Here is a 63,481-nt window from a genome sequence, read left to right as displayed (position 1 = left end):
AATGACACACTATCATCTGAGAAAGGTCTAATCTCCGATGTTTCTAGTGAATTCGAGTGTAATGATTTCTCCATTTCGCCCGCGGAAAGAGCGAAGCAACGCCGAACAATTAAAAGACAAAAAAAGGGGTCTGAGCCCCAATCCTGAACTTGAGTGCCCCCGCACCCGATCGTTATCAAGTAGATAGCGATGTTTTTTGTCTTTTTTGCCTTTGTTATGTGCGTAGTTTTCTTTCCCCCCTTGTTTTTCTTTCTGCATTCAGTGAAACGATTTCATTGTTATTGTGCTCAAACTTGTTTTGTTGTTTTTTTTCCCCTCCCCTAAAGTCGGTTATTTTTGTTTTTTCCTTACCTTTTTTTTTTACTATTTGCTATATAATGAATAATGTTGACAGTAATATCAAGATTATCTCATGGAATGTTAGGGGTATTTCATCTAAATATTTAGCGATACATAATTATATGTTAGATTATGATGCTTTATGCTTTCAGGAATCTTTTTTGAAGCCATCAAAAAATTTCTTCCTTCCGGGTTATCATATCTATCGTGCTGATAGACCTGACGATTTCGGGGGTGGTCTTGTACTTGCGGTTCGTTCAATCTACCCCTCCCAATTTATTTGGAAAAGAGTGGATTCATCGTTTGAACTCCTTATTGTCAAAATATTTTTTACAGATCGTCCGTTATACCTCATCAATGCTTACCGGCCCTCATCTCCTTTCTCTTTCACAGCTATTAATGAAATTTTCAATTTTATTTCCGGGGACTTTGTTCTTCTTGGTGATTTTAATGCCCATTTCTCTGCGTGGAATTCGCATTTTGATTCAACTGCTGGCCGAGCTCTTTATAACTGGTATTTATCCAATAATGTTTGCCTTACTCCTCCTACTTGCCCTACCTATTATGGTGCTACCACGCAATCCTATCTGGATTTGTGTTTTTCATCGCCTGAGGTTCATCGTTCACTATCCTGGTCACCGTTGTCATCATTATTTGGTAGTGATCATCTTCCTGCTATGATCTCATTCTCCTCATTGTCAAGTTCCAATATCTACTACTCATACAAAATTCGTTGGGCATCCTTACTTAAAGATTTAAGTAGGGTTTCCGCTAACGCACCGTTTGATACTCTCTATGCTTCCATTTCTGAAATGGTTCAAAATAATTCCTTTATCACCAGGCGCCCTCGTTACCCTCGTATTTCTCTTGATAAAGATGGGCGTCTTCTCCTTAAGGAGAAAAAACTGGCCTTTCGTCATTTTAGGTTTTCTCCTTCGCAAGACAACTGGATCTCATACAAACGGTTGTCTGCTAAATTTCGGTGCCACCTTCGCACTCTGAGAGTCAAACTTCTTTCAGATGAGATACTTCCTTTCTCTCCGCCTTCCAAGATTTATTCAACACTAAGACGTCATAGATACGTCGCAAACAAATCTTTTGATAACTCTCATCTTTTTTTTGTCATTGCCCAAAACTCTTATGCCGACGCTCTTGATCAAATTGACCTCTTCCGAGATCATCATTTCCCGTGCGGTCGTAGGGTTCCCCCTCATGTCTTTGTGGGGCCCCCTCATTCATTCGGTGAACATATGGATATGGCGTTTACAAATATAGAATTATTGCGAGCTCTTCGGACTGGTAGATCGAGTACTCCGGGTCCAGACAGTATCCCACTACGAGTCTATAAAAGTCTTCCAAAAAAAGGTCTGGAATTTCTACATGCGTTCAATGATTTATGGTCATCAAATTATATCCCTCCTTCATTTAAGGAAGGCAGAATTGTCTTTATTCCAAAACCTGGCCGTTCACCATCGGAACCCTCCGCTTTTAGACCTCTCACTCTGATTAACACTGTGAACAAAATTTTCGAACGCCTCATTCTTTTTAGATTAAATTGGATTTCATTCAAATTTAATTTGTTCTCTTCCTGCTTTTATGGGTTTCGCCCCAAAACTGGTTCAGAATCATGTTTACGAGACATTGTGTCCACTATCTGGGATGCTTTCAAGAACTCTCATGTCTTGTATCTCATTGCCTTAGACTTGAAAGCAGCGTATGATTCGGTTCGTCATGATCTTCTAATTAACAAATTAGCACGAATGGGGTTCGATAAGAAATTTCTATCGTGGCTTTATGAATACCTCATCAACCGTCTCCATTTTATTCACTGGAGAGGCAGGAAGTCCAGTACGTTTTCTCCTACTACTGGTCTCCTTCAAGGCTCTTCTTTATCGCCTCTTCTGTTCGCTTTATTTACGATTGATTTACCTTCATACTTGCCTCCTAACATTCATCTCTTCTTGTATGCGGACGATATTTTCCTGGCCGCAAGTAGTTCGGATGGATCCTCCGCTGAATCTTCTCTTACTCTCGCTGTATCTAAGACCATGCAATGGGCTGAAGACAGTGGTCTCACTATCTCCCTTCCCAAGTCAAAATTTTCAATTTTTACTAGGAAACGTTCCTTTCATGTTCCTACATTTACAATTGGTGGAGTGTCTGTTCCTTTTGATCCCTTCATAAAAATTCTGGGGGTCTTTTTTGATAGATCTCTGACTTGGGCGAAACAACTCAGTACAATTAAAACTAAAGGCACTTTTATTTTAAATATTTGTCGGTCCATCGCATTCCGCTCTCGAAATGTTCCTTGCAGGTATACGAAACCCATTATCTTAAATATGATGTCTGGTCTTCTATGCTATGGTGCACATGCTTGGTTCAATTCCTCTCGCTCATCTCTTTCTAAAATTAATATTATTTATCACTCTGCTTTGCGTTCGATTTTAGGTTTACCTATATCTACTAGAATTGACAAAATGAGAATGATTTTGGCATTACCGACTCTTACTGAACTCCTTTCATCTCGATGTGGCTCTGCTTGCATTCGGTCAACGGCGTCACCCTCCCAGGGCCCTTCTAATCTGTGGGACTCAGGTTTCAGACGTTTAGCCCCCCCTCTGAGGATGAAAATGGAAAATTTTTCCGAGACTATTGATTTCAATCTTACAAGCACTCTTCAACCTATTTTTGATTTTTACCCTTGGCATCTTCAAAACGTTTCTTTCATCACTGATGACTTGGATTTTCAGAAAAGTTTCCCCCATGGTTCTTTGCAACTTTCGTTCCAGCACTATTTAGACTCCTTGGACCCATCTTCCATCATCATCGCCACGGATGCCTCTAAGAAAAATCAAGTTGTCTGCGGTGCTTTCTGTCCCTTAACTAACGTCGTCAAGACATGGTTTATCAATTCTAGCTCTTCTGTGTTTACCGGGGAAGCTCTTGCAATCATTCTTGGCCTCCGATTTTTTATTCCTGGTTCTCGGCAACCCATTGTCATAATCTCAGACTCCAAATCTGTTATTTCTGCAGCACGAGCGTTCTCATTCCATTCTCCTACAGTCATTTTTCTTCTTTATTACCAGCTTGTTTTCACAAGCTCTCTTTCTAATCACATTTCTATTATCTGGGTCCCTGGTCACTCTGGCATTACTTTTAATGAGATTATTGATAGTCACGTTCGCACTGCGGCTTCTTCTCAGCGTGTAACCCCTTCCAGCCTCTACCCAGAAGATCTGATCTCAATTTTTAAATCCCGATATAAAAAATATTTCACTCAATCACTTAAAAATACACTTCCTGATTTCCGTCCATTTTATGATTGTTGCAAATTGTATTCATCCTTTTTTTCGTCCGGTAAATTTGAAAATATGTTTTACAAGCTCCTCTGTAACAGGGCTCCTCTTTTTGAGTATTTACATCGCATTAATAGGGCGGATAGTCCATTGTGTAGCCATTGTTACAATTTGGAAACTGCTTCTCATTTTCTTTTTTATTGCAGTCATTATGATTCTGTGCGTAATGCTACTTTCCGCAATCTTCATTTTCCGGTCTCTTGTTGGCGAGATTTTGCGTCGACTCCTCCTAATATTATTATTCCTCTCTTTGAACGTTTCGTCACTCGTAGTTCCCGTTTCGTCTAGTTGTTGGTATTCAAGTTTCATCGTATCGATACTCACTATATATATATGTGTGTGTGTGTGTGTATATATATATATGTATGTGTATAAATTTTTCAGTATTACTATTCTTTGCTTTGTTTCAATACTTTTATTGTTGTCATTATCTGTGCTATGATTCTTATGCTTTTGTTGTTGTCATCACCTGCGACAATGTATTATTCATGGTTTTTGTTATCATTCAATTTTGACAATTATTATTATTTTTTTTATTATTATTGACTGTTAATGTATAATTGATAGGCATAATTTCTTTTTTCTAATTTCCTAGATGTTTTTGTTATGATCCTGGCATCTCTATTCTCAATTTTTTTTTTTTTTTTTTTTTTTTTTTTTAATGATCAGGGGATGGTCATAGTAGCCGAGAGCCCTGTATAATTATTATTGTATTGTATTGTAAGCGTTTGAATTCCGGAACACAAAAAAACTCAAACACACTATCTATCCTTTCTACTGTTTTTTTGTGAAGATATAACAAAATGAGCATTAATTAGAACAGGGTAAATGGATGTAAATATAAACATAATACATAGGAATAAAACAATTAATAATATTTGTTATGTAGGTCGTATTTTTAAGAAGAAAAACTTTCGTAGATAGGAAAATGTATTTTTGTGAATTTCCATGGCCCTGTTCACTATAGAGCAGGTAGAGCTAATACGACGTTTGAAGAGTAGTGGTATAACAAAAGAACAAGTTCTTCAAGCTTTCAATGAATTAGATCGACTAGATGGGGAATTTAGCAGATCGTTTTATTCGGATGGGTCCGATTTCAATAGCCATGTCTATTTGTATAACACGCCGTCGCCTCAAGATGACGTGAATAGAGCATTCGGTTCTGATAGTCTAATTGTAGGCTATAGTAGACCTGATGCAAGTAACTCTGATTCTTATATGAATGTAGCTTTCAAATCAGAATACTATGGCTTACAAACAACTAGTCGCAATCAATGTAGCAGCACTAATTCCAAAGATGATTTCTCGGAAGCAGATATTGGAAATGTAGATTGCCCTGCTGATATTGCATCAAAAATACATGGTGACATGAATGTCATTTCTACCACAACAGAACGAGTTTCAAATACTCCTGGGGCGGAGGTACTTACTCAAGGAATGTGCAGAGCCTCTATCAACTGCAGTTTTTCACCCTTAGAAACACAGTCTGAAGAAATGTTAGAACTGCAGGAACTAAAAAAGTGAGTATAAAAAAAGAAAATCTTCAGTGTACTGTAGAGAAAGTTCAAACCTGGTCGACTGCACAGTGATGGTCTGCTAATGTTGGTTTTTGACTCGGGTTCAAATGGGAGCCAGTGTCTGATTCGAAAATGAACAGTTTCATAAAAAAAATGGAAGTCCTCTTTTAGAGAGCAAAAGATCTTCAACCCGATCAGGGTTGGTTTTTGACACATGGCAGTTTTTGACGGTTTAAACCGTCACATCAAAAACCTTTGTCAAAACTCAGAAACCACAAATATTGCTTTTAAATATAAAAATTCCCATTGGAAATACACACATTAATTGTATTAATGTTTAAAGTGACTATGTTATACAAAGAATAAATATTTAATATGATTGTAAAATAATTTTCTACTCTTTACAGCATTATGTGGGACAATATATGTTTTTTTTTCCTTATAAAATATACAATTTGAATAAAGTATAGCATAAACACTGAAGGGAAAGCTATGGAATGATTTGACATTCTCTGATTCAAGATGATTCTTGACCTTCCAAAATTTCTTCAACTGCTTATGCACGTGCATTGATATAGGCCATCTGCTGTACTCTTTTTACAACAGATAAGTGTTTAAAAAAGTTTATTAAATCATATATGTAATGTTGATTTCTGTTATTGTTAAATTATCTAGATAATCACTGATACTTAAAATGATACTCTCATTGTGCATAACATTGAAATATATCTAGAGATAAAAATACTAAATTGTAGGACTAAAATGTCATTTAATTTGACAATGCTGGCTTGTATATGATGCTTAAGAAACTCCTGTAACTTATCCTTAGTCAAACTTAGTTATTCTTACTTTTGCACTATGATATGGTATATTTACTAGCTCCTGAAGTGTTTCGTTGGTGCTAAAAGTTCAAATTAACGGTCACCGACTGCCGACCAGACATTTGAGAGTGGAGACTAAGATTTTTTGCGCTCTTGTCACCATCAATTTTCTTTCTTCATTTGTAGCCTGTGTGAGGGTCAGCCAACATTGAAATTCTTTTCTTTCTTTCTTTTTTTTCTTTTTTTTTCTCGTATTCGAGAGTGGCACTGGATTTAGCAAGTCTAGTCCCCAGTGGCCAGTAGGGAATTTTCTTAATTTTCACCTCTAGTTGGTACTTGGCCACAGTCAAGCAAGGTTTTATATTGATGATTTGCTCACTGGATCAGATTCTGTCAAGGACGCTATTCACATTAAGCAGGAAATCATCAAACTTCTTCAAAACAGTGGATTCATCATAAAAAGTGGGCATCAAATGAAGAAGACATTCTTGTATCTCTTCCAAATGACTTTTGTGCAATTAGTACTGTGTTCAAAATAAAGACTGACATCAAAACTTCGGGTATTCTATGGAAGCCAAAGGGTGACATATTTGTTTTCAATTCAAAATCACCAGAGACCATACAACAGTAGACCAAGCACTCTGTTCTATCACATATCTTCAAGGTGTTTGACTCACTTGGATGGTTGCCTCCTGTTGTAATCAATGCCAAGATTCTAATACAAGAAATGTAGAAGGCTGACCTGTCTTGGGATAAAAAATTGCCAGAGGACATTCTCAATCAATGAATAGCATTTTATTATGATTTCAAGCAAGTAGAAGAGACATTCAAATTCCACGATATGTTATGTAAATCTCTCCACATATGTTAGAAATTCAGTTTCAGCAATGCACCAGAAAAGACGTACTCAGCTGTTGTGTACATTATAACAGTTTCCAGTGGAGGCATTGCAGAGGTTCAGCTCATAACAGCAAATACACAAGTAGTTCCCTGTGAAGCCAACAACCTTACCTCAACTTGAACTTTGTGGAGCAGTGCTGTTTGCAAGACTCATCAAGTTTATATGCAATGAACTACGTCTGGTCAACACAAGCATATGGTGCTAGTTCTACAATAATTCTTATTTGGCTCTCTTCACATCCAAGCCAGTGGAAGATGTTTGTAGCTCATTGAGTGACAAAAATTTGCGAGCTCCTCCCTTAAGTTCATTGGGATGACATTGATGGAACCAACAATTCTACTGATTATGCATCATGAGGAATACCAGCCAACAAATTGACGGCAAATCCCAATATTTTGGTATTGTTCAAAGTTTCTCTCCAAGCCAGTTCAGCTCGCAGTCAAACATATGTTGTGCAGCACCATGGATGAAGTTCTGACTGAGGAGAAGAAAAATATCTCTTGTAACTAATCTGTTTTTGTAGGTATTGCGCATGATGGAAATTATCAAAAAAGTTTTCCTCTCTTCTCTTCAGCAAGTCACGTCATATGCCTTCAGATTCAACAACAATTACAAACTCGTTGTACCTGAAAGGAACACAGGGTTTCTCACCACTCAAGAACTGAAGCATGCATTGTTTACATGGTTTAGGAGAGTTCAAGAAGTAGAATTCAAATCAGAATTGTCGTCTTTAAGAAAATCAGGAACTCTTCTTTCAAAGTGCAATATTCTCTGGTTGAATCCATTCATCAGTGATGATGAAATTATCAGGGGGGCGGAAGATTACGACATGCACATTGGTTGAAAAGTCACTGACATCTGATCCTTCTTCCAAAAGAGCATCATTTCACTTAGTTGATTATCTATCACTATTATACAATGCATTTGCATGCTGAACCTCAACTTCCCCAATCTTGTAACTGGCATTTAAATCCTCCAGCATTTGCACACATGGGAGGTCTTTGGGAAGCTGGACTAATGACAGCCGTGAAATACCATGAATGTGAATCACTTCCTCTTCAAGCCATTAGATGGCAGCAGTATATACTGTTGGCGAGTGGCCATCTCCTTGGGTGGCTGTGTGCGCAATTGAGTAGCATGGTACGATCAAATGTACAACTCACAGCTCGTGTCGTTTTCCATACATAATATTTCAATAAAATTCATGTTTTATGAATATTAACATCATAAATTGTCCTTTTATTTATTGGGGTTTCACTCATTTGAATATGGAGTTTAGTTTTACCATGAACTCATCTTGAAAGTCACGCCACATGATCGTAAAGAGAGCAAATCCCTGGGAAACCACAGCATTTATGAAATGTTCAAGAGCAGCTGTTCCAATATCTGCTTCAGGCAAAAAACTGGGTCTCAACATGCAACTTGTGGTCGTCACAGATAGGTGAATTCTTGGGCAGAATGGAGAGTCTCCAAACTTGTAAAAGACAAAATAATAGTGCAGTAAATTGCATTAGATCTTAATTATGGATTGTTTATCAAAGGATGTCTGAATGCAATGTTTGCTGTACAATGCACCGTATGAGATATGGAAACCAAAGGTTAGTGCAAATACTGTAGCTGTCAGAAAGCAACAAGAAAATGTCTCTAATTTACTCAGGAGCACAAGGATTGGACAGTGTATATTTGGAAACAAATTATCTGGTCAGATGAATCATGTTTTCATTTATACCATGCAGATGGACGAATGAGAATTTGGAGGAAACTGCACAAAAGCATGAATGCCAAATGCATTGCTACAATCCTCCGAGCTAGTGGAGACAATGTGATGATAAGGGTTTCCTGCCATGCTTAGGGTCCCTTAATTCTTGTTCATGAGCCCCAAAGCAGAATGTTTTGCATTGTTCTGCAATGAACCCTCAGCTGACTTGAAATGTTTTGCTGTAAAAATTCCCATAATAGTGTTTTCTACATTTTTCTTAAAATTCTTCCAGATTGATGTATGTCACAGATTTTAGCGTATTCCGCTTTGGGGTTCACGAGTGTCTGAATAAAAGAGCATATCTAAACATTATTGCTGACCAAGTACATCCTGTTATGTTGATGGTTTATCCCAATAACGATGGCTATTTTCAACAAGATAATATATCCTGCCAAACTGCTTTTGTTACGCGGAATTGGTTTGAGGAACATGAAAGAGTTTTCTTTACTTATGTGGTCCCACACAATTCTCAGATCTCAATCCCATTCAGCTTTTGTGGAATGAAGTTGAAATAGCCATCAGACATCTAGACAGTGCCGTCTTAATGCATGGGCACACCCGGGCACGGCCCAGAGGCCTCGAGAGAAGAGGGGGCTTCACAAAAATGGGATTTAGTTGAAATTTTCTAGAATTTACCTGGTAGGGCCTCAGAAAAACCACTTGGCCCGGAGGCCTATGATACTCTTAAGACGGCTCTGCATCTAAATCCATAACCATCCAATCTTACCCAATTGGAAAGTGCTATTCATCAAGCATGGTCTCAGATCTCACAAGCAAACTATCAACATCTCATCGAGTCCATAGTAGAAGAATGGTCCATATCAAAAAGAATCAATGCTGTATTGAAGGCAAAAGGTGTTCCAACAAAATATTGGCAAGGTGGTCATAATGAAGTGTGTACACATTTTTTATGATTAATTAATAGACGGAAGCCATAACTATTCCTCACATGCATTGTGCCTGTGTAGTAGGTTGCTGGATTCGCTAGGTTTGTGTACCTTGTTTGTGGGTGCACTAGATTCGCCACATTCTCTTGAAGGCATTACCTTGTCTTTTTTGTTTACCAGACTGAAATGAAATGAACACTTATGTATTATTTCCATGTCATCCAAAACCGATGGCTTAACATCTAATTAGCTTATTAATCATTTGCATTATTAGTACATGTTGCACGCTCACAGAAATTTACATGACTATGTATTTACTTCATGGTGTGGCATTTTCTCTGTCAGGTAGTGTATGTATATCCCCAAAGCAGAATGTTTTGCATTGTTCTGCAAGGAGCCCTCAACTGACTGAAAATTTCTGCAGTAAAAATTTCCATAATAGTGTTTTCTACACTTTTCTTAAAACTCTTCCAGATTGTTCTGCGACTTACATCATAGATTTCGGCATATTCTGCTTTAGGGTGTATATCAGTATACAGGATGATTCAGAACTGATGGGCTAAACTTTGAAGAGTGATAAAATACATCTAAACAAGCAATTTTCATTGCACAATGCATGATTTTATGAACCTGTAGATGGCTCTGTCATTGAACACATAAATCGCTGTTTTTGTTACTGGTTTTCATTTCCATTGTGAATTGCAGAAGAAATGTCTGCTTTCACAATCCAGGATGAGGCAGACATGCATTTCACGTATGGTTCTGCAGATGATAATGCTTTAGAAGCTACCAGGATAGGCCAAACAGTATTGGGTGTGTTTTCCTACAAGACACACATGCCAGATGTAAAATCCTTTGAGCAATTGCACAGGTGTCTGTTTGAAACAGACTTGTGTCAGCGACATGCAGGATACAGGGCATACCAGTAGTGAGAGGATGCCACATGAAGACGTACACCAGTTCAAATGCTCAAAGGCATTTTGATCTGGCAAGCGTCTTATCAGAAATCACTGGGTGTAGTCTTTGAGGTTCCAGAATCTGCCACACCATATAGAAATGCATGTCTGCCTTGTCAAACCAGCAATCCCTTTTGCAATCTGTGATAGAAATAATAAGTGACGGCAAAATAAGTGCTTTGCGCATTCAATGACAGCAGTGTCTCACAGCTCTCCACTTGCATTGTGACTATGCCTTATATAATATTAATTTTCTTGTTTAGATGTATTCTATTACTCCTTAAGTGTTGCCCATGAGTTCTCAATTACCCTTTATATGAATATACCAGGCCTGTGTGTAACTAAGCTGGTGCAATGCCCCGAAGCCAAATGGGGCCCCCATAAAATAATGTACACTTATTTTGCAATAATAATACATGTTTTGGGGGAACCAAGAAAAAGTCTGCCCCAAGAAGGCACACCAAGACCCTGGTATGTACTGTATATGGCAGTGTACATAATCAATATTTTTAAAATTATTGATTTCTGCAAGTTAAAAAAAAATAGTCTAATCTCGTTAGAATGAAATAATTGCCCTGGTCTTTTTAATTTCCTGTTAATGAGAGCAAACTCTATTCATGATATCCATGTGAAATTATTAGTCATAAAGTTCTATATTGATCTTTTTTTCAGGAAAGGAGACATGGTTGCTCTGAATGAGATACGCAACTTTGTTATGGCATACAACATAAAGCAAACACTTATTGCAGAAATGACTAAAATGAGTCAACCATATGTTAGTCGCTTCTTCCGTGGTGATATACAAGATATGCCTGAAAGAACTAAGGATGTCTTTTTCTTGTGGTACCTTACTTGTAAAAACAACCCTTTGAAACTTGGTAAGAAGCAAAGAAGTTAGAAATGCATTATTAATTTACTTACATGCACATAGCCATGTTTCCATCAAAAAGGGAGAAAAGTTGGTAGAAATTAATGTGCTTACATACTATTTGTGCCAGGGAGATGAACCCTTAGTAATGGTACCAGTGATAATGGCAACCTTTTTTTTCTGTGGAAAAACTAGATAGAAATAATATTAATGTGGTAATATTTAATGTGAGAAAGATGATTTTTTTATATCTAAAAAAAGAATAAGTAAGCAAGCGATTTCACTGGTTGTGGTGAGCACTAGATGGTAAATAAGAAACCCAACCTTTCTTTCTTTCAAAGCATAGCTCTGGTCCTATCGCCATGAGCAATTTGCAACAGAGTGAGTTGTTCCGGAAGTGCTGGTGTGTGTACCTAACAGTCTGAGTGTGTATGTATTTAATGGCTCAATCAACACGTCTGATTTTTTTCAGTGCTACCACCTATATTTAAAATTATTAGTGAAGCATAATGATTGAATATTTGTACTATTATAGGCCTGTTGCTCTCTGTGGCAAGACTTTTTAAAGGGTAGATTGACTCGCATTTGCGCCTCAAAGTTGGGAACCACAGAAAACCAGCTTCGGCAACCATCAATGCTGGTCTAAAAACCGTCAACCTGGCACAGGTAATACGTAAGTACCAAAATTTATATAAGAAGCTGTTCTCTCTCAAGTATTACGTATTACTTAAGCAGAATTTTGGTCATTTGAACCCCCCCCCCCCCGGTCTCTTGCCAGCAAAATTGAGTAGGTTGGGACAAAGTCTCTTAGACTGGTACTAGTCTCAACCAAGTAGTCTTCAGCTGCCTCCTCGCAGAAGAGTATGCGGGAAGGGGGATATAAAGGGACTCATGTCCTCCAAAAGACAAAAATTACATGTTAAATTTAAAACAAATTTTTTCGTTGTTTTTGTAAAAAAACGAAATATTGAAGTAAAAATGCTTTTATATCAATATTTCTTTTTGTAATCAAACAGATTTTTTTCATGATCATTTCACTAATCACCACAAAAGAGTTAATTAGGAGAATTTTTTCCCTTACTCTGTAATTTAGAGCTGTAAGGCTGGTCGTCCATTAGAAGCTACTAGGGCAAAAACAAGTTGCATGTATGCACAAGACCAGCACATACACATGACTTGTTCTGGGATTTGTTTTCGCTCCTGGTAGCTTTCAGTGGGTGACCAGTCTGAGACTTTTGTTGTTGGGAGGAGTTGTAAATTTGGTTTCGCTGCCCTTCCTTCACTGACTGTGCCTCTTTCTTGCATCGAAAAATGGGGCATGTGCCCATTCCCCACAAATTTGTCTGTCTTTTGTATCCTAGTCTTTTCCTCCCTTTTCATGAAATATTGACAAAAGTTATATCCTAAGTAATATCTATCACAACGTGAAGATATCACCAAATTCATAATTTTAAGAGTGAGTTTTGCATATTTACTTTCTCATCTTGAATTTTTTCATGTAAAATTGAAAACTCTGATGAAGATGCAAAGTAAGCAAATTCCCATAGCGTACTTCAAAATTTATTTTCATAGTAATTATACATAATAATACTCTGTAACCTTAAAGAACTGTAACAATGTAACTATGGCGCAATATATAAAGGGGGGGGGGCAAAAATTCATGTTTGCCCAAGGCTTAAACTCATGAGGAAGGGGGCCCTGCTCACATTATAAGTTGATAATTTTATTGACTGAACTGAAAATGAATAAAGATATGTCCAGTTGGCTGGAAATGAAAAAAGCTATATGTCCAGTCAACTAATGTCCCTTAGTCTTCAAACAACAACTTTAACAACAACAAATTTAACAACTTTACAATCAGAGGATGTAATATTGTGTCCAAATGCCAGTGGAATGAATCAAACAAGTTTACTCTGTTTTCTTTCCTCTCTACTGATCATCCCGAAGCCTTGTTGCGACCTTACAATTTTTTTTCTTTTTGGTTTTTTGTATACCCTGAGAGTGATTTTTCCTCACATATGACGTATATTTCTTATAAGAGTGAAAGAGAACAGGTAGGGTGAGGGTGAAAAGAAGTATAATTTTGTACCTACATTTTTATCACCTTATCTTTCATACTGTCTTACTCTTTTATTCGTGTTTTTTTTCTTTCTTTTTTTTCTAACGTGCATTTAGGTTATACTATATTTATTGCAGATTTGCCAAATAGAGAGCATCCAAATTTCTTGCCACTTCGCTTGCAAGTGAAGGAGTTAAATAAAATTATTTCCTTTTTTCATATTTTCACACTTGATTGCTTCCATGGTCATCATTCAAACCTCCTTCCCCCACCCTTATCATCAGAACCTTTTCTACAATGCTATACATTCTCAATTTAACATTTTAAGCAGCACAGCAGAAATCACTAAACCACCTTCAAAATGTCATATCTTCATTAATGAAGTAGGCTTTCTTCTCTGATTTTAAGCAGATGCAAACTAAGGGGGATAGGAAAAGGTGTTTCATTGACAAATCTAACTATTGGGGCTGGTCAGTGCTAAAATAAAAGGCTTTCAAGGAGGTAAGATACTCTTTAATGTCGCTTAGAGTGTTAAATACTAAGTTTTTCCTATATATTTCATCCTTTTAAAAATGTATATACTTTATTGGTCTTTCTACCGACCATCATCCATTATTTAAATCATTTAAAATCTTTGAGGTCCAATTTTGAGGCTCTAATTTGATGAAATGGAGCTTGTTCCTATGTTGTGCACACCAACATGGTTCAATAATTTATAAATATTGGTGCTTGCTTAACCCTTTAGGCAGCAATTAGAAATCAATGAATCCCCCCCCCCCTCAAAATGGCATATCTTTTTTTAATGAAATAGGCTTTCTTCCGATTTTCAGCAGGTGCAAACTAAGGGGTATAAGGAAAAGTTTTCCATTGAGAAATCAAATTTACAAAATATCTGGGCTTGTCAATGCTAAAATAAGAGGTTTTTTTATGGAGGTGAGATATCTCGTCATTGCTGCTTTAAAGGTTAATACTTGAATGACCTCCTTATGCAAAATTTAATTACTTGAGCAGATTTATCTAAAGACCTAAGAAAATTTATTGACCCCCAATGAAGTTAGATATTATCAATAAAAATTCATAATATTGAGCAATGATTTTAATTTGAGGGTAATCACTGCATTTAATAAGGCAGATAATGGTCTGGAACTGATTCATTTCATGACTTTAGTGCATCTCTTTTGCCAATCCAATATAATCACAACAAGCCAATGTCTCAACTAGGTTGGCAACGACTCTGCCAGTGACACTGCTTATACTACTGCCATTTCTTTTTCTCCTAATTTTACCCCCCCTCCCCTCCTTTGCATCTTGAAATGTGTGAAAAAAGTGTCAAATAATTATTTAGAAATAGCTCAGAACAGGCATGGATCTCACCTCACAAGGCATGGATCACAACCCCCTGGAGGGGTCACTTTGATAAAGTAGAGGGGTGGCAAGTTTATTTCCTAAATAAAACTGTCTTGAAGAGAAATTTATTTTCAAGTTTTGCAGCATAAATAAAAATATATGAAACTGATACAATGCGTTAACTGAGCCTATGTAATGTAGATTTAATATATTGAAATTCGGATACACAACAATCAATATGCAAATGTCTCTATGCAAGATATACAGAAAACTGGATGTTGTGAAGATATTTATTATTTAAGATGTTGATTTTTTTTAAGGAAGGAAAAAAACTCATCTCTGCCTCTACCGGGAGTCAAACTTGGGTCCCTCAATTGCCGGACGAGTGCTCTGACCACTAAGCTACAGAGAAGATAGAGATTTTCCTTCATTCTTGCATATATGATATACCGGTAGAGGCAGAGATGAGTTTTTTCCTTCCTTAAAAAATCAACATCTCAAATAATAAATATCTTCACAACATCTCCAGTTTTCTGTATATCTTTCATTAACAAGTGGAAAGCGACATAATGTCACAAATGTCTGTATTTTTAAGCAGTTCCTATAGTTTACAAGAAGTTTGGAAAGATATGAAACATGTAAATAGAAAGCAACACTCACAAAGTATGTAAAAAAATCAGTGTGCTTCTGTGTATATTCCTTTTGCTGCTGGCAGGGTTGGGGTTTTGGATGTCTTAAACTGTGCAAAACTGTACTAAATTTCGAAAAGCCAACATAATAAATGGAAGCCAATAGATTTGTTTTTTATGAAAGTAACACATACTAAAAACTAATTAATTGGAAATTCAAAAAAGTTGTCAATCTAAATTTAAAAAAAAATTTAAACTGAGTAAATGCATAAATGTCCTTAACTATCACAAACTTATCTTAAAGCTGTCCTTAAGTGCCAAAATATGACATGAAACGAATACACTTTTCTTTGATTTTACTGATACTCTATAAAAACTGTATAAATTTTTTGAAAACTCTCTTTAACCGTTTAAAGGCCAATTTTTCATAAATGGAACATAGCTTTTATTTGCAAAAATATCAGATAAAAATTGATTCAAATATTTCCGGCTTTTTATTGTATATAGAGTTCAAAGTATTTTTTTGAAATAAATTCGGAAACTTCAGGTTAATATAAACTTTTTTACAGAATTTTGAAATTTTTGTATTTTTTGGCATTTTTCCCCATTTTGATTAAAATTCACTAAAATTTCAATTTTGAAGTAAATTGAAAATTATTTTGTGTGTTTCTATACGACTTGATGTATCAATCAAAGTAAATCAATTAGTTTCTTTGTACTGTTAAACATTAAAAAGCTACGCACATTCAAATATGCATGTTCCATTTATGGAACATTGGCCTTTCAAGAGAGCGGGATTCTAGAGATATCTAATGTGCAGTGCACTGCTTTGATTTTCCCATTTGAACCCCAGGGTGTTGTCATCATTCGACATGTGTATGGGACGAATTCTGGGTAATATGATACAGAGGAATGTGCTTTCTTGGGTAAATTATTTATATTCTATTGGTTGGGTACTTTTTTATTCGTGCATTCTTACAAATACATGAATAAAACAGTACTTATTTTTGTGAACCGCAGACTAATCAAACCGTGATTTCTGTAATCGTAGATAGTCTTGTTATGTTCAGCTGTATGTAACCATGTCTGAAAGATATCTCACATTAGAAGAAGCTGTAGGATATTTAGAAACTTTTAGATATACATAACTAGTAGGATATTCATAACTCACAGATATATGCCAATTACTTGCTAATGAAAATGGAAACATCACGGATGAAGATGTTATTGTTGAAAATGATATAGTGACAACAGTTCCAGCTGATGTATGTGGAATGCTAGATATATTTTGCAACAACGAGGATGAGGTATCAGAAACTCCCGAAATGCGTTCTTCAAAAGATATAGGGCAGAAAATGTGCAACACTCATGTGAACATTTCAAGAAAAGGCAAGACTGTTTTGTGCAATCTGGAAAAAAAAAAACCATTGCATGGGATAAAAAAATTCTTTCTAGAATCATTAAAACCTCAGCTCTGGATTCCAGTGGAAAAGATTTGCCATATGACCATTATAGCACACTGAGGCAGCTTAACCGAGCGTGCAAGGGGTGCAGTGCAGCCAGGTGGCAGGTTGGGCTATCGTTGGATCAAAAAAATTTAAAAAATTTCCAACAGTAAAAATTCACATGACATCACGCTTTTGAGCAATACATTGACAACGGAAGTGTTGAGCAAACTTCTTGAAGAAAAAGACGGCCTGGAACGATAACACCACAAATAAAAATGCACTCTATCACCAGGGGCAAGTGTGGTGTGCATTTTGGTGCTCTCAAACATTAATTTTTCTGAAAGTCAAATAAACGCAAAGGAAATAGTTCAGCTTCTCACTTAGCCCAGTCACTGAAGCATCAGAAATGCCTTTGAAAAAAATAGATTTTTTAATAAAAATCACCTTGTTATACATCATCTTTACAGTATAAGTGTAAATAATGATGCTTCATCAGTAAGTACTGTTTTGTGAATTATCTGGTATAATGAAGAATGTGGTAAAGTAATGAGAGAAAAAGACAACTCTGTTTTAAAAACGAAACATTTTCTTTAAAAGCGGGACATATGGGCACGCATATTTTCTCGGTGACGACTGGTGTGCGGCTCTCTTCTAAAAACAAAATAGTTTAAGTTAATAATTAGCTTAATTAATAATTTATCCCAGGGTCTCCTATGATATAGCTCTGTCAGCCTCCGCCAGGGCAGCGCATAAGGCTTTGCACCCGGGCAGCGGGTAAGCTCGAGCCGCCCCTGATAGCACGTTGGAAATTCATTCAGAGTTGTGAGAAGCAGATCTTATTTCGCATTTGGAATTCCAAAGAGAAGTGACAATGAACTGTCTATGAACGAAGGAGGGGTTAGTTAATCATCCAGGTCCACGTTATCAACTGAAAAAAAGATGCCAGGTCATCTGATGGCCATTATATTGTGTCTGTGATGCAAGGATGGGTTGCGGTTTGCCGAAAAACCCTAAATGCTACCAATGTGACAAACGGGTCCATCAAAGATGTTTTTCTCCTTTTATCACGGACATTAGAAAAAAATTTAATTCTCTGCACACATTTTTATGTTTAAAAAATTGGTATAAGTTGTGAATTTGTAGTAGAAAATAGAAAATTTTGTGCAATAACTGTACTCCAGAAATAAAAAATCGTGAGAATACAGGCGATATCAGTTTCCGCTTTCACCTCTCCCCAAGTGGCAATGTTCCATTTATGGAACATCGTGGAAAACAAAGAAAAAAAATTTTTTTTCCAATTTCAAAGTTGATCTATGTATAGGCATGCAAAAAGACCTCAAATTTCTACAGTAAGACAAGTCCCAAAAGTTTTTGTATAACGACTATCCCCGATATCATGTCCATTTTCAATGAAACAAAGGAGGATTGGATTGTGCTATGGTTTTTATGCTACTGTCTGAAACTTCCTCTTTAGCTCTGGAAGGGCCGGACTATACATCATACCTATAAGGGCCACCTGCAGTCATTTTGACTGTTGCTTTTTTTCAAGCACAATATAATTAATCGCACTACCTTTTTAAAATACAAAATAGCAAGCATTGTCCTACATTGTTAATCTATTAATTTTGAAGGAATTTACTTTTTTCTAAGTGTACAGGGTGTCCATAAATTGATTTCCTAACTTTAAATATAAAAATATAGAGGACAGCTGTAGGCAAGATTTTCCATGAAAAAAATATTAATAAACATTGCACCAACATCACAACACACATTGCTCCATTTTGATGTGTGCCTTTTCATATGTGTATCAAGGTCTTTTATATTCAGACTATTTAGTTGTTCACACACACTGTGGATGTTAATATAATCTTATGTCACCATGAATTTGCACTACCAAAGGATGTTTAGAGGTGTCACGAGTTCGATACCTCGTTCGTCCTTGCCAGAAAACTTTCCTGACACAGGGGTACAACAAAAAACGGCGGCTTGACCGCATCAAAAATTGCTACCGCAGGGAGTCCCCCATCGAGGGATTAGCGCACCAACCTCTCGATGAGTATGAAAAACAAGCCTGCTGTTCGGAATCGGCAATAAATTGTAGGTCCCGGTCTAATTAGCCCCCGCGTGCAGAAAATGACTGTGGTGCGACAAAAATGATCAAATGATCTAAGAGCCATTTTTAGGGATGGGATGAATAGTGATTTGGCTGAATACCTGGTTAAAGTTTCGGCAGAATACCAAAAAAAAAATATCTTTGAGCCTACCCGGGGGCTACAAAATTTCTAGCTGCTGTGGTGGTTGAGTGTTCATAGCGACAGACTCACATTGTGGGGACCCGGGTTCAAGCCCCACCGCTGCCACAGTGGTGGTCGGCTGAAGTAGGTTTTCTGTGGTTCCCAAATTTGAGGCAATGCGAGCTGATCTTCCCATTCAAAAGTCTTGCCACAGAGAGCAACAGCCCTACAAATATTCAATCATTATACTTCACTTCTGAAATATAGATGGCAGCACTGAAAAATCAGACAACACTAGATAGGCACTCAGACTGTTAGATGCACACACACTTACACTTCTGGCACAACTCACTTGGTAGTAAATTGCCCACAGATGGTGATAGACCTGAGTTGTGCTTGGTTTGAAAGAAAGCGAATATCGATTTTCATGATTGTGATTAAAATTCATCACAATTATGAATAAAACATTTTATTTTTAATTTATATAATAAAATATAAATTAAAAATAAAATTATTGTTAATTTTAAATGATTGAATTTTAATTATGCAATTTATTATTTAAATAAACATTAAAAAATGGCAATTGAAGGACTTTCATTTTCATGATACTGATAAAATTTAAAAATGGTATATTGTATTTTAATATTACTTATGGATTTTTTTTTTTCTAGCACTTTTTACCAATTATACATCTAATTGAGAGAATGTCAACCATTATTCACTCTCAACTAGTAAGACATCATAAAATTTACTACTCATCTTCATATTTTTCCCCTTTAGATGCTCTTTGTCCCTTTCAGTAACTCAATACATATCTTGTCTGGGTACATCCTTGAGTTATTGAACTTATTTAATTCATGCTCACTGCCACTTTATTGGAGTAGGATTATATTTTCAGTTTCATGTTTTCCTTATCCTAGAAATTCTCCCTAACATAACCTCTTTCATAGAAACGGATATACACCACTCAATAAAATATCAGTAAATTTTTAATTTATGAGAAAAATCTCAATTAATATAATTTTTTTTTAAATTAGATTGTTGTGCTATAAAAACCCCCTACCTAACTAGAAATGATTTCTCAGGGCCGCAACTAGATGACTGGTCAGCCGGGGCAAGCAATACGCTTTAGTGCCTCCTTTTAATATTGAAGGAGAGGTTAAAGGGTGAAATTTGCTCCCCCCTCTTGTCCGGCACCCATCAGGGCACCAGACCTGCCTGCTCGCCCCTGGTCGTGGCCTTGGGATTGCTTACCAATTTGTATGCTTAATTTCAAAAATCTTAATGAGATCTCATTATCATGAGGCCCCGGGCCATGCCTGGGTCAGCCCATGCATTAAGACAGCACTGGGAAAGAAGCGAGATGAATTTCTTTTGTATTGCACTAAAAAAACAAACGAAAATCCTTAGGAAGATAGAAAATGATCACCTTCCCCCCCCCCCCCAAAAGCACCATTTTACTGTCTGTCCCTTACCCACAGGTGCCGCGGCATCCTGTTTGGGAATCAATTTCACTATATTGTAATTGCTTTAACAAGTTTTCGTGTGTTTGCATTGTGCAAAAAATTTGCAAGCATATATTGCTCTAATTTAGGTTTGGCCAAGTTCAAAAATAATAATAACAAACACACAAATACTGTATAACCAAGAAAATTTTTTTTTTCAATTCAATCAAAATCATTAAACACTCTTAAATGTATGTATCTATGTTTTTCTTTTCCTGTATGTTTTTTCCCCATAAATATGCGTTTCTGATAATTTCTCCTCGAGGTTTCTGGAATTTCCCTCTCGTGGAAGAGAGAAGCTGCTTCCATTGAATGCATGAGTTGGGGGAAAAAATCAAATAAATTTTTTTATATAAAAAAAATATTTTGGCAATAAGCAGTTTTTGTGGCATCTGCTCAGAAAAAATGATGAAGTTTTCAGCATGAACAATATGTGGAAAAATTCATTAAAAACCAACAATTTTACATTATGCTCCCATTCGAGTGGGTCACGTGATGAATCGACGGGTGACGTCAAAACGAGTTTCATTCTGAAGCGTGCGCTTGCTAATCACTAACCTTATATATTCTAGAAACCTTGGGATGGTCTTTCAGCTTTAAAGCGCAAATGTGAGTCAGTTTCCGTTTAAAAAAAAAAAGTCACTACTGCAAGCAGCAGAAATTACTATAGTCTATCGTCATTGTGTCAAATCCCAATGTTTCATGAAAAACATGTTCAGTCCGGTAATAAAAGAGCAAGTCTGCCGAATTATGAATGCTAATTTAGAAACTTTACAGAATAACGAGCGTTAAATCACCAATGTTGCCAAACAATGAGTGTTAAATTGCCAGTATTGTCAAATAACAAGTGTCAAATTGTCAATCTCGCCAAATAACGAATGCTGAATTGCCAAACATTGTGTTGGTTCTTCGAAATTCTCTCCCATTTTGCAACAATTTCTTTCCGAGTAAAAAAAAAATTGAAAAAAACATTTTTAGCCCACTTAAACTGCTCTGTTCCAGACAGCAAATAGTGCCCTCAGTATGCAAAAAGTGTGCCATCTTAAATAGACTAGTGTGAAAAATTTTATGACAGCCACTCTTTCAAACAAGGTGTCAAAAGCCTGAAACACACCAAAAACAAAAAACAAGCTGATGAAAAGATGTTTGATAACAAAAGACAGTGCAGTTGTTTTATTTTGAAAAGGGGGTGGAGGTTAACGAAAATATTCTTGTAAGTTAATTTCACTGTTCCAATTTATAAATATCTGCTCCGAATTATATATTTTGGTGATCCAAAGCTGCTCTGAATCTTGAATTTTGCTGCTCCAAAATGGACTTTGTCACTTCCCACCCCTGATGTGGCTCCAAAGGACAATTGTCCTTCCAGGAAGCCTACAAGGTTATATCTTCTGTGTTTACACTAGCAAGAAAAAATAAATAATAATAATAATGAAGTAAAAGTGATATATGTATATTTTTTTTATATTTCCATTCGTTTAGCTGCCAATTTGAACCAAGTACATTGCAGTGTATTAGGTTTTCTATTTGCATGAAGCAATGAGATAAAATTGATCGAAAAATATAAAACAGGCAATTGTAATTTTGCAATTTTAAAGGTTTTGCAAAAAGATAAAAATTCTATATATTGTAGGTGATTCAGTGTGCAAGACATAGTTTATGTGATAGTGTCTATATATATAAGTATGCAGGACATGAATATGAAATAAAACAATCGAGTTATTTCATAATACTAGGAGAATATCATTTTCATTATTTCAAACGTTTTTACATATTGATATATTTCATACTTTTTGTTAGTGTTGTTAGTTGTTTGATACTCCGATTGAAAAAAATTCATTATTTTAGGTGCATTGAAGGAGAAACTTTTTTGGAAGAGATGTTTTTTAGTTTGTGGTATTTGATATTTGTGTTTGAATCTTACCACAGTTCTATTTGTTTTTTTTGTAACCATTCATTGTTTCTTGTTAAGAACTTAATCATTCTGTAAATATATAACTGTCTGATGTTTAAAAGCATGACTATTTATTTTATTATTGTTTTTATGATATGTGTCTATTACCCCATAAGTCTTATTTTATTATATATGTTGTTTAGTTTTTCAATGTTAGTTTAGTATGCCCCTCTCCAAGCACATAAGCCATAGGTTATTATGGAACATACCCAAGCATAGAAAATATCTTTTAGAAAGTCTGCTTCTATTAGATCTATATAGGAGGACTGTGTGTCAAATCTGGGTTTTTTGACAAGTTTGTTAAAATGAGCGCTCCATTTTATATAATCTTGAATTATTCCTAAATGCACATACTCGTAAACTCTTTCAATTTCTCCACAGTAACAGAGTTATGGATTTTAATGTGAATTTCAGTGTCATGATGAACATTTCTTGTTTTCGTGCATTGATATTTTGTTTCACTAATGTTAAGTTTAAGTTTTTACGTTAAAGTCATCTATTCCGAGGTTTATATCAATAGAAGTGGATGGGTCTCACCATTGGAAGTCCATATCCATTTAGACAGACGAATATCACTTTTCCGCTCACCAACTAGGTTGGTGTTTAGTCACGATCACGGTGCAGGTCCATTCACCCCGTCAGAACCAACTAAAGAGTAGAGTTCCATGTTTTAAGACAAGTCACCAGCAGCCAATTTCAGGTAGAAGATCTCTCCACAATCATAGATGAAAGTCCATCTGAGTTTGGCCAAGTCAACATCAGAAGATGGAGGAAATACTGGACATCTCCATTAGCACCAAGTTAGAAGCTTCATCAAGAATAAACTGCTCAGGGATTCATCACCTAGTGAGGGCAGCTTGTCACCAATCTTAAAACTGCAAGACTTCTTATAAAACTCTTAGATTTTCATTAAATTATCTTCACCGGACCCGCCGGGAACAAGAGAACTAGTTATATGTTATCACAACATTCTATTAATATTTCATGACCGAAGTTGAGATCAACTAATTTTAGCTACTCAAGTATTAAAAGCAAGAAGTAAATAATTGTGATTAGTAAGAACAAGAGATGCATATTTATACAACTGAAAACCGGTTCTTATTTAGGACCAATCATCCACCGGTAACACTCTGTCTCTAGATAAAACTCTGACATCACAAAGAAACAAATTTGCATACAGAAATGAGTTTAAGAATTGAAACAACAATTCAAATGACAACACAAGAAAACGTAATCGGAGAGCTCTCCAGGCTCTCCACCACGTCCTTCACATTAAACATATTAAATAAAGAAAACGTAACAAGATAACTATTCTGGCGGAAGTCTGCAGCTAACCGCCAAAACAAGTGAGTAATATATATATATAATAACAATTCAACGAAACCATGTGACATCTCCCCCTGGAGAATCCCCACACAACACAAAAAAACAAGTAACAGGGAAGGATGCTATATCCTGATTCGTTACATCATCCACTGATTGATATTTCTGAGATCATTTCGGTTTTTAATATAAGATTTGTTGTCATCACCTTCTATACATAATGTTGTATCATCTCTGCAAATGAAATTAGCTGTCCGTTCAGATGCATTTTTTAAAAGTCGTTTATGTAAATCAAGAATAATGTGAGTCCCAACACTGTCTCTGGGGAACATCCTTTTGGGTTTCATGGTAATCACTGATTTTCTTTCTTATAGTAACTGCTTGGTGTCTATGTAAATAATAAGTTCTGATGAGATTCAGATGCCATTCAAGTACTTGTCCCCTGACTCCAGTCTTATGTAATTTTTTTGTTAGTATATTTAAGTCAACCTATCGAATGCTTGCTTTAAATCCAGATAGACTGTTATACAATATTTATTATTATTATAACTATTTAGGCGCGGTAGCCCAGGTCGACAAGATACTCGCCTAAAGTACCAAAGGATGTTTAGAGGTGTTGCGAGTTCGATACCTGGTTCGTCCTTGTCAGAAAACATTCCCGACACAGGGGTACAACAAAAACCTCAACATGACTGCAGAAAAAATTGTTACTGCAGGGAGTCCCCCATCGAAGGGTTAGCGCACTAACCTCTCGATGAGTATAAAAAAGAAGCCTGCGGTTCGGAATCAGCAATAAATTGTAGGTCCCGGTCTAATTAGCCCTCGTGTGCAAAAAATGACCGTGGTGTGACAAAAATGATCAAATTATAACTTATTTAAATAATTGCAGACTTTTAATATAGCCATTTTTGTATTTTTGTTTTGCTGGAATCCATACTGATTGGATGCAATGAAGTTGTTATGGCTTAAGAAGCTAATTAGTTGCCCATTCATATGTTTTTCATTAACTTTTGAAAATATTGGAAGAACTGCGGTCTGTGGTTTGCCGTATTGTTAGGATCTCCTTTTTTGTAGATTGGATGTACAAGGGAGAACCTAAGTTCATCGTAAAAAGGACTTTTGCTTACTGAAGAATCAATTAGGTTTTTCAAAGAGTATCAATGTGGTACTGTGCAATAATTTTCAACGTTTTTGGTGTTAGCCTATCATGTATTAATCTTTTTGAAATGAGTATTTTGATTTCCATGGTGGCTATTGAATTTGAAACAGTCATTGTCATCTTCATACATGTGTTCATTATCTTCTTTATCCAGGTTTCTTGTAACAAAGTCTATGTTGAATTCATTAGCTAATATTTTTGGATCTTGGTGATTTGGAAAAATTTTATTTGCATTATTTTTGTTGAGTATGAAGCTGTTTATAGATTTCCATTGTTTTCGTTTGTCTTTATGGCATTCGAAAAATTTGTTTCTTTGATATTCATATTTGGCTTGTTCAATTTGGTTTTTCAGTCTTTCATCATAGTTTTTGTATTTCATTTCATATGTAAGTATGCCTGGATCTTTTTGTATTTTTTATATAATTTTTCTTTGATATTTTTTTTATGAGCTGTTTCATAATCTTTTATTTTTACCTGTTGATTTGTTTGCTTTTTTTCTAGTCCACAGGTTTGAGTTAAGTGTTATTAATGTATATCTAAAAAATTTTTATATTTTTGATGGATTTCCTTCTCATCACAAACGTTTGTAAATGAGATATTTGTTTTCAAATTTATTATAATCAGTTATGGTTTTAGTACAGACAATATCATTTGCTACCTTTTTCATATTTGAAAATGAATATACCCTAGTATTGGATGATGGTCTGGTAATTGAGTTTTGAGCACATTAAATTTTTGTGTAGTATTTGTCTTCTATAAAAAACATGATTAATACATGTGCCACCTACTTAAGTTTCTCTAGTAGTAGATTCCTGTAAAGATACGAAGCCACTAATAGCCATTATATCCAAGTAATTAGAAACTTTGTTACTGTTGTCGAGTATATTTATACTTCAGGGCTGGGTTTTTGACATCAAAAACGAAATAACAAAACACTTACTTTTATGTAGATTAAAGGGTTTTATATTCGGAATTATAATTACTGAGGAAAAAATATCTATTTTGATATTTTAAATTTTCTGATCTGTCCAAAATTTTATTCCATATAAAAATTCTCACGCAGCATCTCTTAATACATTAATTAAACTAATTTATTTTCACCTAAAAAATTTCTTAGCTGAGGGTGTATAGATTCACAGTTTTAAAGAGTATTTTCAACCAAAGCAGACTGACAGGACTTGATACCCAAAGCATTTGTTTTTCACATTTCAATACAGCTTCAATTGGAAAACCATTGCGTTATAAATGCTAGTAAATATATCATATCATAGTGCAAAAGTAAGAATAGAATAAGTTTGACTAAGGACAAGTTACAGGAGTTTCTTAAGCGTCATATACAAGCTGGCATTGCCAAATTAAATGACATTTTAGTCCTACAATTTAGTATTTTGATCGCTAGATATATTTCAATGTTACACACAATAAGAGTATCATTTTAAGTATCTGTGATTATTTAGATAATTTTAAACTTTTTGAAACACTCATCTGTTGTAAAAAGAGTACAGCAAATGGTTTATATCAATGCACACATATATGAGCAGTTGAAGAAATTTTGGAAGGTCAAGAATCATCTTGAATCAGAGAATGTCAAATCATTCCATAATTTTTCCTTCAGTGTCTATGCTTTATTCAAATTATATTTTTTATAAGAAAAAAACCACCATATAGTCCGAAATAATTCTGTAGAGAGTAGAAAATTATTTTACAATCATAATAAATATTTATTCTTTTTATAACATAGTCACTTTAAACATTACATGCAATTAACATGTGTATTTCCAATATTTTTATATTTAAATTAAATTAAATTTTTATATTTAAAAGCAATATTTGAGGTTTCTGACAGTTTTTGACAAAGGGTTTTTGATGTGATAGTTTAAACCATGGTTTAAACCATCAAAAACCTGCCAACCCTGTTATATTTATATTGTCAACAATCAACCTATTTTGTCTTGCATTTTGAATAAACATATTAAGCTCCTCAGTAAATTGGGATATAGTGAATGAATGTGATCTATAGAGTAATAACATATCAACATCATGATTTGGGAAGTTTATCCATATGCTTTCGGCAGTTTTGAATTCACTAGATTTTTTAGTACTTCTAAAGGTTTTATTTACATACATAATAACTCCACCTGATTTATTAGATGTTCTACAATCAGAATAGGTGAATAGTAGTCAGTGATGCATTTATAGTTAGTAATGTTATAATTGAACAGTTCATCATCCTTCACCCGCATATTTCTGTAAGACATTATATCCATTTGAACTTGTAGAGATCTCAAAAATACAAGGAAATTATCGAAGTTAGATTTTAAACTTTGTACATTCACAATTAGGAAATTTATATACTGATTAGATTTTTTGGGTAATTAAAAAACTTATCTACATCAGTCATTTCCTCCAGAAAACCTTCATTCTGTTCCAGTTTGTATAATTTATATATTCATTGTTCATCATTTCTGTTCAGTTTCCTGAGGTCTTCCTCATCTCTAATCTTCATACTCTATGGTTTTGTTTTCTAGAGGAATATTTTCCCCTCTTTTATCCACATATAATTATAATCATAGGTTCTTTTGAACTCTCAGGTAAAATAGATGCTTGCTCTCCTGGGAAAGGTGCTCATTTATATAAACCCTGTTAGATTTAAAGTTCGAATCAATTTTGTCAGCTATAACTTGGTTCTCTTTTGCTTTCTGTATCCACAGTTATTTTTAATCTTCATTTGCGAATCTCACTATTATGGGTTTGCTTTTGCTGAATTTCTGGTAGGTACTCTGTTTAAGCTTTCTATTGATGTATCTTCCTGTATTCCAATCTCCTGTTTTATAGCATCAACAATCTCTACAATGCTTTCTGAGGCTGTTTCGGGGACACCATTGATCTCAATATTATTTTTGATTTTCTAGTTTTGTCTCCTTATTTTCTTTGCCAATTCGCTCTATATATAGTTTCATGTCATTAATCTTTTTTTCAAGTTCTTCCATGCATTCTGAATTGTAGGTTATGGCTTATACTATCCCAATGGTTTCTTTGCTAGTCTCTTCATATTTTTCTTTCAGATCTTTGATGGATTTATTAAATGTATCTCTCATTTTTCCTGTTGAAGATCTTGAATGATTTTCTGTATTTTATCCAGAGAGGTGATGGAATCAGCGCCATCCAGGTTGGTCTCTTTTACACACTCAAAACACAATAATGCCTGCTTTTTCACCTTTGGTATTTTTCTAAAAACCCTCTCAGTTGTTCCCCGCACAGACGGTGTATAAATCGTGAACATTTTTTGCATTTAAAAAATTCTGATTCATCTACAACAGGATCTTTGCACTTCATACACTCCATATTTACTACTTTTTGCACTTTCAGATTTCTACACTGGATGTCACCACAAACTTTCTTTGTTATTACTGCATGTGATTATACTTTGTCATATATGTATTAATTTTAAAGCATGTTTTCCCAATAATTAATGCTATTTAAGTACTTGGTTGATTCATTAATTCAAAATTTCTCACCTTTCATACATTTTCTGGCAAATTTAATTCAAAAATAAAATTGAATTTAGAGAGCATTTTCTCTCTACCATTACTGGATTGTCATTTCTGCATCTTCATTTATCCTCCAGCTGATCAAGTTGGGGATTCTGATCATACATTCCTATGTGATTCTGTTTTTTGTTTTCTACTTCCCCTAAAAGTTTGAGCATTGAGTTTTGAATCACCCTGTTTAACTGTTTAAATTAACTGTTTTCTCAATTTTTTTATTTGGTTATAGTTATTATATACTTTGATTTTAATTTTTCATGTATGATTTTTGAAGCAGAGGTTTTGGACAGTTCTGTAAAAACATTGCCAACCCTAGATGTCAGGATAATATCCAATCAATGTTTCAGCAATGTCTTCACCTGCATGTGCGGATTGACAGTAGCAGTTTTGTCTTTAATTCTGGTATGAAGATCTTGTAGATAATGGATCTTTCTTCTGTAAATGCAGTGTTTAACATATCCCTAGAAGAAGGAATCTAGTGGGGCGATATCTGGGTAGTAAGGCCATTGCATCTGATTCATCAATTTGGGGAAATTGTATCAAAAAATGATTGAACATCTGTGCTTCTGTGCAATGGAGGGACCCCCAATTTTGCTTGGAGATAACATTGGGTTGTGTAGATGTTACATCTTGGGTACTATATCTAGATCAGTAGTTCTCAACCTTTTTTGACTCGTGGAGCCCTTTGTGGTATATAATTTTTCTGGCAGAGCTCAGTAGGCCTATTTATTATTTATTCATCAAAGTTACTTATTTATTTTTATTATTCAAAAATATTTATTATTTTTTTTCAAATTTACTGTTTTTTTTCCTTCAAGTGGCCACAGAGCCCCTGGAAGTTCACAAGAAACCCCAAGGGCACTGCAAAGCATCGGTTGAGAACCGCTGATCTAGATAAATGTTTGCTGTCACAGATGTCTTAAAAAATATGGCCCAATGACCATATCATATAGGAAAGCACACCACAATTTGAATCTTTTCACTTCAAAAATTGCATGGGAATTTTCTGAGCTCCAAATTTTATGATTGTGTTTATTAACCCTGTTAGATGCATCAAATGGTACCTCTTCTGAAAAAAATTATCCTTTATAGAAAATCAGCCATACCATCGAAATACCATGAAATAGTTTGGGTCACTGTGTTATTTGAATTCTGTTGAATTTCACAATTAGGAAATACTCTCAGAATAATCTCATTCTTAGAACAATATTCTAGCCCTACTTCTCTATCTCTTACCAACATGCAGTGGTTTGAACAAGTCAAAGTTAACACAGCATTGTGTCTCTGTATCTTGTAAGCGCAACTAACTTTATTCTACATAAAATAGATTATATTAAATCATGTTAATTTTTCTATCGTATGGAATGCAATATATCTACAATATCTTCATTACATATGGAAAAGTTTGGTTGAAGGTATGACATTTTCTTAATGTAAATAATATTCAGGTTTGGATTAATCTTGTAAGTCAAGATACTACTATATGATTGCTTACATTGATCAACTATGTAGTTGAATAGGCTTACTGTATTTAATTTTTTACTGTTATCTAAATTTTCTTTTTGCTGCTTCAAATTATGGCAGATATCATTTTTTTCATTTTAATCTGTAGAAGATAGCAGTAGTATTTTTTATGATTCTGAAAGATAATATTTATCTGTTTTATATTTATATTTTTAACAATGTAGAGAAATGCATAAGTTTGCAAGTTGAGAACAAAATGTTCTATGAAGACTTTGCGGATCATTCATAATCAATTGAATTTCATGTTTGTTTAGCCCAGATGTGTCCAAACTCAGGGGTTAAAAGAATGGTTTCTGAAAATGGCGATCTTATCCCATTGAAACGGGAAAGATTCACTTTCAAAGGAGCACATCTGTCTGTTTTAGAGCGGTATTATGAACAAGATCCATATCCTGATGCACATATTCGGGAAATTATTGTAGAAGAATGTAATAAAGCTGCAGAAAAGTCAGGTAGCATAATCAAGTACATTATTTTCTTCACCTGCTTTAATGATTTAAATCCTTTACTCATTAAATATAAGATTCAGTGGATTGCTGTGTTATAATACATCTATATAATTCATCTACACCAAAAGAGTTTTTTTTTCTTAGATAAATAGTATTTGTTATTTGATGGTGGTAAACACTCATAAACTATCAAAAATTCTTATTAGTTACTTTGCACTAATGAGCCTATTTACTAAAAAATTGAAATGATAACATAGTATACACAACTTTGAGTAGCAATCATTAATCACCAGTGGCGGCTGATGACTATGTTGTCAGGTTGCATAACAACCACTTTTCAAAATAATTAATTAATTTAATTTAATCACTGACTTGAAAGTTGTTTCATTTTTCCAAAATTTAATAAATTTTCTTGAAAAATTCAGTAAAGAGTGGTTTATATCCATCAAAGCATCAAATAATTGCATGTAAAATTGAGAAATATATTAGAAGTGATTTCTTCTTAATTACTATATATTAGTAACAGGGTTGGGTTTTTGACATCAAAAACCTAAATGATAATGTTTCGAACACAGGTATATAACATGATGAAAAACTTTTTTGCATATTACAATGCTTTATTTAACATTAATTTATTACAATAATTAAAATAAAATATTAATTATAATTTGCAATTTTGAATTTTTCAACATAAGAGACTAAATCCTGCCAACTCTGCAGATTTAGGCAGAAGACTCCAAATTTTTTACCCTTTTTCACATTCTCCAGAATTATTGGAAATTTCACCTGATTTTAGCCAGAAATTAGATTTTCCTCTTGATTCTAACTAGAGATATAAAATTTTCGAGAATAATCTTTAGGAGAATATTTCTGAGGAGAGAAAAGAGTTCTCATCGAGAAAAATATTCGAGAATTTTCTCTGGAAGGGCTATTATTTTGAATAACTTGAGATTCTTATTTATTCTCAGTGCAAATATTCTTTAGTTATTTATAATAGTCCTTCTAGGAAAGATTCTCAAGAATATTTATATTAATGTATATTATAATAAATATTTTTTATAAATAGCTTGATAATGTTCTCACAGTGGAGAATACTAGAGAATATTCTTATGGAGGATAATACTGGAGAATGTCCTCATGGAGGATAATACTCGAGAATATTCTCTGGAAGGTGGCTATTATTTAAATACTGGCTATTATTATACACTGGTGTAATAAATTAAGAGAATTTGCAGACTTGGTGGATTATCTCTAGAACTACTGTACAGATTTTAATGAAATTTGATATGTATATACATTGATACAATACAAAACAAATAACCATTCAATAATTGTAATACACATGCATGATCGCGCATAACACTCGTTGGAGTCGGAAGGTATGAAACAGCGGTTGCAGAAAAAACGAAAAAAATGGGTTAATGGGGGTATGGTCCCCTCTTACATATATACAGGTCTCGCAGCGTGATTTCATACTTGAAATAAGACAGTTTATCATTTCCTGTGGCAATTGGTCCCACTCGTTCAGCAACGCTGTTTTCATTCCCTGGATGGTTCCCGGAGGGGGGTTGCGAGTTGCAATTGCCCTCCCCAGAGCGTCCCAGACATGCTCTATAGGGTTCAGGTCTGGAGATCTGGCTGGCCAATCCATATGGCAAATATCCTCACTCTCTAGAAAATCGTCAAGCAGAAGAGCTCTATGTGGCCTCGCGTTATCATCCATTAAAATGAACTCAGGGCCAACTGCACCCCCGAAAAGGCAAACATAGGGCTCCAAGACCTCATCCCTATACCTCACACCAGTCACAGTGCCTCTTTTAAAGACATGGAGAGGTGTGTGGCCATCCAACATGATGCCTGCATGGACCATTAAACCTCCTCCGCCAAAATGGTCGATTTCGCGGACATTGGAGGGTAGGTAGCGGGTCCCTGGTTCTCTCCATATGAACATACGGCGAGAATTGGTGCTTAGGCTGAACTGGGACTCATCAGTGAAGAAAACGGTCGCCCATTGATCCATACTCCAATCTCTATGCTCTCTGCACCATGATGAACGGATTCTCCTGTCCATAGAAGTGAGCGGGATGCAAACAGCGGGTCTTCTTGCAAACAACCCTCTCTCATGAAGTCTTTTGGAAACAGTCACCCTTGATACACGGGTTCCTGTGGCTGCATACAAGTCACGAGAGAGCTGAGAAGCTGTAGCACTCCTGTTACGCCTCGCTATAATTGACAAATGGCGACCTTCTCTGGCCATCGTGGTTCTTGGACGACCTTGCCCAGGCTTTCTCTCGATGGATCCGGTATCCTGGAACTGTTTCCATAAGTTACACACGACGTTGGGCGTTAAATTGAACTCTCTACTTGATTGGACTTGAGATTGGCCTGCTTCTAGCCTCCCCACAATTCGCCACCTCATTCCATCATCTAAACGTTGGTGGTTACTCATTTTTACTGTTACAATTTGAAATTAACCGATTGCTGCAAAATAACACCAAGAAATTCGCTGAGGTGTGCTAGCGAACGAAATGCATCTTAACTTACACACACTTATAAAGCCTGTTTCTCTACTGGCTCCGCCTACACACACGTGTACGCTTATTGTCTAGAAGCCAGGGTTGGTAAAAAAAATGGTTTTTTTGGTTTAAACCAGGTTTTTTTGGTTTAAACTGGTTTTTTTGTTTTAAATAGTATTAACATTAAAAACAATAAAATTTTTGAAAAATCATTCAAACTTCTAGTAATTAATTAAAATAAAATGTTTACTGATGTAATTAACACTATTCCCATATTAATTAATCAATAAATATTTCTTACATTTTAACAAAAACCAACTTTAACAATTTAATTATTTTTTGTTTAACTCAATGGATTACTGTGTGTTTGAAAATTGTTTTAATGTTGTTATTAATCATATAATATAGAAAGGTTTTTCTCCAATTATATACTTTCAGTATACTTAATTAGGAAGCTATTTTGCAAAAACTAATAAAAATCCTGAAAAAATTGAATTTTATTTGGTAAAATGGAAAAAAATACTTTTAAAAATGTAAAATTAATGACATCATCCAACATGTGGGAAATTTCCTCGCAGAATAGAAACAATAGCCATTCATGGCAAAATGATAACTTAGTTATAGCATTGCACGTTTTCATAATTCATGGAAACATCACAAAAAACGAAGTAATTGAACAAATAACTATAACTTACTTAAGAAATGTTAAATATATTGTCCACCATGTTCTGGCTTTGAGGTTGAAAGCACAAAAATTCTTGTTCAACAACAGATCAGAGTATGTCATAGTCATGATGTGGATGTGCTTGCAATTCAGCTTTATTAAACCAAACACGCCCCCACGTTAATATTTTTGGGGAACTTCTAACATATAGGGGATGTGCTGGAGATTGCAATTCACTAAAGTTTGCAATCTGACCACTGTTTATAACATTTTGAGGTACCCCCATAGCCAGAAGTTGCAAGAGTTAAGGCGCATCTTGTCAAAATGGGTCTTCAGCAGCTGCTTTGCTGGTATTGCAATGTGCATCTTGACAGAAGTTCTATCCATACACTGATGCTGTAGAAGTGCCAAAATGATGTGGTTGCACAAAATAGATTATACTGCTGGCCAAGTACAGCATCATCTACCTGTACATTTTGCACTACTTGCATTTTTTCCCCCTTTTGCGAAAAAAAACTTTCATTGCTTCAGGAATATCCATGCAAATTTTTAAGTCATTCTGACCAGTAACTTATTGTATAGTTTTGGAATCAAAACTTTAATTATAATCACCTTGTATATAGCTGATTATTTTTCATAAATCTGTTACTACTACTATAGAGTAGAATCCTGATTAACTGGGCCTAACAGTGAAAGTATAAAAAAAAAAACCTATTGAATATTAAAACTGAGATACACAGTAGGAGATGTGCTATTTCTTATGGAAAAGAAAATTGAAATGTCTGTGAGGTAATGTAACTACTAGTACGCTAGTCTTTGTCCTTCAAGGACAGCTGGTGTCTTTATTTGATTATAGGACCATCTGCCCCTAGCAGGATGGTGTCACTACTGTTGCTACTTCTTTGTGAAGGGAAAAAGAAACCTGTGAGCACCACTACATTTAGATGTGTGATGCAATCCTTATTCATGAATTTGCTAAAGATATATAGAGCATCAGAATGTAGCCAAAGGTTAGAAAATAATGTAAGAATGAGAAATTTTGGCTTTTGTATATAACTTTAAATAACTAAAATACTTCATATGAAAAAAATATATATATTCTGGCCACTTTTATGAGACTTTTTGAAAAAAAACCACTTATAAAATCTTATGTCATTTAAAGATATACCATCAAAATGTACCCCAAGGATATAAAATATGGTAAAAATGAAACATTTTGGCTAATAATGAACCAATATGATATTTTTCAAGGAAAAAAAATGATATTTAGGCCACTTTTATTTGATTTTTTGAAAAAAAACCACTTGTTTAAAACCAATGTTTAAACCAAACAACCCTGCCAGAAGCAGTGGTTTTACATTCAGTTCAGTTCATGAAATTCGATAAAATATGCAAATTCTCTTAATTTATTTCACCAGTGTACTTGAGAATATTCTCTGGAAGGTGACTATTATTTAAATTACTTGAGAATATTCTTATTATTCTTGTTGAAAATATTCTTATTATTCTTGTTGAAAACATTCTTATTATTCTTGTTGAGAATATTCTTATTATACTTGTTGAGAATATTCTTATTATACTTGTTGAGAATATTCTTATTATTCTCAATGAGAATAAATGTTTTGAAAGATTCTCGAGAATATTCTTGAAGCTAAACAATAAATAACCTCCCCTTATTTTTATTTGGTGATGAATGTCTCCAAAATTAAAAAATAGTATATATGTTTATAATATGCTCATGTTTATGAATAACTAAAATTTACTTACTGTTTGACAACTGCAGAAGGTATGCCATGAGAGAGAATTCTTTTGAAACTACCCAAATACCCAGAAAAATAGGACTTTCTAAAAAGATTAATGTTATGGGAACTCTGCAGAAAACATTATGTGGTGGAAAGGAATGTGCATTAGAGTTAGTTTGACAGAAGTTGCATCCTAAAATTTCTGCAAGAGTTTTCAGAACCCATACATACAGCATAAAGGAATTGTCAATAGAAAGAAAAGGAAAATTAATGTTTGCAGCCCAACATAATAAAATTTTGAAACAAGAGAATGAAACAACATGGATGAATTGAACAACTTCCTAAGAAATATTAGTGATAAAAAATTTGAGTGTATGTTCATTGAAGCAAATGACAGTTCTGCATCTTCTTTAGAATGAAGGTGATCATAAGAATGGCTCTCTTTGTTAATAAACTTTGGTTTTATGTTTTGCTTTGAACTTATAAGTAATATAAGAGTAATTTCTAAAAATTTATCTAATTTTAAAAGAAACTTTTTAATCTTATTATATTCAATTATATTTCATAATGTGAAAAAAATTAGTAGAGAAAATTTTCATTATTTAAAAGAAAAAAAGAATATTTTCGATTATCCTCCATTTTTTCCATCCAGGAAAATATTCTCAGATGATCACATCTCTAATTTTAATGGAAATATTATGAGTTTAACAGCACCTACATGATTTTCTGCGTATGCTTTGGGAGGTAAAGAATAAACTGGAGTTGCCTGATGATTGTAGACGGCAAAAATTGTGCAACACTTCATGGATGAGTGTTTTGTTTTTTTATTATGGAACTGGTTCCCCCATATCTTCCTTGAATTCTGATGTTCACATGATTTCATATCAAAAGAAGTTGTTCTTGCCTTTTCAAGACAAGCAAATGTTTTGCATTATTATATTCTGCTCAGAGGCATAAGCGGGATCTACCTGAAGGGGGGGGGGCACTTTTTTTAAAAAATTTTCTCATAAAAGTAAATGCTATTTCAATTTATGTTTTTGATTGGATGATCGGAGAAGTGCCACACTTCCAGGAGAATTTCTGGATTTCTATGATCCAAAAATTGGCACGTCTGTCATATTTTGCTTTGGGGATCTGCTGCATTCTAGGATTGTGAGACTTCTTGACAAGGAAACTGACTCAGCATTTGTTCCTAGTTGTTGGTGAACTGCGGAAAACCAATTTCAGCCAATCGCAGTTGTATGACCATGGGGATTGAGCCTAGGCTTTGCGATGCAAATATTACCCACAATGTCACCATTACTCACTTATAATACTAAAATTGCACATTCACTGCTTGAAACATTCCTTATAGGAACTTATACATCATTGTTCACAACTACACAAAAGGGAAGGATAACATTTGCATTACATGCCCCCAAATAACCAGCAAAGTTACTGCCTATGTGTGACTTGATAAAATTTTCCATTCTCTTTTTATAGCCATCGGCTCTTACTTTTGGAATGTTCCTCATATGTATGTTGCTTTGTTTTTTTTTTCAAGTATTGAAGTAATAGTACTTGCTGGTCTTTTTTTATGTAGATTATCTTTTAGGTTTTTGAGATATATTATGGGGGAGGGGTAAAGGGTAACTAGAGTTTCTTTCTGAAGGGAAATGAAAGTATTATTTCCATCTGCTCTCCACTTGATATGACTATACACTGCATCATTTGCAGAGCAGCGTTCTTGAGGAAAAGTCTAGTGTAATTTTTTCTGTGAATGTTTGTCATTGAGCCTCATTCACTTTTTATGGCAGGCTTAAAAGAACATGTTAGTATGAAGTTCTGTTTCTTTCTGAGAAAAATGATAGCAGAAACTGTCACAATGCTTCTAGAGGCTTTTAAAGAAACTTTTAAGTTAAACATAAGCTTAAAAATGGTTTACTTGATTTAAATATGGTGACATAGAGTGGCCAGATGTCCTGGTTTTTTGCTAATAAATGCACTGTCCTACAAAGTACTTTTGGGATGCCTGTTTGTTTTGGTTTCAAATTTGTGTAATGAAAGAGTAATAAAATCAAATTACTTTCCAATATTTAGTTAGCAGAACCTATTTTATTATGAAATTTCAAACTACATGTTTTTTTCGTTTCAAATCTAGTGGACTGTGTCATCAAAACACAGCTGCAAGTTTGGACGAAATGCACATGGTAATAGTACAGAGTAGCAAACTTGGTATTCAAACTCAGGGCTGCCCCTACCAGATACAGGGTTCAAGTGCAAAAATAATGTCTGGTTCCTTCCTGAAATTCATATTTTTTGATAATTTGTTATATTATTTAGAATATTTGTCATTTTCATAGTTTTGGATTAGCCACATTGCTGTGCTATATAAAATGTTTTCTTTTACTAATTATTGCAAGTGCATTTGCACTTGTTGCACACCCTTGTGGGCTGCTCTGCCTAAACTTCAACATGTATTCACAATATGGTGTCTTTGACATAGTCTCAACAACATATATTCTTTCCCACCCCGTAGTAGTTTTAAGCACTCCCAACAGAGACTAATTAAAGTCAGTTGAGTCCCTGGGCGCACAGAAGAAAATCTACTTCTGCCTCCCAATATTCTCTATAACTCTACGGCCATACAAAGTAATTGCAATAATATTCCTGTTGTATTGTGTGATTTGGCAATAACTGAACAAGCCTTGCAAGCCAATGCCTCTTATAGATCAGATCTTATCTATGGGGGGTGGTGTTGACAAGGCCCAGGCTTTATCCTCAACAGTTAATTTAAGCCATTGTCATGTAATTTTTCACTGTAATGCCATCTGAGAAAGATTTTTCAATTTTCATCAATGAATTTCGAGATCTGTTCCGGTTTCTCAGTTGCATGATCTGGCCACCCTATTGACATGTCACTTGCCATCTGGGCATCCTTCAACAAGCTGAATGGATGAACATGTTCCCAAAATTTGTTATGCAACAATTTTTAATACAAAAGAAAAAATCCGTGAATTGCAAGCATCAACTAGGATTTTTTCTTTCCTGGAGCTGATTGTAATTAATTTAGACCTTAAAATTATTTTTTTTTAATTCTTCAAAAAGAAACAGAAGTTGATACAAACACATCTGCTATTGAAAAATCCGTGAGACTCAATAACAGGTGGTCATGAAAAATAACACCGACGTTATAGACCTTTCTAGGACTCTGCTTACCCAGATGATGTAGAGTGTCATCCCACAACCTCAGCAGGTGACAGTGAACAATAGTAGGACCCTATCTTTCCTCCAAAAAAATATTATAGTTAATTCTGTTCCTCCCCCTTCTCTGCTACACACAAATTTCAAATCATCTTTATCTGAATTTAATATAATTTACTTATCTGCACCAATAGAATGGCCACTATCAGAGAAAGACATGGTCACTCTCCCAGTTGTGAATAATTGGTTCAACAACCGAAGAAAAGATGCCAAGAAGCAAATGAAATTGCGACACAGTATGTAGCATTTGTTTTAAAAAATGTTGTATGTGGAATAAAAATATTTATAAATTATTAAACTGGTGTGCAAAAAACGTAGGAACAGGTTTCATTCCATCAAATTACAGCTTTAAAATTGAACCCAAAAGCTTTTAAACGATTAACATAATGGGCAGTGGTTGGTAGAAAGACCAATAAAGCATATAAATTTTTAAAGGAATAAGGGCACAGGATAAAGGGCAAACTTAATATTTAAAGTGAATATGTGTAGCATTTTGAAAAATGTGAGTGAAAATTTCAGTGAATTATTGGAGTATTATAGGTTATAATGTGTGTATTAAGAGAGATTGAGACAACCCCATATACAAGGTTAAATAATTGATAAGCAAGTCCGAATGTAAAACATTCAGTATCACCAAGAGTATTGTTATTGTTCTGTATGCATAGAAGGTATTGAAAATGACAAGGAAAGGTGTTAGAAATATTGGTGGTTATGGCTACAGAAGAATAATAACGGAGAATCAATATATAGGCCTGCAAGGCCATAAAAGATTGATTCTGTAATACAGGGTGATCAGCGAATAAGCCCTTATTTCAAAATTAAAGATCAATAGAATTATGCGGTAAACGGTACGTTTATTAGGAAAACTGTAAGAATGTTGTACAAAAATTTCGAAAATTTCGTTTTTTTTTAATTTTTTAAAATTTAAAAAAAAAATTAAAACTGGAGATTTTGGGGTTCCGAAAATCCTCATTTGTGTGAAGAGAAACCACTGCATTCGCCTAAAGTTACTGCATGGGCTGCGGTATGCGCCAGAGGCATTATCGGCCCCTTCTTCGTGCGAGAAACGATTACTACTGAATGTTACGTTACAATTTTGGAACAATTTGTCAGCACACATGGCGCATACCGCAGCCCATGCAGTAACTTTAGGTGAATGCAGTGGTTTCTCTTCACACAAATGAGGATTTTCGGAACCCCAAAATCTCCAGTTTTTTTTTTTTTAAATTTTAAAAAATTAAAAAAAAAGAAGAAGAAATTTTCGAAATTTTTGTACAACATTCTTACAGTTTTCCTAATAAACGTACCATTTACCGCATAATTCTATTGATCTTTGTTGTAGAGATATTTAATTTTGAAATAAGGGCTTATTCGCTGATCACCCTGTAGATGCAACATTACCAATTGAATGCTTATAACCACATGCTATGCAAAATTATCCTTCACTGTAGCCACATGTGTACACACATAAAGTTACGATTTTGCTGGATGACAGAACTTTTCATTTTGTTTAAGTCGAATTTTTGGTGATGTGCAGATTACAATGGAGTAGGCATCACAGAAATTGACTCGTATAACAATTGGGTAACATGCTCTTTCCCTATGACCACTGTATCTGAAAGTGTGCATTGCAGCTCCTAGGGGTATTGCCAAGCTTTTTCGGGCATCGTGGCAAGCTGGGGATATTGTTGTGAGAGCCTATTCATGCTTTGAAGTGGTTCTTTTATGAATGCACGGGATCTGTGTGTGTGTCAAACTATTCTGGGGAGCCACAGGCAGATCATGAATAGGGCAAGGTAGCCGCAGCTGACAAAAGTTTGATACCCACTGCCCTATGAGAATCTGTTTGGTCCGATTAGAGGTTCTGGACATCAGCAGATGTAGAAAAAAAGAGATTGGAATTCCATATCACTTTAAGCATTTCATATCTATTTGATATCAGGTTGGTGATAATTAAATTAAAGCAATAAGTAAATGTTCAATTTTTTCATTATCGTTTCAAATTCCTGGGCAAAACACATTTGTTACATTGAAAACTTATTTATTCAATGCTTAAATTGATATTCTGTGATTGTTATTAAACCTCACTTTTTCTGGCATGCCGGGAATGGACCAGATTCCAGCATTCTAAAAGCTGGTATCCCCCTAGGTTTTTGATATGCCAGCTAAATGCTAGGAATACAGTAAATTTATTCTTATGTTTTATTGATATGCTTTGGTCTACGTGTTTTGCCAAGCTTATTTTATGTTTACTTTTCTGAATATTTAATCATAGATTCTCTATCAGTTATTGTTCCACCTTCTTGTCAAGCTTCTATGGTATCATCTGTAGTTCCTGCTGGAAGCTGGTCTTCTTGCTCAGTGTCATCATCATCTTTTCCTTTCTACCCAGATCTGTCTACAGAAATCAGTGAAAGTGATAGTTCATCCACATCTGAAAAATTTGTTGATAGTGATCATAACCTAATTATTGATATTAATGAACAAGAAAGTAGTGATATAAAGCAAATACTATGAATGTGTTACATTTATATTTCAGTTGTAAGAGGATATATATGTATAATTCCATTTTCTTTTAAAATTAGTGTGTAAATATTTTTACCAATTGATGTTTGCCTCCATTATAGATATTTAATGTCTAATCTAATATTCAAACTTTTTCAAAGGAAATCTGTAAAGAAAACTTACATATGTTAAATTTTTTAAACATTAATATTATATGATTTACATAAACATATTATTAACATGCTTACATGTGTGTGTGTGTTTTGAAATATAGCTTTTAATTTGAAAGAATGGTACCTTTGAGTTACAAGTATCATTGAAAAAAAAGACGAAAATTTGTGTTATCTTCTATAATACAGTATAGTCTCTATATAAAGGAATAATATAAAAGAATATAAAAGAAGGAAATCTACCTGCTGATTTGGGGCGGAGAAAATTCCAAAATTTTGAGGGATTTGTTTTGAGATAGGAAGGCAATGAGTGGGATAGGTAGTTGGATTTGTGGCGAGAAATAAGGTCTTTGAGGTTATGAGTGGAGATCGAGATTTTGTTTCTGAGAGTAGAGGAGTCATTAAATTTGAATTTAGAGACGTCACGTCGAATTCTTCTTTTGAGATGGATAATGTATTTTTCAAAAAGAACGTAACGTCATTAGGCCCTTTCCCTCCATTTGTTATGTCATAAACTAAACATTTCATTTTACCATCTCTTAGGTTATGAATACCAAAGGTATTATGCGCTCAGCTGCATAAAATAGTAGATATCTTGCACTGGAATCCGAGATAAGGATACAGTAGCCATATAGTCAATACACAGACAGAGAATATTACTGTTTTCTTGGCAGAGCTTTTTAATTTCTTTGATTGCATCATAAAATTTTTTGCTCCTCCTTTTATGTACTAATAATTCTGCCACGGCAGTTCGCTTAGCTGATTCACAAAGGACAAGCCTTTTATCTTAATGTTCAACTCTTCATATGTGCAGCATGTGTCCTTTGCTAGCCTTTCGAATCTCAGAAAAAGTTTTCCTTGAAGTATTGCCAATAAAACTGGTAAGAAATCTTATCAGAGTGAATTTCTTTGAACAGGTCATGCATAGTTTCACATTGAGATCAGAATTCAAGTAGGTCACTTCTTTTCCAGTATAACAAGCAATCTTGGTCGGAAATGATGCAATGTGGGAGTGAATTTTTGCCAGTTAGTCATGTTTTATAATGGGGGGGGGGGGAATCTTTCGGCCCCTCAATGTCTGCAGGAATTTTGTTCAATCTTGAGAGCTCCCTGATTCTCTGAACTCTTTTTTTGGTTACTTGGAAAAGTTTTCATGAAGGATTATTTACATACTTTTTGATGAAGATGAGATTTCAAGAGAATATAATGAACTGTACAACCTTTGGCTTTTCTCTCCTCTTCGGGCATGTTCACTCTGGGTCTTTTTCTACCTACTGGAACTATCTCCATCAAGCCTTGTAGGAAACCATCTTCTTGCTCATCTTTTGTCCTTTTCGCATAGAACTGAGTAAACAAAACTGTCAATTCGCCTTCATCAAAGAGTTTGAGACAGTTCCCAGGACAGCAACTAGAAAAAAATTATTTAAAATTGTTTAAAGATTAAGAAAAAGAAGAAAAAACACTAATTTGGAGATAATATAAAACTCAAATAGACCACTCCAATTTACTCCAAGTGAAATTGTCCCTATACAAGTTATGTGAATTTGCCCATCGTTAAGTCGCAATACATAAGTATCAGAGTTTTTTAGCAATTTCTTTTCCAGCATGATTAATATGGGCTTTCCCTTTGAACCTGGTACCTTAATCGAGTTCCGTCTGTAAGATGTATTTCTCACTCCTTGTTTCCTTTGCTTAGTTGAGACGTTTTCCTCCTAACACAAAGAGGAGTCTGAACAGTCTGATGTAACTTCCATGATTCACTAACGACTACGTTTTATTAATAATGTCAAATAACAACAACCCTTGGTCAACAAACAACAAAACAAAAGAAATGTAAATGAAGAAAACCTTATCACGGTAACCTAACAGGAAGCCCTGCTGCCACCTGTTAGCGTTCTTGAAAACTAAATGTAAAAAGGGGTCATGTGTGTCCTGGACTAGACACATTTTTACTTTTAACGTTCGTTTTTCTCAGCATCTAGAGGCGAGACTTGACTCATATTGGTCATGATATATGGTTTTAGATCGGGTATTTTGGTTTTATTTTACATCCATGTTTTTTATGGGCATAATTTTTCTGCCATCTGGTTGGGCAATTTGCCTGTTGTGGCCTTTGTATTGGTATTTTTATTTTAAGGTGAGTTATCTGTTAATGTTGCTTAAAGGGTAAAATATTTTTTGCAGAACCATTTTCGTTCTTATTCCTTCACTAAAGAGTATGATGTTTAACCCTTGCAAAGGCGATGACAAAACATCTTGTCTAACTTGATCTACTTTATTTCTCCAATCCTAAAATGTCTCAGGTTCTTAAAACCTTATAATTACAGCGATCCCAAGCCCAACTACTGCGTTGAAGTTTTTTTACAGTCAGACATGTTTTATATCTCCCCTCCAACCTGTCGGTCAACTGCTAGTGGGCAGTCAGCTTTTGTTCAAAGTCTGACAACAGAAGGAGGGGTGATGTTTTTCCTTTTCATTCGTGGTAGTATACGATTATGCATACAGCATAAATAATGCAAAATTATAGAGTTTTCTCTTCCTTATTTTTTATTATTATTTTTGGTGTTGGAAGAAAAGCATTTATGCAATCAAAAAAAAATATTCTTGAAAATTGGTGGAAATTTTTCCAGAAGGTTTAGTCATTTCCACTGCGGCAGTTATAATGCGGATCAGGAAAATTTTAAAAACTGCTTAAAGGTTTAAGTTTCAAGAATGTGCTTTGCTGATGAAAAACTTTTATGAACAAGGTGATTCTGCACTATATATATCCAGTGGGAGACCACATTATTGGATTCAGTGTTTCAGTTTAGGTTTTTCTGCACCAGTAGCCAAGTAAAGATTTTCTGTTTTTAAAGGGACTTCAAAATTCTTTCCATTTCTTCATTGCAACATTCCTAAAGTTTCACAATTTTCTGATGAGTAGGTGAGACTTTAGATTGCTTCGAATACAGTTGAACCTCAATAACGCGACACCACAAAGAGATAGAAACACATGTTGACTTGAACAGTGAGGTCTTATTTCATTTCATCTTTAAAATGAAATTTTTAAAGGTGTTTATATGTTTGCTTATTATTGAACAATTCTATATTCTGTCATCTACAAATTCATAAAATGTTTTGATCTCCAGTTTTCTGTGTAAAGTTTTTGTAATTAAGTGGAAACAGCATATTTTGATTGCTGTGAGATATGTGATTTGTGAATGAGCATTGCAGTTAGCTTTCTGGACCATCCATCTCATTCAAAAATTTCAGAAATCATTCACATCTATATGTGGATTTTGTAGTCCACAAGTTGATTTTCAGGTTCCAAACAGAGAAACTAAGGGAAATAATCCTACCCAAAGGTGTAGGGGAAAGTCTTCAATTCATATTAATCAACAAACAAATGGCAGAAATAATAATATAAGCGGCAATTAGAAATCACTAAACTCGCCACTCAAAATGCCATCTTTTTTAATGAATTATGGTTTTTTCTGATTTTCAGCTGGTGCAAACTAAGGGTTATAGGGAAAAGTTTTTCATTGAGAAGTCAACTTTATAAAATATCTGGGCTTGTCAATGTTAAAATAAGAGGCTTTTATCAAGGCGAGATATCTTATCATTGCCACATAAACGGTTGATAATGTAAATTAACTTAAATTGATAGATTTCCAAGATAACTTGAATAATGAAAAGTTGGTTTTATGTGTAAAAGTGCATCAATGGGGGGAAGTAGGGTTTCCAGGCCAGAATTTTTTTCTACCCATTCTCAAGAATTTTATACAATTTTCTGTTCCTGAAATCCTGAGAAATTGTCAGGAAATTGGGAAAATTACTGTTGTGATACACAGTAATGCTCTCAAGTGAAAACAAATCAATGTTCAAACAAATTGGAGGAAAATATTTGTTAAAAACTCTATCTTCTGTAACATTGTTTAATTGGGAAAGACAAAATACGGGAGCTTCCAGTTTCAAATCTTAGTACCAGCAACCCTGCAAACTCTAATACCGTGCTGTGATGTTTTAACTATACAAAAAGCTACAGGAAAAAAGGTTTTCTCACTTTCATGAGGCTATTTTTATGATCATCTTTGAGAAAGCTGAAACATGTCAGATGAATGCCATATAAGGTATGAGAAGAAACAGCATTGTGAGGAGAAAATTTGAAAGATCTGCTTGCACACACAGGAAAAATATATAGCAGTTGGAATTTACAACTTGTTGGCCTGTTGTGATCTATGATTGATTTTCATTTTCTGAGCAGATCATGATAAAAAGCTGTCATACACAATTGTAGAGGAGACAGAAAGTAAAAGTTTGTGAACAAAAGAAAAGAGCTATACAATACCTTGTTTTTTAAGCAATTCTAGACAGATAAAGGTCAAGTCGGGATAACTATCTGAAGCTGGACACTCCTCAATTGGTCTATGGCCGTGTTCCCCTAAAGTGGGCAATATTGGGTGGTGGAATGATCCATGGGGAGGTAGAAGCTATAGGTTTTGGATCTTATGGGTTGCCTTGAGATGGGGGGGGGGGGGCGCTGTGGTGAGAAAAAAAGAAGTAAACTGAAGAAGCCAGTGAGGGAACAAAAAGTTTGGGAAACTGGTACATGGGGGTCTGATGACATACCGATTGCGAGGGTTTTTTTTCACGTTCAAGCGTGATGACCTGCTTCTTAAATGCTGAAAAAAGAATGTTGCCATGTGAGAGTAACTTTGTTTTACAGTTGAAGCTTCAAGTGAACATTTGCAAAGCCGGGATAGGGCCGGAAAGATGCTGTCTTTTGAAGGGGGATATTTTGGTAACAAACTTCTTAAGGAGGTTGGCCAACAGTGTGGCTATAATGGCCATAAATCAATGCAGTCAAAATTATCTATCAATACTTGGGATTGGTAAGATATGACAATGCCTTTGAGGAAGGGCGGGATTTAATATTATGGGAGATGAAAATTGGCAACTTGGGGATTTAAAACAAAATCTTGAGAAATTCCCTCTTAAAATGCTTCATTAATGCTCCTGTATATGAATTTATTAGTGATAAATAGTGATGTGATCATTTAATTTGCATCATTGGAATAAATACCACTATAGATAGTGACAAGTTTGGAATTTTTAGAGCATAAGAAAGTGGTAAGACTTTATTTGTAGCTTTGCTCATCCTTAATTGAATGTGGTTAAAATAAAAATGATAAGAAAAAGGTTATTGTCATTTGATAAATGGAAAATTTAGAGAAAAAAAAATCAGGTTAAGTTATTTTAATCTGCAACAGTAAAATTTGAGTTTTTATTTGTTTGTTCAGAGCCGGATGAAACTGCAATGAAGTTTAGGGCCTGGCGATGGTGGATATGATCCCACTAGACAGTATACTAAATTCACTCTGCTGAGGGATTACCCTTAACCCTTTAAGTTGCATTGACGAGATATCTCACTTACTTGAACGCCTCTTATTTTAGCATTGACAAACCCATATATTTTCTAGAGTGGATTTTTCAATAAAAAAATGCTTTCCCTACACCCCTAGTTTGCACCTGTTGAAAGTCGGAAAAAAGCCCATTTACTTAAAAAAGATATGGCATTTTGAAGATGGTTTAGTGATTTTAGTTGGAAACTAAATATCCTATTAATACCTTAAATAGATATTATGTACTTCCAAAATATGTGATGGTAATCCAAAATATGTGATGGTGAATAATCTCATCACATGCCCTTCTGGAATCACAGCTTTAGCCTCTCATTCACCAGTAGGGGTGGTGGTGGTGAGGGAGGGATAAATATAAATGAGATCCCCATTGATTTTACTAATCAATATATGAAATGCTTTAAATATACGAAATATTCTTTAAAGTGTCATAAAAATGAAGTCTAATCACATTTTTATCAACAGAAAATAGCATCATGATTTTATATGCAGGGAAAATACACTGCTGGCCACCGTAAATGCAACACCCTGAAGGAAGCATGCAAATAATATGAAATTAACAACATGCATTAGCGGAGGTGAGATATACAAATGATTAGAATTTCAGCGCAGACGCACATCACGCGCGCCTGTGGCGCCACTTCAAAGCGCTATTTGAGGCTTGGAGATTTCGACGATTTGAAGTACGGCAATTGTGTTCTTCTTGTGGTTTTTTTCAAAAAAATGATCAATTATGCCTCGTAGAAAACAGCGATCATCTTTTGATCAAGTATCCGAGTTCGACAGAGGAAGGATAGTGGCCTACCGAGATTGTGGATTATCTTTCAGGGAAATCGGTAGTCGTGTTGGACGAAACCAAACAACTGTAATGTGGATATGTGATCGTTGGATGCAGGAGGGTACGACGGACTGACGTGTTCGATCGCATCCACCTCAGTGCACCACTTCACGTGATGACAGGCGTATTGTGCGTATGGCAGTGATGGATCGCTCAGCCACATCACGAACCATAGCACAGCACATTCAGTCTGTACCGCATCATCCAGTGTCTGCGTGTACCATTCGACGCCGTTTACAGCAGAGTGGTCTGTCCGCAAGACGTCCATTGCTTCGTCTACCCTTGACGCAGAACCACAGACGTCTCCGCCGCCAATGGTGAGATGAAAGAAGGATGTGGACGGCACAATGGAATGAACTTGTCTTTACTGACGAGTCACGCTTCTGTCTGCAACACCACGATGGTCGGATTCGAGTCTGGAGACACCGTGGAGAGAGGATGCTGAACAGCTGCGTTATGCACCGCCACACTGGTCCTGCACCGGGTATTATGGTATGGGGCGGTATTGGATATCACTCTCGCACTCCTCTAGTACGCATTGCCGGTACTTTAAAAAGCCAGCGCTACATCTCCGAGGTGTTGGAGCCAGTTGTCCTTCCTTACCTTCAGGGCTTGCCCACAGCCATATTTCAACAGGATAATGCGCGACCACACGTGGCACGCATTGTCCAAAGGTTCTTCGTCAATCGCCAGATTGAATTGCTTCCCTGGCTGGCTCGCTCTCCGGATCTTTCACCGATAGAAAACATGTGGTCCATGGTTGCTCAACGATTGACCCAGATTACATCCCCAGCTGCCACACCAGATCAACTTTGGCAACGCGTGGAAGCTGCTTGGTGTGCTGTACCCCAAGAACACATCCAAAGTCTCTTTGAATCAATGCCGAGGCGTGTGGCAGCGGTGATCTCCAACAATGGCGGCTACTCTGGCTACTGATTTTGGCAGGAACCACACTTCACAGAAGTCTATAAATTTAATCATTTGATGCTTGGTCAACATGTTATCTACAAAATAAATATTGTTGCGATATCTCTTGTCTTTCTTGGTGTTGCAATTTGGGTGGCCAGCAGTGTAGTTGTGAAAGTTTGATTTGACGAAAAGGGTGGGGCTCAATCACCCCCAGGGCCACGTTCCCCCGAGCTTTGTTATTTACAAATTTTTTTTCTATAAAGTATTACTAATAATCTAAATCAAGCAAAACTAATAAAATAATTATTTCTGGAATGCCCAATAATTCTATTGAAATATTATTTCCCATTTCCGTGGTCCCCAAAATGTCGGGAATTCAAAAACTCTTGGGGAACAGTAAGTAGCAAGGAAATGGCTTACTCCATTTATTGGGTCACTCGGCTTATAGGGTTATGTTTCTGCTATCACAAGAGTGACCTCTTAACAAGGTTTGACTATTTGTCATGTTCAATGTTTTCTTCATATAATTCATTACTTATTATTAATAGTGTTATTAAGTGACATTATTATACATTATTTTATTCATCAGGGATGGACAAATCGCAAAAAAAAAATGTAGGTGCCAAAACTTTTTTAACCTTAAGAATAGGTCAAAAATAATGCTGCTTTTGATTTTTCAGGCCATAGTGATCCTCTTTCATCATATTCTCTACATCATATACAGTAATACCCCAACACAGGATAGGTTGGACGGATGATAACCACAGTTAGAGTATGATTTTGCATATAAATTTATATGAATGTTAGTTAATTGGGACCAAAATTCAGGAAAAGTACCGTCTTTTTTTCCTTCTTACCATGGCTGCACTTTTATATGCATGATTCCCAGCAACCTGTAAAGTCAGGGAAAATGTAAAATATTTGGCAAAAGTTGGGAAAATATGCAAATATTTGGTAAAAGTCAGTAAAAAATTCTGTGAAGGAAAAGAAAAATAAAAGTTTGAAATTTTTGGATTTTGAATTATATTTCTTTCTTCCAGACCTTTGGTCCGAGGAAGTCAGGGAAATGATCAAGCAGATTTTGCTGGGAATCCTGTATATGGTACTTAACTATAAACTTTATAAAATTTAACTTGCATTGTGACTGCAATCTGTTCCGGTAGAAAAGAATATATTCTATAAAATCTGTATGCAAATGAAAGTTACATGTTAAACTTTTGGAATGCTTTGATAACAACACCTTTCATCGAAAGAAATAAGCTGCTTGTGTTTGGAGGCAACAAAGCAACTTTCATCCATGGGTTGAAATTGATTAATAGTTGAATTATCATTAAAATGATCATCCCAATGGATAAATTTTTTATTAAGACTGGCAATAACATTGGATTTCTGGTATGAAATTGCAACCTTCTCTGTAAAAATGGAAGATATTACGCAAGCCTTGGGGTTCCATTTCTGAATCATGACAAAGATTTCATTTTTATATATTGTATCAAAAACTAGTGTAGTTTCATCACATATGAAGTTCTGCATAAAACTATTCTTTATTTGATTATCACTTAATAATCTCTTATTTGAGCAATAACCCTGATTTATACTTGAATTTTATAAATGAATATTTTTTCACAGAAAATCACGTAACTATGAAATTGTGCAACTCAGGGTAGCATAAGTTGGGGTGTTACTGTATTTAGCACAAATATGATATAGCAAATTTTATTTTGTACAAACAATCTGAGCACAGAATTAACAAATTTTTAAGGAATAAACTTGAAAATCAATCATTAAGAAATTAGAAAACCACTTATCTCCAAACTTCTAGAATCTAAAAATTCTTTGAAAATCCTATTTACCAGCATAAAAGAATGCTTCTCCTTAACATTATGGAGCACCCTTCATTAATTTGCCAAAGAATGTTTTGTTTCTTTCATTCAGCAAATACTAATAGCATATGTTGCCATCAAGGTTAAACTTTTTTTCCATCTGAAATTATTATTTGAGCTTATTTTTGATGTTGGCAGCCCAATTTAACTGATTAGCTACTGATGTACATTTTGCTGACTTGCAAAAATTTTCCTGTGTGTTCTTATTTATCTTTTACATAAAAGACATACTAGAAATTAAATTCTCTCTGCATGAAACTGCTGTATAGCTATCAATTACATCTTTCGTAAATAAATGATTGATGTCTAACCCCTAACATGTATCACCCAAATGCAGTTTCAGCGATTGAAAAGTGCAATGCACATAATTAGACGATTATTTTTATGATAAAAGTCAGTGTGTCTTTTCCTTGAAAACTAAATTGAATTTTTTCATCATCTTGGCATTGTGCACAAAATTAAACGGGAAAAAAGAATTTTTCATTTTTTGTGACATTCATGCCACAGTTGAAAGGTGAAAAATATCCAATTAAAATTTTTCATTGAACCAGTTAAAATTTCTAGTGAATTCCCAGGCCTAATAAATGTTAATTTAAAATTTTTGTTAATTTTAATATAATTCAAAATTTAAACAATACTTTTTTCATACTTAAATAAAATTATGATTTCTTAAGGATTATAATTTCATAAGGTGTTTTCTATAGACACTTTTTTTTTATAAAATGGAAGACTTACATTATATGGAGACTTAACTGCAAATATGTAAGAAATAAATCTATAATTTCTCGATAAATCTATGAAAATACTTGATGAATCCATGAAACTTATTCATAACATTAATGTCATGTATATTTTAAAGATAAGTGTGAAATTTTTTTTAAATCTCATTGTGACTTCTAGGATGGAGCTTTAATATGCTTATCTTTCATTAATTGCTCTTAATTTCATAGGTCATCTATTTATTTTCTATTTTCACCCATAAAAACTTCCAGGTTTCTGTAGAATTAATTTTGTCAAAAGTGCATTATATATGCAACTGGGTGTAATGCACACTAGTGTCATGATCTGCAAACATATGCAAAAAGAGAATTGTTTAACAATATTTGATCATGTTTAAAGCAGTTCTCAAACCATCATATGTGCTGCTATTATTACTCTGGAAGAATTGATGATGAAGATCTATACATGAGTAATATAATTAAATACCTCAAGTTTACTTTATTACAAAATTACAGCTTTTGTTTATATGAATACTTAGTGTTGGCAAAATTATTTAGCTAAATTGCACTACTTGGAATAAAATAGTTTTTTTTAGCACAGCAATTTCTCTGCATTCGTTTAGATCGGTATTTCTAGATTTAACTTTAATCACAATGAAATATGAAATCAGTTATTTAATTTAGTTTTGAATAATTCTGGTTGAGAAAGAGGAAAAATAGCAAATTTTTTCTTTGGAAAAAAATTGTTCAAGAGTTATACAGGTGCATAGCTAATAACATGCACCACAAATTACTGGCCAACTGTTCATCCTAGAGGCATACTTCCAATTAGAAAAAGTATTCAAATAACATGTGTGGGCCTCAGATAAATAATTTATATTGCAAGAGGTTGTATAGTTATTGAAATGAAAAAATTAACCTTTTATAAAGGCACCTTGTCCTCAAAAACACAATTAGAAAAAAAAAAATCCATATTTCCAAATGCAGTATTTGCGGAGATATTTGAATTTAAAGACAGAAAAGTTGGGGAAAAACAGGATAAACTAACAGCAATGCTTCCCACCCATTTATGCTGTTCCTTCACAACTTTTCTCCGAATTTTTAAATTCAAATATCTGAGCAAATATTACCTTTGTTTTGAATTTTACAATTTCGGGTTCAGTGTAGTGAAACCTTGTTATACTCTGGATATCAGGAGACGTGGATTACCACCTTGTTATATAACCTATACAAAGTGGATTTCATAAACTGGAGACATTATGGTGCCAGTGTTATATCTAAAATTTTCCATAGTTTATCAAGGCATGGTATAACAATACGCTAATACACAAAAACTTTTCATTCAAAAATTCTTTAGTGAACTTCTGCTCATTTTTTTTGTATTAAAATTTCTCAAGGTAATTGTTGTTAGCTTTTAACTTTTTTAGAACTAATTGATATTTCATGTTACATCAGAAATTTTAAAATCCACTTCTGATGGAGAATAACAATCTATGCTTTATTGTTGTGAAAATATTGCAGTCAAATTTGCTTTCACCAAACATGGATATAACAAAGTTTCGCACAGATCAAATTCTTTTGCCTTCAAATTTCACAATGCTATTTTTTTAACACTTACATGGATTTCAAGAAAGTTCATGCATAACAAGTATCCAGTCTGTTTTTAGTCCAATAAAAACATTTCTTTCTTCTGATCAAGAATCTCTTGCAGGTTTTTGATTTCTTGAAACTCTCCTCTCTCTGCTTAACATTCATTTTACTTAACATTCTCTCTCATTTTGATATTCTTTTATGCCCCCTTCTTTTTTGAAGACTATCAGTAACATTAGCTAGATAGCCTTACTGCAGAGGGTAGATAAGGGTCTAATTATTTCCCTGGGAATGTTATATTTAGAAAAACCTTTGACGCACACTCGCTATTTACTAGTCAGGCTTAAACATTGATAAAGCTGTTGCAATTAGAGATAACTTCAATTAGTTGATGAGTTTTTTTGTCTCACGGTGAAACCCTTGCCAAAGTCATGCTGTGAAAACATGGCCCTCTTCAGTGGTGACTGTTAAATTAATGTAACAAAATTACGATTGATAAAAAAAATGATGGTAACATTCAGAAATTTAAAACAATGGGCATATAAAACAATTGTTTTCAATAAGTCAGCATTCGTGTTTCCTAATATAAAATGCACTTAAAATTTTTCTTGTCTCACCACAGTGATATTATGTGTTCTGATGGGTTAATTCTTAAAATTTAAACCTGATTCCTAATGGCTGACGAAAGACAATCATGCCTCAGCTGTGATCTACATGTTTGTGTGATTACACACTTGACAGCAAATCAGCCATTTAAAATGCGTAATGAACAATATTTTTTGCAAACACTAAGTTTTAGTCTCACGAAATCAAACATTTTTGGTCGCATTTTTCTTGAAAATTTCATTTTATATTTTCAACTGAGCTTTAGAAAAAGAGTTAGTGCTTCCAAATACCTTAGGAAACAACTTTGCAAGGTATTGGTCGTTTCCATGCCTTTTCTACCGTAAACTATGTTACAAATTCTCCATTCTTGTCATCACTAATATGAATGCCATCATTTTCTTTAATCTGTATTATTCGGTATCAGTTTTCAGTTATACATTCAGAGGTTCTTTATATGGTAAAACCTGTATGGAATGGGACATCAAAGAACTAAAATAATTTAGTTTTATAAAGGTGAACATCAAAGAACTAATGATAGACAGACTATTTTTTGTTTTCATTCAAAACAGGTGTCCCTCTCATAAAGTGTGTGTTTTAGACAGGTTTCACTATATTTTTTTTATCCCAGCTTATTTGACTGTAAAACTGTTTCTAAAGTTATACGAATTGCCATAAAACCAAAGTATTCATATCCTTATTTATTTTGAGCGGACTAACTGTACATTGTAGGTTTATTTATCTTTTACCTAGAAGGGATGAAAGCTTTGTTCTTCATCTTTCATTTGTGGGAAAAGTGGCCATGGACAAATTGATTGCTGACCACCAGCACACCTTCTAATTTTTTTAAGACATCGGCTCAAGAAATCGGTTTGATCTCTCCAGGGAATAGTTTGAGTTATTTACAAAAACCATTCATGTCTAATTCATATTCAAAACGTGATTTCTGCAACTGAAGACGAACATAGCAACCACTCAACTGCCTAGCACTATCAAGTGTTTATTTTTAAATATTTTTATTTTTCCCTCTTTCTATTTTTTTTTAATTTGGATAAAGACTACTTGACATGCTACTTGAATCTTGTACTAATATTTATATTTCTGCTTAAGTGTGAATCATTTTGAGTCGTCTTGGATGCAACTAAGTTTATGTATATAATATAATATTTATTTCTGCTGTGCCTTTCAACCGAGGCATGCCTGGTTGTATGATTATATATCAGCATGTTTGGCCATCCCGCCTTAACATATGATTTCCTGTAAATAAGCCACTGGGGTGTATAAGCGACACTCAGAAAAATGACCAGAGGAAAACACATTCTTTATATTGCTGCACACAATTTTCATCTGAGTAATAAAAATCACCAACAGCATTTAAATAAAATTAAATGCTCTGTGTTTTTTACTACATCAAGTTTTTGTTGAGAATTTTATCACTAATTGAACATTATTCTTAGGAGAAATTAACAATTTTTTTTCACTGCATTTAAAAAAGCAATGTGCTGCTCAAAACAAGTGGGTGAAATGTAGTTTTTATTTAATTGTGATTTCCAAACATTCAATTGATAAAATATTGACAAAGAACACATTGTTAGGTATTCACAAAGAGTTGTCACAAGAGTTACATATATAATCAGCTAAGTTTTAATAAATTTAAATATATAATGCATATCTCTTAATTATTTTGAGCAGTGTATGTCAAAAAAAAAAAAAAAAATTTGATAAAAAATTTATCAGAATCCCTTGAAGTCAGAAAAAAAAGTTATTGAATAGGTCGCGGCTTTGAATTAGCCATAACATCATCTTAATTACAGGAAATTACTGTAATTTTTGCAAAATATATTTTGTATCAATAAGGTTTGAATAAAGATATAAAGGTACTCCTGTCTAATCCTCAACACACTACCCTTCACAGCCATAACATGCTTTCTCAGGGCCCCAGGGACCCCTTGAAAGGGTTTTTGTCATGCAAAATGAGTATATTTTTGTAGGGTTCCCCTATTTGGCTCAGGGCCCTGGTCTCTCAATTTCAGAATTTTACTCATTCATTTGGGTGTAAAGGTGTAATAAGTTTTGATTTTTTTTAAGCATTTATATATATTTTATAGTTTATTTATTATTTTAGAACATAGGAATGATGAGGTTTTGAAAAAAGTTTGTCTGTCCCAAAACAAATTTTTGCACACTGGTATTGAATTTGCCAGATGAGAAGTGATTGTGTCACCATTTTTTGAAAATTCTCAATAAAATTATAACGAACTAATTCATGTTTCCAAGCAAATTAAAGACAACAGGGGTATTGAAATGAATAAATTCAGAAAAAAAATTGATTTATTAAGTGATTTTAAACAAATTTACCTTATTTTAAATGATACACTGTTTGCATGCAAGGTCTCAATAGGAAAAATAAAATGAGAGGGTTTGACTTCATACATGAATCATATCTTTTTGGTTATGTCAAAAAATTAATAATCTGCAGGAATTACAGTCGATCCTGCCTATAACGATTTTCAAAAACTGCAACTAAAAAACTTTATAAGCAGGAAATGTCTATAAGAATTGTAAGACATAGTTTTTTTATTTATTAGCAAACATTACTGTACATATAGAAATTTAATAGGAAGAAATTATGTATTTGTTATTCCATTAAATATTCCATGCATTATTACCAGGTGTACAAGTATGAAATGCGGATTTCAGAAAACAGATGGAGCACCAATGCAGTTTGGGCTATAAAGATTTGACACTATGCCATTTTGTTGTGTCATCAACAAGTGTCATATGCGCACAAGTGATAAATTGGAAAAGTGTGTGCATAGTGTTGTATTCAATATGTCGAAAGTTATACCGAACAAAGAGCATTCGCGGACATCATTAATTTTTTTGTTTTCATTTGAAGAAAACTGCTGCTGAATCATACCGATTACTTCGAGAAGCTTATGGTGAACATGCTCCATCGCAAGATACGTATGAATGATGGTTTCGGTTTTTCAAAAGTGGCGACTTCGATGTTGCAGACAAGGAACATGGAAAACCGCCAAAAAAAAAAGATGATGTGGAATTGGAAGCATTGTTGGACGAAGATGATACTACACAGACACAAAAACAACTCGCAGAGCAATTGGGCGTTAGTCAACAAGCTGTTTCCAATCGCAATGCCCCATGACAACGTGAAATGCTCCTTGACAATGTTCAATGTTCCATCACATACAGCAAAAGCGGTCCGCGGCACATTGGAAGCACTCATCTGGAAGTTCTACCCTATGCGGCTTACTCACCAGACTTGGCTCCTTCCGATTACCACTTGTTTGCATTGATGGGTCACGCACTTTCTGAGCAACGCTTTGGTTCATACGAAGATGTGAAAAATAGCTTGATGAATGGTTCGCAGCAAAAGGGGAAGATTTTTACTGGCGTGGTATTCACAAATTTTAGGAAAGATGGGGGAAATGTATAACAAGCAATAGAGCATACTTTGAATAAATCACTTTTTATCATTCTTCCGAATTTAACGTGTTTTTTTAAAAAAAAAAATCCGCATTTCATACTTGTACGCCTGGTATATGGGATGTAGTTTGTCGGGAAAAAATAGAAAGAAAGAAATCTTACATTTTGATATTGATGTACAATGCATCTTTGAACCTAGGATGGTGTTAAAGCAAAAAGTTATCAATTTTAAAAATTATTTAATCCTTAATTAAGAATTTTTCTTTTTAACTTGTTCTGGCATATTCTGACTCGAACTGTGCTCAGCAAAATCTAATGATGTCACTGCTTCATTTTCCGAAATTTCTAAGGTCAAGAAAGCATCGTATTGGATATTCTGTGAATTACATTCCAAGAAGTACAGTTGGAAAATTCAAGTTTGCTTATCTGAAAAAAAAAAGTCACCTTCAAATGCTACTTGATGCTGGCATCTGAATTCTGTCAAATTGTTTATGTTTTGTGTCCATCTCTTTTCCGGCTTCATTTGGTACCAATAGATTCAGAGTTGGATGAGAAGACCCACCGTTTCATTACTTTGTTATATGCAATCGTCTATAACACCACTAAGAGAAGATTCGTTTTTTGGAATCAATCTAATGCAGCAAATTTGAATAAGACTGCAAAGGAAAAAAAAAATTGACCTCTTCTGAGAATTTTTTCTAGTTCTTATCTGTTAGTCTCCCTATTCAGTGGCATAACTTTGATTACCCTGGTGTATGTGAACAGTGGTAAGGGCAGTTTATACTCTGCACACTATTTTTGAACAAATGAACAAAATGAGAGAAAAATTAAAATTATTATGCCTAACCCTTGAAAAAAAGAAATGTACTTTCAGTCGATTCTTTATGGCGAAAAAAATAACCGGCTTCAAAAGAGCCATAAAAGAGAAGTCTCTGCTCTAGTTTTCACATAATAGTTAGTTGCCAGCACGCAAATAACCATTTTCATTTCTTTACCTGTGAAAAAGTACGCTATTTTCAAGGGAGGAAAAAAGCCAGATGTGAATTTTTCAAACGTAAGCGGGAATAACAAAAAATTCAAATGTTGTAGTATCCAGGAAAAATTAACATTATCAAGATAGGAAGAAACTTAAATTCTCAAAAATTTGTCGTACCAAGTGGGAAAACATTCTAAGCAGGAACGACTAATTCAAAACAATCTTTTATTCATACAAATGTGGTGTACATTAAAGTAGAAGTGTTTGAAATAGAATATAACTAGTCAATTTTGGCTTAATTTTAACCAGTGTTATGTATTGGTAAAATAAATAAAATTTAGTGGCTTTTAGTTTGAGCAAATTAAAAGTAAGACATATAAACTCTAATGCTGTGCTTTGTATTTATTTATTTGAAAGAGTAATCTGGATATATTGATTGTTTATTCAACTCAGCATTCATATATTCCAAATAGTTTATGGCTTCAAAATGTTTCAAATGAGAGCTATCTGCCTATAAAACTTGAGTTTATTGTAAATGTTTTTATCAAGGAAATGTGTCAACCAAGTAAGAACTTTTCTTGATTGATTTTCATGAGTTATATATTAATTCATATATCACCATTAAAGGGGAAAAATAGCATTATCAATGATTAAGTAATTTATGGCTCAGAACATCTGACATAAGGAAGAATGAAAGCAGATTCTTGGGTTGAAACCAGCACAGATTTTATTAAGCTCTTTCTGAAGACCTTTATTTCTTTCTGAGAAAAATATATGGTGCCTGAACATGATAAAAAGGGACTACCTCATAAGAGGCTATAACGGGGGAAGTTGCTGTGCAGCCAGACACTGTGTCTTGTACTTGTAGCATAGATGATAGATCATCAATAGATTTGTACAGTGTTCACTGTACAAATTTAAACAGCAAAGTAATGAAGTGGTGGTGGTTCAGCCCAAGATGTTATAGAAAACTTTTTTACATTTATCATGAGCTTAAAGTTTTTAAATATATATGTTTGATATACTGAGTAAGATTTTACCAGCTCATTTTTCGCTCAATTGAATTGTTTTGTATCTTTTTTTTTTCTCCCTCATTCTCTCCTCTAACATTTTAGCAATGTGCAAATAATTTTTCTGAAGTGAATATCATGTTAGAAGAGAAAGCCTATGGTTTGATGAGGGGAACATAATCTATACATATAAATAACATGTCCATCATCACCAAACCAACTGAAGCTGTACATATGAAATTTGGTCAAGTCTTGTTTTATGATATAGGGACACTCAGAACAGAATCTTTCAAAATTCGACCCGTGAAGGGGATCATCACCGACCCAAAACCACTAAAGCTACAAAAATATGAAATTTGCGTAGTAGTCTTAATCTTATTGTTTAATGTAGGGATTCACTCAGAGAGGATTTTTTAAAATTCAACCCCTAAAGGGTGGTCATAAAGGGCTTCAAAGCTTATATGGGGAAACTGGCTGTTAGCTGCAGCTTCGCTTATGTGGATTTGGTAATCTGAGAAGTCCCCAGTCTCTACATTATAAAAATACTGACCAAATTTCATATTTATAAATTCAGAGTTTCCTCGTATAAATTTTAACCCTCTTATCACCCCTTTAGAAGTTGAATTTTGGAAAATCCCTTCTGAATGAGTCCCTATATTATGGGATACAGGTCCAGACTTTGTTATAGGGTCATGTTTTTGTGAAAATTTTCCTTATTTTTGTTAAAAGGGTCATTAATTTTCAGAAAAATAAGTAATTTTGTGGGAAGTGAAATAACCTAGTTAATTTATCACAAAAGAAATGAAATGCCAAATTTATGGTTTCATCAATTTGTATTTTGTGTAGGGTCCATTTTTCAGATCTAGAATTTTGTGAAAGGTCCAGAAAACAGGCCCAAATTTTGACTGGACAGACCCCTTTAATTAAACTGCTGATCAAATTTCATGTTTATAGTTTCGGCTCTGCAATCATTTCTCCATATAACCTTTGAACAACCCTTATGACCCTTTTATGGGTTGAATTTCGAAAAATCTCTTTTTAGTGAGACTACGTTAAACTATTCACACCAAATTACATATTTATAGCTTCAGTAGTTCTGGCTCAGCGATGTATCTCTATATGAATTTTGAACCAATTATGACCCCTTGAGGGGTAGAATTTTTAAAATCCCTTCTTAGCGAGTCTCTCTACAACATAAAATTAGCCTACTGACTAAATTTCATGTTTATAGCTTGAGCAGTTTTGGGTCAGCAATGATAAATCAGTCAAGACATGTCATTTTATATATGCAGCTTATCGCTGAGCCGAAATCACTTCAGCTATAAATATGAAATTTGATCAGTAGTTTTATTTTATAATATAGAGACTCACTGAGAAAGAATTTTCAAAATTCAACCCCTAAAAGGGTCTTGGGGGATTTTCAGATTACCAAATTCACCCGGGTAACAGCTAGTATGCATATAAAGGAGGAGTGGTGAATATGGTTGATAATAGAGATTTTTATATCGCTAGCACTTATACATTGTACAAAGAAATTTAAAATAAATCATACAAATTTGTCGCAAAAAACCGGTAAGTAAAGGAGTTAATATTTGTTTTCCAGTCAGTATCTATTCTACAGTCCTTTCACTAATCCTTTTAGATTTTGGTATGTTAATCATGAAGTTTCATTGATTGGAAAAAAAAAGTTGAGAAGTGTTAGAAATAGGAAACAACTTTCTTCACAAGAGGAGTCTTATTTTGGCTATCTTAATACATGCTAAGAAAATCTTGTTAAAAGCATTCTAACCAGCTATATTCGCTTACATGAAAAAATCAATCAAATCTAATTAATGACATCTGAGACTTAGAAGTAAATTTTGTTAAAAGTTAAATATCAAAACGGAAAAGTTTCGAGCTACTTAATTATTTCAAATGCTTTTAAAAATAAAAGGTTGATTAAATTATAAATAATAAAATGTGCCAAAAGTGGGGGTGCCAGAGAGAAGGAATTTATTTATTTATACAATATTGTGTGTGTGTTGGCTCCCCAAGGCCTATACAAGAGGACGCGGTAGATTACACATATGCTTTGAAACATTAGATAAGAAATCAGAGATCGTGAGGGAGTTAACAATAGTAGGATTGGATAACACATTGTTAAATTTAATGCTTTTTCTTTTTCTATGAGTGCAAATTTAACCTTCAACTGGAAATTGTTCTTAAACATTTTGGTGATATAGATTTCATAGGTGTGAATAAATAGGTTTCATTGCTTTGTGAGTTTTATGAATGGTAATCACTGCATGGAAAACACAAAAAAGGAAAACAAACCAAATTAAAAACCTTCCCCCCAACATCACTTGTAAAATGAATGTTTCCTATAAATTTCTATGATAAATGTGTTTTTAATATAAATGAAACTTTGATGTGAGCAAATGAAATAATAGATTAATTTTTTGCAACTGTTACGAGTTCACGTAATGACAGCATTTTGTGAACTTATTCATCAGTTAAGATTTCAACTTCTATGATAGGTTTGAAAGATCGTTTTTTTTATTGGTTGATTTATACTTGTATGTACAACTAGTGTAGAGTGACTTTATAAAAAAAATTTAACCTTTTCCTCAAGAGAGATGGTGTTATGAAAGTGAAACAAAAACAAATACGGAATTCTGTTCAAACTTTTCAACAAAAGTTAGAAATTTGTTGGAAAGAAGATTTTATTGTATGTGAGAAAATTTTTTTTTAATTTATATTCTCTGTATATAAACTGTAGTTTCTTATAATGAGGGCAAACATAGAATTGCTGTCTTTTTTAAATGGTAATTCTTTCATTACTAGTTCTGTATTGCTTCTTAAATACATTTTTGTACAAGTTTTTATTTGATAAAATGAAAAAAATATATCAAGGGTGTGTGATTAACTTTAACTGTGATTCTAATTAACGTAAACCTGTATACATTTTGTTTTTATACCTACCATAACTTCCTGTGCATAAATCCACATATACAAATTTCATTCACAAATAAATTAAAACATTCTCATCACACTATTTTTCCTAAAACTTAGTTCTATACATTATAATTATTAGTACTGAATGTCTTACTTATATAATATTTAAACGTGTGTAAAACGAGAATTCTCATTTCCTGATGTGAATGTTTTTATTTTAAAAATGTAAACTTTTCTACTCATATTTGACTTTTTATTTCTCACTACTTAATTTCTATTCCAACCTCTCAGAAAAAATGCTGCAGATAAGAAGCAGCGGCAAGTAATTTAGAATATTTCTAATTTATTACCCGCAAGGAAATTATGGTAGTTATAACTCAGATAAAAATTATGCTCGGTAGTGGGAATTGGCTTGTAGTATAATATGAAAAAAAAATTCTATTACTAATGCGACTTACAAAAATATTTTTAAAAAATTCTTTTACAGATATTTGCATGTTATTTTTAAGTCACTGAGCAATTTTATCAGTACAAATTGCAATGGAAAAGTATAAAACTATAGTTTATAAAGTTGAAAAAAATCATTTGGGAAAGATCTTTTTGGCATGTATTTTTATTGATTTTTTTTTCTGCATATTTATTTCTCATTATTTATTACTCGGAACATTTGGTTGAAGATTTGTCATTGCTTCTTATATGCTGTGATATTGAATTTGCCAGATGTGATTGTGTCACATTTTTTTGCAAATTCTTAACAATAAAGTTATTTTCTAATTAGCTGTGTGTAGTTTATTCCTTTGTCTGTTGGAATTAAAACATTTTTCTTTTTTGCCCTTCAATTACTTACATCATTTTTTTTATATACATGATGGAGCTTATTCCTTCCATGCCATCATTTGCTTATTGAGGGAATGAAGATTGCCAGTTTTTCTTAAAATAAAACAGGTGACAACGATACTGATGTATATCCTATATCGACTTAAAAATATTTCATTTTAGAGCTAGATTTTTTTTTTGTTCCAAGAAAATAACCTTAGCTGTATATGTGCGCACCTGTAAAGATGGTTTACAAATTTCTGAACTACCAGTCAATGAATAACACTGGGGAGTCTGTTTAATTCTAAAAATTGGATTTTAAAAAAATGCGACATTAACTAGGCAAATTAACTTTTTTTCTGCAAGCCGTAGTTTTAAGACACAAAATAGAGATTGTCAATCCTAATATGAATAATGATTAGATTACTGTGAGATAAATGTATTCAACTGACATGGAGAAAAAAACCTTGAGTTTTATTAGAAACACCCAACTTTAAGTAGAAATGAATAGTGAATATAGCAGTGAAGTATTAAAGTTGAAAGCATTGCAAACTCCAGACAAGTTATTTACGGATAATCAACTGTATGTGATGCCTGTATGTGCTTTCATGTGGAAATTACATAATCCAGACACTTTTATGAAGTCCCCCAACTCAGAGCATTTGATGCATTTTCCTTTCACCAAAAATTTGTTTTGACTTTTATATTACGATTTTTTTATGAGCATTTATTCAATACAAAATATTGTACTTATGTCAATGATAGTACGAATGTGCAGACATATATATATATAGGTTAATATGAAAGATTGACCTAGAGGTAGTTGTGCAGCTTGAGAAAATGTCACTTTGGAAATTGAAGGATATCTGGGGCACAGTATAGAGGTTGTCCCAAATAATTCATCTAGCAGATATGTCTGCAACCATTGACAAGA

The 63,481-nt window shown here is 34.1% G+C and overlaps 1 protein-coding gene across 1 annotated transcript; it reads left to right on the top strand.

Annotated features, from left to right (window-relative positions):
* The first annotated feature begins 4,422 nt into the window (after positions 1-4,422).
* LOC149080686 (homeobox-containing protein 1-like) lies at positions 4,423-47,379 on the top strand. Its single transcript, XM_089239899.1, has 5 exons — positions 4,423-5,215; positions 11,209-11,414; positions 30,389-30,586; positions 38,883-38,984; positions 41,024-47,379. The coding sequence occupies exons 1-5, from the start codon at positions 4,644-4,646 to the stop codon at positions 41,263-41,265; spliced, it is 1,320 nt and encodes a 439-aa protein (XP_089096025.1). The 5' UTR covers positions 4,423-4,643; the 3' UTR covers positions 41,266-47,379.
* The last annotated feature ends 16,102 nt before the right edge of the window (positions 47,380-63,481 follow it).

This window comes from Pholcus phalangioides, unplaced genomic scaffold, assembly GCF_987345545.1.
Source record: "Pholcus phalangioides strain wild (caught in Gottingen) unplaced genomic scaffold, Ppha-v1.0 ptg000011l_1, whole genome shotgun sequence".
NCBI classification, from domain to species: Eukaryota; Metazoa; Arthropoda; class Arachnida; order Araneae; family Pholcidae; genus Pholcus; species Pholcus phalangioides.
This window is presented reverse-complemented; position numbering and strand designations above follow the sequence as displayed.

What these genes read in the sequence shown, in the direction of transcription:
- LOC149080686 (XM_089239899.1), top strand. Translation starts at nt 4,644, where the DNA reads ATGGCCCTGTTCACTATAGAGCAGGTAGAGCTAATACGACGTTTGAAG. An exon ending in GAACTGCAGGAACTAAAAAA is followed by an intron (nt 5,216 to 11,208) that starts GTGAGTATAAAA and finishes TCTTTTTTTCAG; the next exon opens with GAAAGGAGACATGGTTGCTC. An exon ending in GCAAATGAAATTGCGACACA is followed by an intron (nt 38,985 to 41,023) that starts GTATGTAGCATT and finishes ATTTAATCATAG; the next exon opens with ATTCTCTATCAGTTATTGTT.